Below are 70,970 nucleotides of genomic sequence, written 5' to 3' on the forward strand. Positions count from 1 at the left end.
ACTTCGTTACCAAACCTCTCTGAATAATTCATTTTCTCTCTTCTGCAATGGGGAGATGCAGAGTTCTGACTTAGTAGAACGGCTGCAATGGATTAATTTAGACCAGCACCCAGTGGGCATCCCACCCATGCTCCCAATTGCCCCCCCACACACACACATCTACACACACAGCTACCCGTTCTTGGCTCCTTCTCTCCTCAAATACCCAAGATAGAACAAAAGTCCAAATGCTTCTGCAATTTTTCTTGAAGGGTGTAAATAAGAAGGGTGTGGAGGGTGGGATTGGGAACAGACAGCATACCTAGCCATCTTCCCCAGAGGCAAACAACACTGGCAAAGGAAGAAGAGAGGGGAAACTTGGAGGGAGAGGCCAAGGTAGGGTCCTGGTATCTGCTCTAGGTCTCCACCTGGTAACTTTCCACGGGCTGGGAGTCCTTGGTATGCAACTGACTGCACGCTCCCCCCAGGCATGGCCCCCGTCCTCTCCCTCCCTACCCGGGGCTGGTGACTGACGCACACCGCACACCCGCACACTGCACACCCGGGGCCCCCCCCCCACCCCCAGATCCCAGGCGCCTGGAGGCTGATAAGGAGCCCCAGCCTCATCACATGGGGCCAGCTGGAGGGATTGGCCCTGGCTGCTGCCATCAGCTGGACAGTTTCCAAATTGAGGAGATGGGATGATAAGGAAGGGAGGGGACTTAGGGACTCTGGGCTGAGTGGCCAGGGAAGCTAGGGGCTGGGACCTGGGCACTGCCAACTCCTGCAGAGGCTGCAGGAGACCTGGATGGGGATAAAGCAGCCAATGGCAGGGGATCAGGGAGGGATTAGGAAGGGACTCTGGCACAGCCGTGAAGGGCTGGGGGCAGGGCAAGATTCCCTCCAGATGGGGCTGGCCCAGCAGCTAGAACCACCCCATCTCCAGGAACATCCGATCCTCTAGGCCAAGCATACTTCCCTCGGCCTCAGTCCTGGGGAGGTGGGAGGTACGCAAGAGAAGAGCCAGAGAGAATGTGGGCCCTGGTCCTGCCAATCCCAAAGCCTCCCAGGTGGACTTGGGTCAGGGGTTGGCTCTACTGTAGAGCCCAGACTTTACAGTCGGTTCCTCTGCTTTCACCTGGGCAGGGTCCCACCTATCCAGGCAAGTGGCCGATGGCACTGGCTTCCCACTCCTCTCCCACTGCCCTCGCCCTCAGGACCCAACTCCCTAGAACAGGCAACTGGTCCCAGAGGCCTGGGACAGTCCCCGGGTCTATCCACAGCCTCCCTCCTGCAGAGTACACCCTCCGCCCTCCCCACCCCCCATCTCAGCGCAGTCTCCCCAACCTTACACAATGTCAATGCCTAACCTGGAAGGGACAGAAAGAAGAGGGCACACTGGACACAGGATAGTTTGCCCCGAGGTCACACAACTGTGGCAGCTTTAGGAGGGATTTTGGTGGGGGTGCGGGTCTCAGCCAGGCTCCCTGGGGTCTCTTTCCTGTATCTGAAACCCTGCTGGACTCCTCAAACCCAGAGGGGCCTCCGCCTTGACAGTGTGGGATCAGGTGCTGTAACTGGAGAGGGGGGTATGAGGGGCTGATGTGACTTCAGTTCCCCAGGGCCCCGATGGCGATGGCTAGTGTACAAGCTGCAGAGGGTGAGGATGAGAGAGCTGTGGGGAGTGAGCGGGCTGGCCACAGGCTGGGCTGGCAGCTAGTTTTATATCTGGGCTTGCAGGAGCATGGGAGAGGGTCAGAGGCCAGGAAGGGAGCATTCTCTGGAGGAGGGCCGGGGGTGGGAGAGGTTCCTCATTCCCGGTTGGTGCCAAAAAGCTGCAGGAAGAAGGTGAAGATGTAGATGATGTCTAGATAAATGTTGAGGGCTCCAAAAATATACTCCTCCGGGCTCAGGGAGTGGCGCCGGTTACCCATCAGCAACTGGGTGTCGAATGCCAGGAACTAGGAGAGAGAGAAAAGAAGTCAGAAGGTCTGGCCGCTGACACAGGCAAAAGGGGCCTGGTTTCTCCACCCAGGCCCACCCCAAATTTTGTGACCTTCACATTCTGCCTGGCAGTTCAGCAATCCTCCTCTAAAAGCCTGAATCTGGAACTTGCCCACCTTCCATCCCTAAGTTGATTCGACACTTATTTACTGAGCACCTACTATGTGCCAGGTGTGGGCACACAGCAGTGAATGAAGCATTCAAGATCCCTTCCCTCCTAAAGCTCACAGGCGAGCAAGAAGTCATTTTAAGTATGATGAGCTCAATCAAGGAAAAATATGAAGGGCCCCGGGGGTGGGAGTTGGGCTGATAACAAGGGTATTAACCTAGGTGAGTGAGTGTGGCAGGGAGTTAAGGAAGGCTGCCTGGAGGAGAGGTCCTTCAAGCTGAAGCCTAGTCTTCCTGTTCTTAAAGGACAAATGAATGCTTCAGATAAGAGTGAACATAGATGGATAATGGGCCATTTAGTCCTAATAACATCCTACCAAGTATGTGTTATATTATTCCTAGAGGAAATTCAAGCCCAGAAATGTTAAGTAATTTGCCCAAGGTTGCACAGCTAGGAGGTGGCAAAGCCAGCACTTGAATCGGAGCAGGCCAGCTCCAAAGCCCCCAAACTTAAGTATTCTGCTCTGCCGTTTATGGACAGAAAGGATGACACAAGTGGTAAACTGTTTCCCTCCCAGGAGACAGGCTCTCTTCTAGGGTGCCTTCTGCCTTCTTGGTCTAATGGACTAGGAACAGTCATTCCCTTAGCCTCTGCCCAGCAGTCCTGGGCACTAACCCATCGTGTGCACTAACTCCTATCCTCCGTACATAGCTTCCTTCTTGGGTCCAAGCCTAGGGAGGAGACACCCTCCTGAAGTAGCACAGGAAATTTGTTAGGCATGGTGCACTTTTCTGGGGAAAGAAGCTCACCAGTGCCTCCACGGTTATGAACCATTTGTCCCTGCGGGATTGAAATTCTTTAAATCCATTCACATTCTTGTGAACCAGGCTGTGCCCAGCCCTCCCGTCACCAGTGCGGAAGCCCTGTGTTCCTTGGGTCCTAAGAAATTCCTTCATTATATAACAATTATGTATAGAGCAACAACTGTATGCTGGGTGCTGGCTGAGAACTGAGGAGACAAAGAGGAATACCAAGCCATGCCCATCTGCAGGAAGTTCACAGCCTAGTGTGGGGTACTTACAGATAATAAAACAGGACATTCTGTAGGAGTGGTAGGAGGGCTGTGCAGAAGGAGGCTATGGGTTGTTCAGGAGGAAGGTGTTCTAGGAGAGGGGACATTTTACCCGGGGCTTAAAGGATAAGTAGGAGTTTGTTAGACTGAGAAGGCCTAGCAAAGCCCTGGAGACCCATGGGTTACAATGTGAAGAGACAGGAATTCAAGTGGCAGGAGCAATAGGGGAAGAGGGTAGAAGGAGAGAGGGCTAGACACTGACCTTGAAGCTTGGATTTTACCCTGAAGGCTGAACCAGGCCCAGCTCTTTCCTTTACCCCAGCCACCAACTCCTTGACTCCTGGAGTTGCTTTAGACCCAATCCCATGGATGCCTGGGAGAACCCTTGCCTCAATGCCAATCCCCACCGTGCACAGGGGTCAGAGGCTCTAACAGGAGTAACTCTAGAATGTGGAACATGAAGGCATGTCATCCTCCAAGACATGGTGGTGGTGGTGATGGTGAAGGAGTGATTATGAGTACAGGCCTGAAAGTTAGACTGACTTGGATCTCAGGCTCAGCACCACTGCTCCCTAGCTGTGTGACTCTGGGAAAGCTACTTAACCTCTCTGAGCTGTATGTTCCTATTTGTAAAAGGAGGTAAGCGGGTTTGCCTGGTGAGGTGGTTTGGAGAGTGAGATAATGGGTACACAGCTCCAGGCAGGGTGCCTGACACATGGAAAGCACTTGATGAATGGTAGCTATTAATGCGGCTTTTCTGCTATTACCTGCAGAAGAGGGTGCCCCTCTGAGAATGTGCATACGCTGCTGATGAGACACTGGTGTCCCCTCCATCTCACCGGGGAAGCAGAAGTGTTACTAGGGGAGCTGTGCAGACTTACAGAAGGACCCGGGTCTACGGGTAAACAGAACACAGGGTGCCATAGCCAGGATGGAGGGGACGCTGCCCAGGGTGTGTCAGGCTCTCTGGGCTCAGCAGCGTTGAGACTGGAGTGGGAAAGCTGGGGTCTGGTCCTGGCTCCACTGCTCGGTAGCTCAGTGTCCTCATCTACGAAATGGGATAGTAATATTTCTCCTGCACAGTGTGATTTTTGAGAGTAAACTGCCTCAGTGTATGTGGCATCAGCTATTATTAGTCTTGAGTATCATTTCACTCCATTCCACTCTGCCCACCCCCTGAATTTGATCTGGTTTCCAAGTAAATTTTCCCTCTGTAGAGTGATCGAGCAAGCAAAAAAGCCAACTCAAACACTGGCTGCTGAGCAGTCACGGCTGCCAGCATAAGTTAATAAATTGCCGATCTGGCTTATCAATCAGTAGCTTGCTCGGGTGATTTCCCAGAGCCTGGTCACCCCCCGGTGAGCTAATGAAATCGAATCTCTCAACCTAAAAGGCTTGGGGCTGACCAAGCCTGGGGGTGGCCCCTCCAAGAAGCATCCACCCAGGAGGTCTCCTGAGCAGCAAGCTGGCTTTTCTTTTGGAGAACAGATGAAATGATTTATACCCTCAACCTTGGTCTGTGGCCACAGATGCTTATCTGGCACCAAATTTCAACCCCACAGCCTGGCCCCACCCATCACTGTGGCTTCTTTAAGTCAGCTGAAGGCTTTTCATTCATTTATTCTCAATCATATTCATTAAGCACCTGCTGTGTCCCAGGGACTTTCCCCTCCTAGAACTGACAGCCTAAGGAGGGCAGAAGACATTATCAGAGATTAGGCTACGAGCATTGCATAGCAGGGGAAAGTAACCTGATAAATCCCCTCGGGCGATGCTTAACATGCTAACTAACATCTTGGTTGAGGACAGACCTCTTGGAGAAGTTTACATTTTGGTTAGCAGTTAAGCCCATAGTTGAGGGCTGACAACTGAGCTGACTGCTAACACCTTAAAGAATAGCAGATAGTTGAGTTAGTAAGTAGCCTGCAGGAGGAGCAGGGAATGGGACTAGGATGCTGATAATTTACTAAGGAAGTCTTTCACATGCTAATACTTTCGTCTTATCTCATTTTATCTCTTATCTTGCCCTGGTCAGGGGAAATTATACTATTGTGCATGTGAGGAAAGGCTCTCGGAGCCTCTTGGACACTTGCAGATGGTCACTGGTCTGGCGCCGGAACAAGATGACCTGTCTCCCATCCTGAAAGAGGCAGAGGCTTGTGGGGAGGGGCTGGGGGCATGCAGGGAGGGCACAAGGACCCGGAGGCAAACTTTTCCAGTCCCCTTGCTAAGTCCAGTGCTCCAACTGTATCTGTTGCGTGCAACCCTAGAGGACGAGGCTGAGGGGAGCCGTGAGGAGCTATGGCACGGAAAGGCCAGCTTGGAGCCATCAAGATGGAGGCACTGCATAAAAGAAACAACGACAACAACTAGGGCTGCTGGTGTAGAATCGGCATAAAAAATAACATATGGACCATGTCTGTACACGAGATATGCCAGCACGCACGCAACCGGGCGGCCCATCCAAGGCTGTTCACGCAGCGCTGGTTCTAACACTGAAACGCCAGAAACGACACCAAACGCTAACAAAGGGACAGTTACATCAACCCGGTGCTGAGGCGGAAACATTACAGATAAATGCGAGTGTGAGAAAAAAGCAAGTGGCAGCAAAATCTACATCACAAGATCCCTTTCAGGTTAACAGTCAACCTCAGAAAACAAAATGATATATGCCACGGGAACATAGCTTAACAAGTATCTACAAAAAGGCACATAGGAAGGTCTGGAAGGAGCTCACTTGTTATCTCTGGGGGGTGGGGAACCAGGCAGAGCAGGGTCAAGATGACTTTTGCCTGATCTGTATTCTCTAAGACATTTTTTTTAATGAAAAAAAAAACGTATTAATATATCATCTAGTTAGAAATAAAAAAGGAGCGTTAAAATAACATGGAAGAAGGGTTTCAGGAGGTGTTTGTGAACTCTTTCATTCAATTCTCACCATCAGCCTCGGTGACAGGTGTATTATCATCTCCGCTGGGTTAGGTGAGGCACAGGATAGAAGTGCCTTACCCATTTCACATAGCCAAGAGGACAGCTCCAGTCTTTTGACTCCAAATTTCCTTCCCTTTCCACTATGCAACACTACTAGGGGAGCACTGTGTGTTTGTGTGTGTGTGCGTGCGCGCGCGTGTATGTGCATGCACAGAAGGATGGAGGGAGTGGGAAGAGAAGCAAATAGAGCTCATGGCCAAGGCTCCCTGGGGCAGGGGTGCAGGGAGCCCTGGACCCACCTGGCCCAACGACCCCTTTCTGAGCTGGAGGGTGAGCCTGGGCTTTGGGGATTCTTTGGAAAGAGACCATCCAGCTTTAAGCTCTTGTGCCCTAGGGTGGGTGCAAGAGAAGTTGATGGAGCAGGGAAGTGGCAGAGAAGCAACTGGGCTGAGACTGGGGTTCCATTTCTCGCTTGGTGCCAAAAGAAGATCCTGTTCTCCTCATCCATAACCTAGGTGTCAAAAACAATAATGGAAAAGTATTTGCAAAGTCCCCTTTGGGGAATGGTGAGAATGGGGGAAAATTCAATCTCCCCAAGTTGGATTCTTGATATTCTCACAAGCAGTGTGGACAACCAAAGCTATAGGCTGAGCCCCCAGTCTTGGGGTTTGTTCATATGAAACTTAACCCCACAAAGGATAGGTCAAGCCTACATAAAATTAGGCCTAAGAGTCACCCCCAAGAGAACCTCTTTTGTTGCTCAGATGTGGCCTCTCTCTCCAGCCAACACAACAAGAAAACTCACCACCCTCCCCCTGTCTACATGGGATCCAAGGGTGTGGACCTTCCTGGCAATGTAGGACAGAAATCCTAGAATGAGCTGAGACTCAGTATCAAGGGATTGAGAAAAACTCTAGAATGAGCTGAGACTCAGCATCAGGGGATTGAGAAAACCTTCTCGACCAAAAGGGGGAGGAGTGAAATGAGACAAAGTGTCAATGGCTGAGAGATTCCAAACAGAGTCAAGAGATTATCCTGGAGGTCATTCTTACCCATTAAGTAGATATCACCTTGTTAGTCAAGATGTAATGGGGAAAAAAAAAAAAAGATGTAATGGAGAGGCTGGAGGGAACTGCCTGAAAATGTAGAGCTGTGTTCCAGTAGCCATGTTTCTTGAAGATGATTGAATAATGATACAGCTTTCACAATGTGACTGTGTGATTGTGAAAACCTTGTGTCTGATGCTCCTTTTATCTACCATGTCAACAGATGAGTAGAACATATGGAATAAAAATAAATAATAGGGGAACAAATGTTAAAATAAATTTAGTTTGAAATGCTAGTGATCAATGAAAGGGAGGGGTAAGGGGTATGGTATGTATAATTTTTTTTTCTGTTTTCGTTTTATTTTTCTGTTGTCTTTTTATTTCTTTTTCTGAATTGATGCAAATGTTCTAAGAAATAATCATGATGATGAATATGCAACTATGTGATGATATCGTGAATTACTGATTATATATGTAGAACGGAAGGAGCATATGTTAAGAATGGTTGCGTTTCTTGTAATTTTTTTAAATTAATAAAATAAAAAATAAAATAAGAAAAAAACAACAACAATGGCACAGACAATATTTGCAGGTAGCCCTGGGCCATGGAAAGCACCTGAGGGAATAGGGCTTGGCAGGTGTATGTGCCAGAAATCCCGGACCAGGATACAAGGGAGTTCTGTGGGAAAGCGTATGAAACATCCCGAGTGCAGTCATATAAGGAGAGCAGGCGTACAGTGCAAAGCACAGGCGAGGGAGCCTCACAGACCTGGGTTCAAATCTTGTCTTAAGTAACTTATCACTGCTACCAAGAGATACTGACTGACCAATGATTATACGCCAGGCACTGTTCTAAGTACTTTACGTATAGTCATTCATTTAAAACTCACAGCCTATGAGGCAAGTACTGCTGTTATCTCCACTTCACAGAGAAGTAAACTGAAGCCCCAAAATGTTACATAATTGGATCAATCCCCATAACGAGAATATGGCAAAGACGGGATTTGAATCCAAGTACCCTAGTTCCAAAATCCAGTGCCCTGAATTATGGGGTTAACATTTACAATCAAGTAAAAGCTGCCTTCTATCGAGAAACCACCATGTGCCAGAGGCTAGGCTAAGGGTTTTTTTTTCTGCCTTCACATGATTTATTTGCTCATTATGACAGCCTTGTGAGAAGGGTAATATTAGCTCTATTTCAAAGATGAGGCAACTGAGGCACAGAGAGGTTGAGTAACTTGCCCAAGGTTTCACAGTGGTAAGAGGATGAGTTAGGATCGACGGCAGTTTGGGTGGGGAGCACGGAGCCTCCTTGGACATTGCTCCCACTCCACAGCCCCCACCCCCCATGGACCCTTCTGATAGGGCCTCTTCAGCCTCTGGGTGGCGAAGACCCTCTTGGAAAGTGTGAGCAGTGACTCCCCCCTCCCCGCCCTGCCCCTGCACGCCTGGGCAGATGCTCCTCTGCCCTGCTCCCTTCGAGGCCTCTGAGTCACCCTCCCGCTCAGTCCCTCAGCCCTTGGTGTGGGGAGGGAGGCTTCTCCCACCCTCTCCTTGTCAGGGCCTGGTGAACTTCAGGGCTGGGTCAGGGCATTGGCTCCCAAGAGACAGCACCTCAGGAACAGACTGAGGTGAGGCGGGGATGGGGACACCGCGCCCTTCCCCCACCCGGCAGGACTCCGCTCCAACTCCCAGAGGGCTCAGGCGACCTCTCGGCCAGGGTGTCAGGGCCGCTTTAGAGGGAGAGGGGGCAGAACAGAAAAGGTTCTTGGCGGATCGTTCAGGCTCATGTAAACTATGGAGGCAAAAGAGACCCCAAACCCTGAGTGCGAGCAAGAGAAGCCTAAAATAAAATCATATGCCTGGCTTGTATTTGGGTAGCCACTTGTACTTTTCAGAGTAATTTGAAGTAACTGTGAGGAGGATGGGGTAGATATCACAGGCCCTGGGAGAAAGGGAGGGAGGCTCAAAGAGTAAGGGGTAAGCAGGGGCAGAGGCTGGACTAAATTTCCCCCAAATCCCTCAGATGCTGCAGGTTTGGCCTTGGCTAGTCACACTTGGGGGAACACAGGCTCCCCATCGGGGTTGGACAGAAGTAAGTGCTGGAAAAGCCCAGCCTGAAGGGGATGGGGTTGTGATGGCCCCTCCGGGCCCTATTGCTGGGGGGGAGTCAATCTGGAGGACCTCTGTGGGCCTCTGTTTTCCCATCTGTGAAATGGACAGGGAGAGAGAGTGGAAAGAATGCTGGGCCAAGAGTCAGGATGAACAGGGCTTTCGTGCCAGCCTGGCTGCTAACACAGCACGTGTGTGGCTGGATGCACCCTGGGCCATGGCATATGCCCCGTGAGGTCCTTTCCTTCCAGGGACTGAGGAAGAGTGGCTGTGGGCTTCCTCCCCAGGGTGAGGGGTCAGTACCCAGCCTCGGAGGCCGAGCACCTCTACAAAGTGTCTTCCCACCCAAGCTTCACTCATTCAAACACCATCAGCTCCCAAAGCATGTGGGACTGACCGTGCACATCCTCCACGCCATCCTGCCTGTGTCTCTGGGATACTGCCGTGGCCTCCTAACTGGCCTCCCAGCCCCTGGCCCATCCACATGGCTTCTCACTAATCTTCATTAGTGAGCCTGCAGCAGCCAGGCCGTTTCTCCCCTGCTTATCCCAAAGATAAGGGCCGGGCAGTGAGGCGAGAGTTCTTCTCCTATTGGGCCCAAAACCTAATTTCAAAAGTCCTATGCCTCATTTCTTCCCTAGGTCTCTGGGACTCGGATCCCTGATTTAAGTGGCTTGGAAACCTTGGCGTCTCCAAAGAAAGAACAACTACAAGGTACCCCAACCTGCCCAAAGTCACGTGGGCACTGGAAGCTCGACTGCAGCTGGAAACCAACTGGCCAGTCCCTTGGCTGCACTCCCTCTCTTTCCCGGCCCCAACACTCCCCACTCTGTCCCTTCAATCCTGCTGTGCCTAGCCCTGCCCAGCCCAGCCCAGCTCTTATGCTCCCCTGCCCACCTTTCCAGGAGCTTCTTCCAAAAAAACACTCAAGGAGAGGGCATGGAGGGGGAGAGGCAGATGGGCCACTTGAGTCCCAGTACCTTCCGAGTGACTCACCCACTTCCACTGGCATTTGGATTCTGGTGGGGCCAAAAACCCAGGGCTACCTGAGAATGTACAAAGGCTAGACATGGGTGAGGCCTAGGAGGGGCCTGTTCTTCAAGCTGGACCCGGGGCCCTAGGAAAGGCCTACCCTCAACCCACAAATCTCAGCCCTGTTCTGCTGGGTGACCCTGCCCTCAAAGATGGCAGAGTCTTTCAGGGGAGGGGGTAAAATCTCTAGGGTAGAACATGATTAGATTCTCACAGCTTCTCCACGACTTGGGCTGGTGGGAATTGGGGGGAGGGAGGGAGATTCCTGCTGGGGGTCTGGGACCTCCTCTGATGCTTTTCTTTACCCCCTTCCTGCACACAGCATTATCAAGTCAGCAGCTGGGGCAGGGTTGGGCTGAGTGCAGCCTGCAATTCTTGCCCAGCTGCAGCACTGACAGTCACCTGTTCTGCAGGGGGTAAGTGGAAGCTGGGGGAACCACACAGATTCACCAGACAGAACTGAGGCTGGGAGCAGGGTCAGAGTGAGGTCAAGGACCTTCCAAGTTGGGGTTAAGGGCAGGGCACGGGACCTTAGTTCTCGTGGGGCAGGACCTCTGAGGGGCCTCTGTCCACCAGACCAGAGAGACACTGAGAGAAGGGCAGGGGATCAGGGCAGCCATCCCTCTCCTCAACTTTCCCCTATCCCGAGGTACCCAGGGGACCAGCCACATGTCTTCCTTCCTTTGAGCCCATGATCGAGGCCAGGGGGTGAGCTGGTGGATTCACTCCGTGTGTTCCTAACCACTGTTTCTATAACCAGCCAAGGCCATCCATGTGTGTTGATCTCATAATGAAACATTATCCAGGTAGTTAGGTGCCAGGGCCCCTCCTTCCCTGTGACTCACAGAGGACTGACTGGGGCAGTGCTTAAGTCAGTTGTGCAGCTGGTGCTTTCTTTTGCCTTTTGCTCTGCCAGCACCTCAGCTGGACCTGGCACTGCTCCTCGGCCACATCTCCCTCATTCATTCATTCAGCACCTATCTCTGGGGCACCTGCTGTGGGCCAGCTACCCTCTAGGCCGTTGGCATTGAACCAGCCAGACAAAAATCCCTGCCCTCAAGGAACTTAAACTCTGATGGAGGGAGACAAGCAATAAACAAAGAGATCAGGAACATATATAATGTGGCAAAGGATGAGAAGGACTAAAGAGAAAAATAAATCAGGGAGGGGAATTAGGACGCAATATGTATGTGTGCAAATCTTGGAAGGAGGGAAGAGAGGGAGCTGTGGGCATATCTGAGGAAACGGCAGGTGCAAAGGCCGTGGGTTGGGAGTGGGCCTGGAGTGCTGTAGACCAGCAAGGAAACCCTGTGGCTGCAGCAGAGGCAGGTGGGGTGCGGGAGGAGGGCAGGTCAGCGAGGGCTGGATTACACAGGCCCTGGAGGCAGTGGGAAGCGATTGCTAGATGCCAAGCAGAGGAATGGGCTGGCCAAATTTCATTTAACAGGATAACTCCAGCAGCTGTGCTGAGAACAGACTGAGTGGCAGCGAGGCCAGCACAGGCCGAGGCCATTGCCAAGGGCCAGGTGGGAGAGGATGGTGACTCGGACCAGGGAGAAGCCGTGGAAGCACAGAGAGGTGGGCAGATTCTGGTTAGAAAGTGGAGGCAACGGCATATGCTGCCGGGCAAGATGTGAGGTGTGAGAAAAGGAGAGGAGCTGAGGATGTCACGAAGGCATTTGGCCCCCATGGCTGGAAGGATGGAGTTGGCATTTATTATGATGGGGAAAGCTGTGGGAGGAACGGGCATTCAGGGAAAGAGCAAGGGCTCAACCATGGACTTGTTACGTTTGAGATGCCCATTCGAATTCCAAATGGGGATGCTGAGTAGCCAATTGGAAATTCTAGTCTGGAATTCAAGGGCAATATCAATTTTATGGTCACCCATAAAAGAAGGCGCTCAAAGCCATGAGACTGATGGAGACTCCCTAGGGAGTGAGCATAGAAAGAGAAGAGTCTGATGGACCTAGGGACCGCCATTGTTTAGAGGTCTGGGAGACGAGGCAGTGTGATCAGAGGGGCAGGAGGGCAACCAGGAGCATCTGGGGCCTGGAAGCCAAGAGAAGAAGAAGCTTCTGGGCGGAGGGAGTGAGCAACTGTATCAAAAGCTGCTGAGAGTGAAGTTAGATGAGGACTGAGAAATGACAGCTGGCGTTAGCAGTAGGGAGGCCACTGGTGTCCTCAATGAAAGCATTTTTAAAGGGTTCAAGAGAAAATTGAAGGAGAGGAATTGGGAAGAGAGAAAGGAGGGAAGGAGAGAGAGAGGAGAGGGATTTGGAAATTCTTTTATAAGGAGTTTTGCTATAAATAGGGAGCAAAGAATGGGGCAGAAGCTAGAGAGAGATGGGGGTCAAGCATGTTTGGGGGCGGGGGGGGGCTGTTTTTCCCTTGAGGAAAATGATGTGCTGATGGGAACAATCCGGTAGAGAAGGAAATACTGCTGACGGAGCGAATGGGAGAATTGCTGGAGTGATCCCAGCCCCTCCCCAACGCCAAGACAACAGAAGCTGTGTTCTTTGGGGGGAGGCTATAGGGACACTGGAAGTGGCGGCGGGCTGGGCACAGGACATCTGGGTCCTGGTCCTAAATCTGCCCCTACAGGGCAGTGGGATTCTGGGCCAGCCCCTTAAACCCAGGGCTTCAGAAGTGGGAAGCCCATCGGGCATAATGTCAGCTCCGCCTGCCTGATGGTGGAGGTAACAGGTGTGAAAGTGCTTTGTAAAAATGCAATGGGCAGAACAGACAGCTGGAATTATTTTTATTATTCTAATAATGCAAGGGCTTATTAGATAAATTTAAGGGATTACCGTTCCTCCAGCCCGACCTGAATGCACAGCCTTCCTCTGTCGCTCACATGCTTGTGGTGACCTGATCCGCAGGCTGTCACCTACACTCCCTGACCCTCCCTCTCTGCTCACCCTTCTCCGGCTCTTCGCCAGCCTGGTTGCCCCTGGCTTGATCTGTCTTTTGTCCCCCGGCAGAGGCTTTCCCCCGAGGACTCAGGACAGCTATTCTGCAGGCTCATTCTCTGGAACCCTGACCCACCTTTTCCTTTGCTCTGAGTCCAGTTCACCACCCCATCCTTTCAATTGATACTTTTCTAGAAGGCATTGCCTGGAGGAAAGAGCACTAGTCTAGGAGCCAAAAGAAGTGAGTGTTTGAGGGACTGTCAGTGCTATACCCAGGAAAATCCAGGGTAAATTGGTATGAATTGGTTACTCTAGCCTTAACCAAAGCCACAATTTATTTGATTTACCAACATCTTGCTGGGACACCTTGGACAAATCACTTAACTTCTGTGGAGTTCAGTTTTCTCATCTGTATAAAGAGCGGCCTGGAGTCTCACTAGGTGATCCCTTTTTAGTCCCTTCCAACCCTCAAGTTCTGAGCCTGGAAGTCATTTATTCATTCCAAAATATTTACCGAGTGCCACTATGTGCCACTCAGAAATGCATGACTGTTTGAACCTATTTCTGGCTTGAACCCCACCCAAATCCCCAAAAAGCTCTGCTCACAATTCTGACCCCCATTCTTTTCTCCATCCCTGCAGCTCCAACCTGTCACCCACAAGCCTCTGGAGCCTACAACTAAGCCCAGAACTCTGGCCAGACTGAGTTGAGCCTGAGCTCCTTCTAGGGAGCGAGAAGAGAGTCTGGTTACCACTCCCACTGTTTACCTTGGATGGCCCCCCAAGAAGATGACACCAGCACCAGCTTACTCACATGGGTGCAACATCACAGTCAGATGCGTGGAGCCCACCTGAGCAAAACACCTGTGCTGGGCTGCTCCAGGGAGGTGTCTGCCACTAGTCTCCTCTTGTCCCCTGGGTATCTGCTCCCAGTCTATCCCGCCCCAATCCCCACCTAGCCTCAGACTCCAAGCAGGGGCTTGGAGCCACACTGTCCAGCTTCCCAATTTGGTCCTACTATTTCCTAGGATGCTGTGTGGCCTTGGGCAAGTTACTTCATGTCTCTGAGTTTCAGTTTGTACATCTTAATTTGCTGATAACAATAGAACCTATCTAACAGATTTAGGGTAAGGATTAAAGGCACATGGCAAGTTTGCTGTGGGAGAAGCAAGTGCTCCGTGAGTATTAGTTATTATTGTTATTATTATAATCATCATCATCATGGAGTCTCTCAGCCGCCAAGGCTAAGAAGAACCAGTTCGATCCAATGGTGTGTCTCTCACAGGAGACCTGGAATCTCTCTTGTCCCACGAAGCCTTTCCAGATCCCCTCTAGGAGAGTAACTACTTCCTCCGTCCCCATGGCCAGGACACCGCTACTCTCCCACCCCTACAAAAAGCGCCAACCCACCCCAGGAGGGAGGAGTAACTCTTGCCCAGTTATGTGTCTGTCTGGAATCTTCCGTCCCACTTCCTCTCCCCCTGCCGGGGCCAGCTGGAGTGTCTTGGTGACCAGAAGGAATCCCCCCCTCCGCGGCCCTGAGCCCAGCCCTGCCCACAGGTGCTTCAGAATAGGTCAGGGGCAAAGACCAAGAGGGCAATGGAGCCGAGGGAAATGGGGTCGGGAGGCGGGGCCCCCAGGGGGCCGGCCCACACTCACCAACGTGAACACGCCTGCTCCCAGCACGGCGTACACGGCGTGCAGCCAGGGCACCTGCGGGGCGGAGACAGAATAGGCTGAGGGCCCGTGAGATGGGGCGGCGGGCAGAGGCGCTGAGAGGCTGCGGGGGTGGGGGGTCTCAGTCCAGAAAGCAGGGCCCCTCTCTTGCCCCCACCCCACCACCCTCCCCGGCTGTCTCTAAGAAAAGAAGCCGCAGGACCAAGAGGGGTCCTTGAGCCTCTGAGTGCTCCCAACAGGGGCGGGGAGCCCCAGGCTGGCAGAGAGCATAGGGTGGCTGGCAGGGACTGTCCCAACGACCTGGCTGGGTGCTTCTCCCAACACAGGCCCCAGGCCCAGCCGGAAGAGGATGACTCAGGCTGTCAGGGCCTTGTCATCCTCTCAGCCAAGCTCTGGCCGGAGGGCTGCTCCTGTCTCCTGGCCTGTGCTCATTCCTGAACAGTGTGGAGTCTGTTTGTCCCCCTGGCAGGGAGCTCCCTGGCTCTGCCCGTGGAAGGAAGCAAGGGGCTCAGATGGAAGAGGGCAAAGACTTGAACTCGGGGGTGTGGTGGGGGTGGTCTGGGGCCCCTGCCGGCTGTGTGTGATGGATGGCCCGCAGGGCTGGAACGACACCCCTTCCCAACCTCTGCTTGCCCCCAAGTCCGGGGGCGCCCCACTGTGTCCGGCAACCCTTCAAGAGGTGGCACACCAGCCTCAGCCTCCAGCAGAGGGCCCTTCCCCAGAAGATTCCTGGAAACCCAGGGATCTCATCAGCCTGACCTGGGTCAACAAAGGGTTCTTTCAAGCTCTGGGGTCCCCCTTTCTATAAACCTCCCCCTCATTCTAGATACACAGAGGGCCCCCAGGCCAGCTCCGGCCCCTCCCTTCGTCAACAGGATCTTAGGGAAAAACAAGTAAATGCCAGAACCAATCCTGATGTCCTGGATTGAGAGCCAAATGCCCTGAGGCTGGGGCTGGGCAGGATGGGGGCTGGGGCAGAGGGGAGTGATGAATTTCTCCCCGGGCAGAAAAGGAGAGGTGGAGGAGCCTGTACCAAGACCTGGGGGACCCCAGCCCCAGCCCACTGAGCCCCCACCAGGGGTCCAATAGCACCATCTTTTGGATTCCCCAGGATTCAAACCTCAAGCTCCTCCTGCAATGCCCCAATCTTTTCCCTTTTCCATCTGCAGGGATCAGAGACTAATGGAATGAGTTCCTAAACACCAAGCAGTCCCATTTGGATGGTCCCAGGGCAGGCTGGGCATCTCTGAAAGAGCTGAGATCTGGCCGGCCCAGTGGACGCTCTAATGGGGTGGGGGATACCCAGAGCCCCACAGTCCCACCTCCCAGCTCACTGGCCAGCCAAGTTCTGCTTCTCTGGAGCTGGCTGATCCCCCAAGTCTCCCAGGAGACCCTTCTTCAGGGCCTCTCTCGGCCCCAGTGCTCCCTCCCCATCCAGCGTTTAAATGCTCCACACCCTCCCGTCAGCCTCACCTCCACCCTAGAGGGGAGGATGGGAAAGGTGAAGCCGGATGTCATTCTTGGAGCCAGGCAGGTGGCCAGGCCTGCCAAGAAAAGCCACCTTGTTTGCTCAGCTCTCGGGCTGCCCACACTGCCAGGGGAAGGTGCCAGGAGGGGGCCGACAGGAACGGCAGCTGGGGGTGGGGGTGGGGGCTTGGGCGCTGGTCCTTCCCTGGAGGGTGTAGAAGGGAACAGCACCCTTGGGTCTGTGAACCCTCCCCAGCCTTCTGCACGGGGCCTGCCGGGGCTCTCGCAGACTCACGTATTGGAAGGGCAGGAGGATGGCGAGGATAAGCCCGCTGAAGAAAAGGGTCATGAGCAGCACGAAGAGCACACCCTGGCAGGAGGTGAAGTCAAACTGTGGGGACAAGGTGGGTGTCAGCTGCGGCACCACAGGCCTGTATAAAGCGGTGTGGCATTCCCGACGGACCAGAACCGGGTGGCTTGCTGGCCAGTCCTGTGTTCCTCCCCCTACAGTCCCCAGAACCAACTCACCCCCTTTTCTTCTCCCTAGCCCTAGGGCCTAAGCGTGGACCACCCCCCCACCCCCCCATCCTGTCCACAGGTCCCAGAGCTGACCTTGGTCTGGAAGCTGAAGATGGTGACTGAAAGGCAGACCAGGGCCGTGATGCCCAGACACAGCAGCACAGATGTGGTGTTGTAGTAACTGCAGGAGTATCAAGGCACGAGGTCAGCTGCCTCCTCCAACCCCCCATGCAGAGCCCATCCCTCTGGTGCCAGGCCCTGATCCCACAACCTCTATCCCCTCTTCTCCGGGCTTCCCCAGCCTCACCACCGGGCCCTGCCCCTCCCCAACATGCTTAGACTCAGAATCATACTTGAATTATCTTGAAGAGGTAGGGAAGGGTTTGTGCCAGTGTCTGGAGGCGATTTACCTGGTGCTTGACTCTGGGGTCTTTTTTGGGGTGGGGGGGTGGTGCGGTGGTGGTAGTGCATGGTCCGGGAATTGAACCCGGGTCTCCTACATGGAAGGCCAGCATTTTACCACTGAGCCACCGTGCACCCGAGTCTGGGGTCTTTTAAGCTGCAGCTTGACAGGCTGAGCCTTGCTCTCCATCCCCCACTTACAGTCACACCACTGCCCTGACAGGGTCACTGTCTGGCTGAGTGCACAAGGAGAGGGCTCTAGGCTGCTGTTCCTGCCCATCCGAACCCCCTCCCGCATCCAAATGCCCCCAGGAAGGGCAGGGTTTGGGGGCAGCGCTCCTCAGGGTATGGCCAGTCTCTGACTCCAAGCCTGGCCTACAGCCCCTCCCCTCCCACCTCTTCCCTTTACCTGGACAACATCCCAGTGAGGTAGGCCATGGACAGGGTCTGGAAAGAGAAGCAGGGTGAGAGAACAGTCCAGAATCAGACTTCAGAGGCCCAGCCCACACTTGCATGCCTCCATCAACTCTGCGTCTGCTTCACCCCTACACACACTTACTTTCAGGGCTCAGGCTGGCTAAGGAGCACCCCAACAGCCCTTATGCCAGCTCCTTCCTTCACACCCCTGCTTTTTCCCCCTTTCTAGGGCTCCCCCTTCCCCCCTTTTCTTCATTGTCTATAGCTCTAGGATGCCCCATACAAACCTCTTAAAAATGAAAAGAGACAAGTGTCTGGGGAGACTGGGGGAGAAGACTAAGCCCATTTGGAAAGAGAGGGCAGAACTCCTTTGCAGAAGAAGTAGGGTAGAAATACTCCTATCCCCCAGTGTCCTCACGTTAGATGTCCCCCATCTAGTCTTCCTGGTCCTCGAAACCTTTCTCCCACCCTCTTCCTCCATCCCCAACCACCCCCACATCACTCACAAAGACAGTCAGGAGAATCAGGTTCCAGGGGAAATGTCTCCTGCAAGACAAGGCACAGAGTTCAGAGGGAAAGTGGGAGGTGCCAGCACAGGCTGGGCCCCTGCTGCAGGGAGGGGGGTCTCTGCCTAAACCCATTCACACTCCTGGAGCCTCTTCCTTCAGCCCTATTCCCATGTCCTCCATCTGCTCCCATCTATTCATCCACCTTCTCACCACCTCAGAGGTGCTAAGTAAAGGAGGGAAAGGCAGGCCGGCTTGACAGAGGCCCTGAGAGGGATAGAGGCCCTCTCAGGGGTGCACAGCACTTTGATGGCAGGCAGGGCTGGTTCAGAGCTTCCAAGATCCTGCTCACATTCCCACAAGTTATTCCTCAAACAATCATCATACCTGGGTCCAGAACAGCAGGCCAAGGTCAGGTATGTTGCAAAGAACACAGCGCTGCGAGAGGGATGGATGGGTGAGTCAGCCAGCCCCTCCTGTGCCCCCCCCCATGCCCCCCCAGCCCTTCTGCCAAGCCCAACCCACAGCCAGGCAGGGTGGCAGGGGGATAGGATGAGCCTGCCTCTAGAAATGTGCCATCTTGTGTATTGTGGTTCAGTTGTCCAGTTGTCACTGACCACCCAATCCAAAATGACCTCTCGAGGCACTATCTGATTGCTTCAAACAAAAAAGCTTGAATACAGTGCTTTCTATGTGCCAGGCACAGTTCTGAGTGTTTTACAAACACTAACTAACTGAATCCTCAAATCTCTATAAAACATGCTCTTCACTTTACAGCCGAGGCACAGAGAGGTCAGGCAACTTGTCCATGGTCACACAGCCCTATGGGGCAGCAGTGGGATTAGAACCCAGGCACCTTAACTGCAGAGTGGATGCCTGAAACTACTGCCCCACACAGCTTCACTCAGGCCGTCCACAGCCCTCAGCTCTACCTGTAACTACCTTGTTAGTTATCTGTTGTTGCCCTACTCTACTGGACCGAAAGATCAGCAAGGAAGGGCCCTTGCCTGTCCTGCCAGCACTTGGCCCAGAGCAGGAAGTTCCTAGTGTGGAATGAATTGCCGGGTCAGGTGGTGGTGTCCAATAGGAGGCTAGAAGTTTGCTTAGAAGCAGCCCAGAAACTGGGATTGAGAACCGAGGATTTGCTGAGGGCAGTGGAGGCTGAGGTCAGTCCAGGAGATGGGAGACGAGGGCGGAGGACCCAAGCATGGGGCACGTCCACGCCTGTCCAGATAGTGTCTCCGCCAAGGCAGGGCCTCCAGCCCCCATGGGCCCTCAGTGTGGGGCCACCATCCTTCCCTGTCTCCCTCCTCGGTCCTCTCATCCATCCCCCACTGCAGTGATTCCAAGAGTGTCTCCCCTATCCACAAACCTCCCTGGCCACCTTAGTCTCCTGAACAGCGTGGCCTGAATGTCCCAGAAAGGTGTGAGATGATGAGATGGAGCTGCTTTGGCTCCCTGCCTGCCACCTGCAAGCTTCCCATGGTGCATCCCTCCTCCCATTCCAGGCCAGGTGCCACCAACCTGGGCTCTAGCTCCCACCCCCTCCACTGCCTTGACCATTTCCAATTGCCTCAGCCTTTCTGCTGGTCCCTGTCCTCCCACACAAACCTCCTTAAGATGTTCCAACCGTTACCCAACATCTATCCCTGCTGTAGCTACTGCCACTTTATCTCCCCTCACAGGTCAGCTTCTTGACAGGGTTGTCTCCACTCCCTGTGTCCTCTTCCCATCTCCTCCTTGCTCTCCATCCTACAAATCCAGCCTCAAGCCCGCTTTGAGAGCTGCTTTTGCCACATCCCTGTGACCTCGCTGAGCCCAACCGACACTTGCCCGCCTTCATTTTATGTGACTTCTCAACAACATCTAATCTCCTGCTGTTTTTCCTGGTTCTGAAATGACACAGTCTTGGGTCTGGCCTCCCTGGCCACTCTTTCTTGGTCTCCCAGGGCTTCTCCACATCTGGCACCCTCAATCCAGGGTCCTGCCTGGGCTCTTCCCTCTTCACATTCTCCCGGGTAGGCTCACTCACTCACATGACCCCTTTCATCAGACAAACGCTCACAACTCACACACCTATATTTCCAGTCCAGACTTTTCTTCTCAACCCCGGATAGCCAACTACCTACTGGGCAGAAATGGCTACTAAGAAACATAACAAACTCAACAGGTTAGAACTGAACTCTCTTATCGTCTCTGCTCCTTCTCCCACGTCCCCTACTGCAGAGGACGTCAGCATCCACTGAGTCTCCAGCCGGAGACCTGTCTAAAATCCCCGAAGACCTGGCAATGCCACCCATCCATAGGGAACCACGCTCCACCCTTTCCATACGACCCTCACTTCACAGCCCGTTCTGCACCCTCTCAATGTACCCCCGGTGCTCCCCTCCACCCTGGAAAGGATCAACATCCGATGCCCACCTCAGAGGAGCCTCCTCTGTACACCGCGGACACCCTCAACCGAAGCCCCACACCCCCATTCCCGACAGGCCTGCTCACCGCCCCCCCCCCCCCCCAGGCGTGGCACCCGGAGGGCCAGTGCGTGACTTTGATCCTGTATTCTCACAGCTAATCTGTGTCTGGCACCCCGTAGGTGCTCTTTACCTGCTGAATGAAATGTCAGTTAATGCCAGAGAACAGGGCATGAAGGGGTTGAGAGGAATCTATTGGATTTGGGGAGTGGACCACCCCCCATCTTAACCCTTTCCTTCTTCAGTGGTTCTCAAATAATGTGGAAGTATTGTCACAGCGATGCGGAATTTCTACTGGGATCTGCTGCTGGACGCCCCCCACCCCACCCAGGCAGGGCAGTAGAACCCCAAATGCCAGTGGCCTCAGCTTAGAAACACTCCCGCATCTGTCTTCCTCTTCTGGTCTCACTTGAGTCACTGGCTGGTCACCTCTACAATATAACACCACCCTCGTCCGTGTGTCTCCTGGGAGCGGTTCCCCGTCCGCCTGACCAGACTGGAAGCTTCCTGACCATGAGCACCCAGTCCCCTGTTCTCTCTGGGTCCACAGCTCCTCCACCCTCAAGACAGGGGCAGGGGGCAGGGCAGGGGACTGGCGAGTGCGGCGAGGGGCCCGGAGTGCAGGCTTTGGGCCCCAGCAAACCCGTATTCCTGTCCCAGCGCCAGCTCCCATGGCTGCCGGGTGACCCTGGGCCCGTTCCTTGATTGCCAAGCCCCCCTTTCCACGTTTGTAAACCAGGACTAATGGTACCAACTTGCCGGGCTGCTGCTGGGACTGAATGAGGGATTGCCTGTCAAGCATTCAGCACAGGGTGAGGACTGGCAGACGGGAGCTCTCCTGACTAGAATTAGAACCCACTCCAGCTCTGGCCTCACACTTTCCCTGGTTTTCTGCCGGGTCCCTTCCACTGCCCCCTCCATCCCCCGCCCCCCCCCCAACTCTCTCGCCTTCCCAATGCAGGGAGCCCTAAGGTGATGTTCCCAGCTGCCACAGCCGCTTTGGCTCAGTGGGAACAATCAGACAATAAGGCAGGAATCCACTGAGGGAGAAGACTGGGGCCTTAAGAACGCCTGGGAGGGGGGAAAGGGGGGAGGGGGGGAGGCTTCCATCCCAGCGGACAGAGAATGAGTCACAGAAGAAGTGAGAGAAAGAGTGACTTACATGTCAGAGCCAGGGCCCCAGGGTCTGGGCTGGAGCCACAGCTGGTGACAGGTGTCAGGACAGGGGTGTCATGAGGCTTGGGTGAAGGCCAGCATCCAACCCAGTGTGCTCCCCTGACTGGTCCCACTAGAAGACCCAGTCCTGGGCCTGAGGGGAGGCAGCAGGGCACAGAGAAGTGTCCTGATTCTGCAATGCTAAAGACCTTGGTTTCAATCCTAATCAGGCTGCTCAGGAAGTAGTAACTTCTCTCTGAGCCTCAGTTTCCTCATCTGTAAAATGGGGATAATCCTACCCCCATTTATCCTACCTGCCTGGTTAAAGTTGTTGTAAGGATGAAGTGAGAAACAAAGTGCTTAGCACAGTGCTTCAAGCACTGAAAAGAAGTGGTCTTGTTCTTACGGCTATTATTGTTATTCTAAAATGGAGAAACTGAGTGGCTCAGTGGCAGAATCCTGCCTGCCCTACTGGAGACCTGGGTTTGATTTCTGGAGCCTGTCCATGCAAAAATAAATAAATAAATAAATAAAGTAAAAGGGAGAAACTGGGACCAAGCCCTCAGGGAGCACCATGTGTGGATCTGAGCCCCACCAGGACCCAGAACACAAAGGCAGACTGAGGCAGAATGGGTAGAGCTGAGGGGCAGAACCCAGACAGGCTTCCTGGAGGAAAAGGGCAGCACCCTGGTGGCGGAGTCCATGTCCACGTCTGATTCACACGGAGGATGCTTCCTCACTCCCAACCCCTCTCCCACTCCTGCCCCAAACCAGTGAGCCAGAGTACCTCCTTGCTCTCTGCCTAGAGAAACTGGGGAGGAGGGACTCCGGCTCTCACCACAGCGTCTCGTGCCCACCCCCTCCCCCATAAATGGGGTGGACTCTGCCTCCAATTCCCCACCTGCTCATTCTTGGGCTGTTCCCCTGCCACGTTCTGCTCAGGGCACAGAGTCCCACAGACCCTCCCACAGAAGGCCTTGGGAGGAGCCTGGGGACTCCACTCAGAATTCGCAGGCAGTGGAGGCTGCCAGGCAGTGCTGACGGGCCAGGAGCCATGCCAACCCGCCATGGGGGCTGGCCCAGTGGCAGTCCCTAGGGGCTCATTAGCTTTACCACACAGTGCCTCCCAGCTCCCCTAGACATAGTCCTCTGCTTGCTCTGCAGACGGGCCTCCATCCCATGCCCTAAGAAAGGCTCTGGGTGTGACTGTCTCCCCACCTAGAACCCACAACCTGAGCAGGCCAGCTCTGTCTTTGAGGAGCCCCAGAGGTCAGGACGAGTCTCCTTCCCATCTGCCTTCGGCTAGCTTGTGCTAACTCTAGGCCCAACACTGAGACTGCTCAGGGTTCGGGTGGTCTCGGGGGCTTTGGACTAATCCCTTCTAGGAACAGGTCTAGGTCAGACAGCATTCAGAGCCTCCTACATCTAAGGCCCCGCTGCTCTGCTACGTGTCCCGGGATTTCCCCGCACGGAGATTCCAGCCATTCTCCAGCCTAGTTCCTAAAGCCACTCCCTGCCCCGCGGCTCCTAGCCCCCCATGCTGTCCCCAATCCTCTTGGCCCATCTTTTGAGGTGCACAACTGGTGTGGACTTAGTGCTTGAATGTGCAGGGCTCACTTCTTCCCTCCTCGGGCCGCCGCTCCTTCCATGCAGAGGCCTCCTCCCCAGAAGCCCCAGTACAGGGCTGGGCTCACAGGGGCAAGAGCAGCTCGGCTCTGGGCCCCGGGGTGGTTTGGGCCTGGAATGATCCAGGATGATCCCTGAATTGCCCAGGATGGGTCAGAATCACCTATATCTTCAAACCTCCATGCCCAAGTTATCCGAAATGTTCCTTGAAGAGTACAGGGCCAGCAGGAACCAGGTGGCTCCAGAGCTGAAAATGAGCCAGCTGTGCAGAGGTGTTAAGAGCTCAGGCCTTAACCTGAATTCCATGTTCGGGCAAGTCCCAGCTCCACCACTGCCTAGCTGTGTGACCTTGGGCAAATTACTTAACCTTTCTGAGTTTCAGTTTTCTGAGTTAATCATACCCAGCAGATTTGAAAATCATCTACAATACTGTACACTGAGCACAGAGCGCAATGCCCAAGCCCTTATTAGGCGCTCTATAAGTGGCAGCTATTATGATTAATAACTCATCAGCATTAATGATAGCAATATTAATAACAGGAGCACCATTGTCATTGGTGTGGACTGAAGTGCTCTAGCTCTCTTCCCCTCTGGGTCGGGTGTCTCCAGCCAGGGTCCCAGCTCCAGCCTTCCCTCCTTGTGCAGACACCAGAACCTGGCCCCCATCTCCCTGCTTCTTGTAGCCAAACTCCCCAGAAAGGTACTTCAAAGTCAGCAGAACTGGGGGGCATCTGTGACCCAGTCCCTATGGGATGGGGGGAAGCCATGAGCTTGGGTTCTGTCGATGAAGACCTTCCCCCTCCCCCGTCTTGCCACTGGCAGCTCTCTGGGAGGAGGCCTGGGGGACCGGGGTATACTCACTAGGACGCCCAATACCAGCCTGGGTTGGCCTGGACATAGTCCTTGACAGGGTCACTGCAGGGAAGAGAGAAGGGGAGAGCAGCAAGATTTATCCAATTCCCAGGAGGGAATGTAGCCCCTGGAGGCCCAGGGAGTCCCCTCCCCCAGTCCTGCGCTGGGCTGGGCAGTGCCCAGGCCTGGGCTGGTGGATCTGAGCAGAGGGCCTGCCCAACACCCGCAGACCCACAAGGCACCCATGTTTCCAGACTCCAGGCACCCCACGCTGACCAGAGGACCCCTCAGCCCTTGCGCATGCTCTAAGGTTCTTCTCTAGCATGCGGATGTCCGTTCGGGGCCACTGCTCAATTGCCTGATGCCCCTGTGCAAATCTCTTCAAGCAAACATGCCAAGAGGAGTCTGCTTCTGGATCCCCCCGGCCTGTGCTGGGCCACAGCCACCCCTAGAAGGTGGCAGTCCACGTGCCAACTCACCAGAAGGTAAAGAGAGCCACGACGCCCAAGGTCACGAGCAGCTGGATCAGCAGGATGGTGTAGACCTGGGGGTGGGACAGGTCTCTGCTCAGCTGGGGAAGTCTGTTTGGGGCCAGTGAGGCTCAGGGTCCCGTGAGGCTGAGGAAGACCCCAGCCTCCCAGCGACTCAATCTATTCTCCAGACCCCAACCTGTGCCCTCCACCCTCCCTTCTTGAGGTCATTGGAATGGACTCAGCATGAAAGGGGAGAAAAGACTCTCTAAAGTTCACGTTTTAGCAGAGAGGACTAGAGTGAGAGCCAAGAAAGCACTTTTTCAAGAGGGGCTATCAACTAGGATCACATGAGAATGCTGGTCTCTGCAGAGGCAGAAGTGGGGGGGCCAGGGGCCTCTTGAGGGGCTCCCCCTACCCAGCCCCCCAATCCTGAAGAGTTGGAAAGAGGCAGTTACCTTTCTGATGAAGACTCGGCGAACTTTCTGGTCGTCCCAACTGAAGGTGGTGAAGAGTTGGTGGTCTCCAGTGGAGAAATCATTCTCATAATTGGAGCTGCCACCTGGGAGGATGGGGCGGGGCCATGAAGAGCTCCTCATACATACACTGTTCCCAAGATTCACTGCTCAGAGCTGCCTTTTTGTCAAAATGGCTCTCTGGATCTGCTGGAATCTCTGTCTCCAGCCCCATTCGCTAGCCCCCACCCCATCTCACACCCCAATCTTTTTCCAGTCACTTTTTGCTTTTCCTACTCTAAGTGTTGGGAATGAACTATCATCTCCCCTCCTCCTGCCTGTACTCTGACCAGGGTTCCTTGGAGGCGAAGCTCTGCCACACAGGTGTAGCCCTTCCATCTTGTCATCTTGTATCTCCTACAGGTGTGGGGCAGGCCCTCCTCTCAAATCCATCAGTCCAGGCCTGGGCACCTCCCATCCCAGCCTGGAACTGGGGGCAGAGACTCCTTGAGCCTCCAGGGGCTGCATTCCCTCCTTTCTTCCTGGGAACTGTGTATGGCAGGGGCTGCCATGGCCCTACCTTGCTTAGAGCTCTTCAATGGTCCCCACTGGCCTTTGGTCAAGTTCAGGCTCTTTAACAAGGCCTCGAAGGCCTTGCATGAGCAGGGCTCTCCAGCCCCACTGCTCATTACCCCCTCCCACTTTTCTCCGGCCTCAGTAAATTTTCTTAGCCATGTGCTCTCTTGCTTCTGGGCCTCTGCACCTTTTATTTCTTCAGGCTTGAACACTATTTTCCCTGCCTTTGCACAGGCTACTTCCTGCCCATCCGTCAGGACTCAGTGTGGTTACCCCTTCCTCCAGGAAGGCTTCCCTGACCATCAGATGAGTTAGGTGAGCTGCCCAAGCCTTTACCACTGTATCAGTTTGACTGTGTTATCGCCATCTGTTTACGTGTCTACACAGTTAGTCTGTGGGAGCAGAAATCACAGCTGGTCTTGAAATCAGCGCATCCCCAGAAGCTAGCTCAGTATGGACAATGCCTGGCACACAGTAAATATTTGTCAATTGTTGACTGAGTTGAGCTGATTTCCTGCCCTGACAGTTCCTTGGAAAATACTCCTTAACACAGACAGTTCTGGTAATGAAGAAATGGGAGATGAGGAAGAGGGAGAGAGGGGAACCTTTGCCAGCCCTGGGCCTGGAGACCTTCAGCCTCTTATCCTTCTTCTCCTTCCTGTTCTATCTACACCCTCTTTGTCAAAAGCCTGAGTAGCCAGGCTACAGAGCAGGAGAAAAGGCATGGGAGAGCAGCCCATGGGTCTCTGAGGGCAGGGAGAAGGACACCCATGGTTGCCAGACTTCTGCCAACCCTCCAGTAGGACACAGCAGGGTAGGTCTGCAGCCGAGGTGGGGGGTGGTAAGAGCTGTGAACCATGGTGGTCACTTCTTGTGAGCAGAGGCTCTGTCTGGAGCATTGTCCCTGGGCTCCCTTCTAGAATCCTGCCGGGGGCGGGGGGTGGAGGGCTTGGTAAGGTGGGGGAGGGGGAGTTTGAGGGACTGCAAGGGAGGATTTAAGGGGAGGCCTTTCCTTAGGGCTGGTGGAGAGCTGTTTGTTCCTAGCTCTGAGGTTAAGCTCCCACAGCTGCTCAACATTATACACCCACTCACAGGGTAGGCCCCTGGGAGCCAACCCCAGCTAAGATCTTGGCCATCTATAGCCTCATACTGCCCTTTCCTTAATCCATTCTGACTTCTCTCCCACCCTTTCTCTGAATCCCTTTCTTCTAAGAATGTCTTTGTAGCCTAGCCCCTGATTTTTCCTCCCCCACCCATCCCTTCCATTTGGTCCAGCTCAGTAACTTGGAAAGTTCCCTCTTACCAGCCAGGAACGTCCTGACTGCAGACAACTTACCTCTCCCTTTTCATGGAGTCCTTTTTGACCTACCCTCAGAACAGTCCTCCAAATCCCACGCCTTTGACAACAGAGTCTCATGGAACAACCACACAGCACATCTCCTCTGAACAACTTCCTCCTACCCAGGTTTTTTCATCTAGTCCCACCATTCCCCCCGGGGCAGTCCAGCCTCCAGGAGGTGAGAGACTTACTGGGGTCCACATAGGCCCAGCTGGGATGGAGAGGCACAGCCGTAGGGGCTGGGGGGAAGGCCCCTGCTTTCAGCCCCTCAGTGGAGGTGGCTTCCTCATAGGAAGGTGGGGCCGAGGGCACTGCCGGAGCTTCCTTCTTCTCGCCATTCGCCTGCTGCTGCCCCTCAGTCCCAGGGGCCTTGTTAGCCACGGAGAGCTGTGAAGTAGAGGCAGAGAGAGACAATCACCAGGGAAAGGGGGACTTCCCACTCCTCCCCATCAGCCCCTCAATTCCTGGAACTTCAGTGGGTACTTTCTTACCTGCTCTAGGAAGGTGGGGTGCAGACAAGAATCTCCCTACTTTATAGATGGGAGAATTGAGCCCTGGGATGGTCAGGGCTAGCCAGGGCCGTGCACTGAAGTCGAAATAAGAACTGAGGAAGGAGAAAATCCTTTGGAGTGTCCACCACTGGTGTTCACTGTCCCTGGGGGGTTAATGCCAGAGCCTGGACTGGATCTGTTTGGTTCTTTTGTTCCCATGGAAGTGCCAGGGAACAGAGCAGATCTTCAGGAATCTTACTGAATGAGAGATCCTCTCATTTAACCTCCCTGCTCCCTCACTAGTTGTATTTTAACCCCTGCTTAAAAATGAAAGAACTTGGGGATCAGAGAGAAGTGACTCGTCTAAGGTCACCGTGCCGCGTGTGGCCCTCTGGGCTGTGGGAAGCCCAGGCACCATCCACTGTGACTGGCCTCCTTCTGCTGGGCTGGAGATGACACAGGAGGGTAGGGGTGGGGACCAGCAGAGAGATGAACAGGGAGGAGGACAGGGAGGAAAGATGGAGAGAAATGGGAACCTTATGGCACAAGAAAGGCAAGAGGCCCATTTTTGGCCTCATCCTACCCAAACCTCATCCTTCTCCCTGAACCAGAATAGAATCACAGAATATCACTGCTATAAGGGACCTCAGAGGGCATCTAGTCCAGCCTCTTCCTTCATTTTACAGAAGAAGAAACAGAGGGAAATGTGCCAATGGCAGGTCGAAGACTCAGAGGCCATCTACACTCAGATGGGCCCCTGCACCACAGTGTACACGTCTGGTTATGGTTCAAGGATATGACCCATTGGGCCTGGGTGATGCAACGGGAGGAGAGATTGGGTGGAGGGGCCGGGAAGAAAACTGAGAGAGCAACCAAAGGACAGAAACAGGATTTAGGTCTGATTCCCAAAAGAACGTGTTACATCTGAAGGGTCGCTGAGGAAGGCTGCAGGGTTCCTTCTTTGCTGGTGAGTCTATCCTATCTGAGGCCGCCCCAAGTCAGGTAGATACCAGAAGATCTCTGGTTCCCATCTAACCCCTGGATCTTTGAACTGGAGGAGTCTTTTTCATCCCCTGGAAAGCCTGTGAGCTGGCCAGGTAAGCCCGGGTGAGCGGCAGAGGAGGCAGGGGTAAGACGTTCATGCCAGGATCGGAAGTGGCACTGCTGGATGTGGCATGGAGGTAGAGGAGGAGGTGGAGGGAAAGCCTCAATACAGGGGGATGAGCTTCATCGTCACCCTGGAACACTCCCCAGGGCCCCCTGGGGAAGGAACTCTGGGCCCAGGCCTGTGGGAATGGGGCCCTATCTCCACTGCTTTCCTTCACTCCCCAGGCCCCTTCATCAGCCAAACCAGAAGGGTCATGCCCAGAAAAGTCCATCCTAGTCCCCCAGAACCAGGGTCCACTGGGCCCCAGGGCTCATGCCTGGGAAAAGGATTGTCCTCTCTAATCTCAGCCCTTTCCAAAGCTGGTCCTTCTCCCCAGCCCCTACCCTGTCCCCCAGGCACCCACAGCCTCTGCCACCCGCCCCCACATCCGGCATTCCCAAGTGAGGACTGACCAATGGCAGGAGGCAGCTTTACCCAATGACATCATCTTGAAGCCTGTTGAGCTTAAAAACAAGGAGAGGAGGGTCTGATGACCCAGTGAAGGATGCCATTGGTTCTTAGGTTCATCCTGGAGAAAAGAAGTGTGTGTAGGGGGGCATAGGTCCCTGTCCTGGCTCTCTGTCCAATCCTTATTATACCCCAACAGAGCCCAGAGGACCCTCCCCTTTTGCTCCAGGCCCTGCTGGTTGTATAACTCCACAGGCTGTTGATGTTACATAACCCTATTAGGTCAGCCAAGTCTCCGTCCAAGCCCCTCCCCTAAAATTTAGGCCTCAAACTGGAATAAAAGAGAAGACATTTTATCCGATCGCATCCATTCCCATTTCCCAAATAAAAGCAAAACAAAAATTAGAGCAGCCTGATGCAGGGTTGCCATAGCAATCCCCATCCAGGGATGGATCCAGGTGTGGAATGATGATGGGGAGTTAAGTAGAGGCTGTTTCTGCTGAGGGTGCAAAAGATGAGCATGAAGTGGTTGGGTTTGGGATGGAAGCGCTGGACCACAGACGGGTCTAACAAGCACCGGGCCAGCTCACTCTGCCACACGCGCGCTTGCTTGCACGCACACATAGAGCGACACATACACACGCGCGCGTGCACATTGGTCACCCAGGCTGACTAAGGGGGTCTGGGAACCCAAGAAGTGTCCTGTGATGCCAAAGCATGGGGTGGAAAGGAGACGGGTGGGGAGGGTCTGAAGTGAGCCAGGTGGGTGGGAAGAGGCCCCTTCCTTGAAATGGACCTTCTGGTCCTGTGACTTCACCAAGGACCACAGAAGAGCCTTCACACAAGAGCCAGGGAGGATGCGTACAGTGAGCGCTCCAGAGAGCTTGCTTGGGGTGACAAGGAGGGGGGGTCCGGAGGATGGAGGATGGTGCAGGCGGGGGAGATGCCCGTACCTTTCCCTGGGTCATCTTGCCGTCTCTCGGGGAGGAAGGGATCCCTGAGGCAGCGGCGGCCGCCTGGGTCACCGCAGCCTGCCTGCGTCTCCTCTTTGCTCGGCGTGGGTTCTAGGCACATCCACCGCAGCCGGGCCAGGCAGGCGGGAGCGTACCATCGCGCGCGGGGAGGGGGGCGCGGGGGCCGGGCCTGCAGGATGCGGCAGAGGACGCTGCGGATTCGAGAGCCGAGGGGGAGGAGGTGCTCACACCGGCGCCCCTCCCTCTCCCCCCTCATTTCCATCCTCACTGCTCCCCCCCACCCCCCACCCCGCCCCCGGGACAGGGGAGCGTCGCGCTGCGCAGCAGCCCAAGTGGACCGGTCCGCGGGGGGCGGGAGGAGGCGCGGGCGACTCGGTGACACCCGACCAGCTGATACCGCCCGGCCAGGGTAACCAGAGCAGGGTGTCAGGGTCTTAGCTCGCCACCATCTCTGCCCACAGCAGGCGCTGTCCGTGTCTCTGCCTTTTAACAATCTCTCTCTTTAAATGCAGCCCTGATTTCTGACTTCACCCCCAACTCGCTTTCACCACCTTTATTTCATCATTTACCGTATAGTGGGGAAAGTCCCGGACGCCTTGTCTACCCTGCCTGGCTCCTAACAGGGTCCCTGGGCCCTAAGTGCTTATGGGTCTTTGGGCAAGTCCGTCAGACACCTCTTCTTTGCCTTTTTCTCACAAGTGAAATGGGAGCCCTATGCCCCTCCCTACCTTGTCTCTCAGAGGCATGATGTGGGAAGATTTGGCTTCTGTATTTTTCAACCCTGCAGGTCCTTCTGGAGAGTCCTCCAGTTCTGTCTCAAAGCCTCTCCACCCCCTGCCTGGCTCTCTCTTCCTGCCTCCACTCTCAGTTTCTATCACCCCTGTCTCCATCTCCCTCCTCCTCCTTTCCCCTGTTCCAGAGGCTCATCCATCACTTTCCCCAGCCTTGTCCTTGGGACTCAGCCATCACCAGGCCCCATTTTCCCCAGCTGCCACAATGCCACTGTGGGGTTTGCAATCTCAAGAGCTGTACTTCAGTCCCAATTTAGTCATCCACAGGCTGTGTGACCTTGGCAAGGCCCTTAACCTCTCTGAGCTGCAGAATCCTATGAAAACAAGGGTAACCCCACAGCACTATCCATCCTAAATTGGCTGTAAGACATACAGGTAATGGTGGTAAAAGCACCTGAAGACCACCAAGTTCGACAAGCATGTGAGTTGTTGTTTTTAATTAACTAAAGAATCTCAGACCAGGGTGTCCTGAGTTGCCTCATGGGGCTGAAGGTGAGGACTCAGAGACCTGTCCAAAAGAAGGGTCTGAAGGGGCCAGCCTTTCCAGAACATCAGCTAGTCCATCTCACGACCCCTTGTTATTGAAAGGCCTTCCAACATGAAAAAGGTAGAATGGGTATAGCCCAAAAATACCCCTAAAGAGGGGGAGAAAGATCAAAGGTAATGATAGAGTTAAACAGAGAAGATAGGGTTTAACCAACGTGTATGATTGCTGAATCATTGTATTGACATTTCCTTTAGTCTCCAGTACCTTAGAGAAGCTAGGAGTAAAAACCTAAAATTGTGGAATTGTAACCAAACTCTGAAATCTGTTCTACAACTAATTGTTGTTCTGTGCTTTGAAATTTATTGTTTTTTAGTATATATGTTGTTTTTCACAAAAAAGAAAAAAGTGATGATTATATATATATATATATATATTCCTTCTAGCCTCCAATGTTCTGGAGCAGCTAGAAGGAAAAATCTGAGATGATGGTATGGTAGCCCATGACAAACTCTGGGAGCTGTCCTGTAAGTACTTGCGTTGAAGAGTGCTTTGAAAACTATTACTTTTTCTTTCTTTGCTTTGCATATATGTTATATTATACAATTTAAAAAGAAGGATCTGAACCTCCTAGGATGGGATGACAAACCAACACCTGGTGCAAGTGGGGGCAACCAATTACCTTTTGCTTCCCTGTCATTCCTGGTTAGACCCATCTAAGGACTGGTGAGAAAGTGTGGCCCTGGATGGCAGGTGAATGATCTAAGTTTTCACTCTATCTCCTATCCCCTGCCCCCACTCCATAACCACCAACTTACCTTCTGCACACCTAAACCTGGGTCTCCTCATCCAGAGGTTCTCTTGGCTCCTACAAGCCAAACTCCTCCCTGTCTCCTCTGGCTTTCTCCTGCCCCAGCACTTGTCTTCCTAACTCACTTTCTCTGCACCTCACACACTAGCACTAACCCTGTCCACCTGTTCGTGTCTCCCCTTCCCCTCTCTCTCCTCCCCAGACCCCTTTTCTGGCAAGCAGCTCTCAGGCCCAGCACTATTACTCAAACTCTGCGTGGCTCTTCCAGGAAGTGGCTGACTCCTTCCTCTCTACATCTGTGTTCTGGACGTTTTCCTTCTCAGGTTTGACAGCTCAAGTGCCACCTCCTCCAGGAGGCTTCCTTGGCCTTCTGTCACATGGCACTGTGAAATTTCTCCTGTTAGACTCTAAGGGATCCAATCTGTAGTAGTCTTTGTATCCATAGGACTGAGTATGGTGCCAGACCTGTCAAAAGCACTCAATAAATTGTAGCTATTAGTATTAATTATCCCAAAATGTGGTTTTATGCAGAGCTTGCCCTTAGGTCTTCATTTTCTTGTGTTTGAGAATCTGCCTGTTCCTTTATGACCCCATTCACTCTGATTCAGCTACACAGACCTCTTGGCTGCTCTTTGACTGGGCCAGGCTTGTGCCTAGCTCAGGGCCTTTGTGCTTGCTGGGTCCTCTGCCTGGAATATCTACCGATCGCTGCATGGCTTACTCCCTTACTTGCTTCGCATCACCTCTTCAAAGAGTTCTCCCTGATCCTCTACAAAGTAGCAGTGCAACTGGCATACCCCTGCCCAGCCGGTTGGACCCAGTTTTATTTTTCTCCATGGCAATCATCACCTCTGGCATATGTTTTTGGTTTAGCTGATTGTCTCTCTCTTTCCCACTGGAACATAAGCTCCATGAGGTCAGGAATTTGTGTGTACATCACTGCTCTACACCCAAGTGCCAGGCACCGATGTACTAAATGCCCAGTAGATATTTGGGTGAATAAGGTGCAACATTATACAATAGCTTGATATTCTTCAGACTTTTTAACATTGTCAGTGCTACGATGTTTCTCAGATCTCAGTCTTTATTACCTTGACCTTACTTGTCTGCCCGTATTGTGTGGTCCTAGACAACTATCCAGATTTTGGAACGTTTGTCTAACACTGCCGTGGCGCCTGGAGGCGGTTAGATGGAAGAGCACAGGCTGCAGGGCAGACAGCCTTGGTTACATCCCACCTCCTCTCCTTAAAAGTCGTGTCACCCTGGACAAGTTAGTTCCCCCTCTCAGAGCCTCAGTTTTCTTATTGATAAGATGGGGCCTGGTGATAATACCGACCTCCTAGGACTGTAGAGAGGGTTAAATGATGATAAATGTAAAGCATTTAACACAGTGCCCAGCACGAAATAAAGCTCTCAGTGTTAGCTATCAGTATCAGCCTTAAGGGTTCCATGAAAATTGTTTAATGAAGTAATTGATTTCCACCTCCATAAGGCAGCTCCGCTTCACAGATTTTCACTGGTTCTGTGGTCACATTTGTTCTATGTGTCTCCGTGGGCCCTGCTGTGGCAGGAACTTTGGTGGTCCGAAGAGGAACCAGAAACACAGCCTTTCTGAGGTCCACTCAGAGCTGGCCCCGGGGCAGGAGGGGATGGGCAGTGCTGGGGGGCAGGGGTGCTGGGGGTGGCCAGGCACAGGCAGGGTGGCTGGGGTGGGGGGAGGAGGGGTACCTGAGGGGAATCGGGAACAGTAAGTGGTTCCCCAGGGGGGCTGGGGATGGATTGCTGGAATCGTGTCCTTGAATCCCGGGCTAGGGGATGGCTTGATTCTGTTGGCTCAAGATGGGAAGGGGACTTGGTTCAAGGATTTTTGAGCAGGGGAAGGGCATTTTCAAAGCCATGCTTCAGAAAGACCAAATTGCTGTCATCATTTTTGTCATTAAGGTGTTTTCTTAAAGGAGAAAGGAACACGGATCAGTCTGAGAGCAGTGCGTGGACGGGATGGAAGGAGGGAGAGGTTGAAGGTGAAGTGAGGAGCGTGGAGTCTGCCACAGAGGTTCAGAGTGGACCTGGAGCAGGTTGTTCGGCTTCGAATCCCAGCCCTGGGCAAGACACTTACTTTCTTTGGACCTGAGTTTCTTCATCTGTAAAAATGAAGGTTGTGAGAACTGAGTTAACATCTGTAAAGCACTTATGACGAGTGCTCTCTAAGTGTTCGATAATTAAAAACTAAAACATATGATCCAGAGGCAGAAAAGATGGGGAGAAGCCGACAGGACTTGGGAAGAGGCTGAATGTGGAGTAAAGGGAGGGGAGTCAATAGGGACAGGGCTTTGGAAGCTGAGTCCCTGGAGAGCGGTGCCGTAATTCAAAAGGAAGCGGGGCAAGGGTAGCTCCATGGTAGAATTCTCCTCTGACAAACAGAAGATCCGTTATCGATTCCTGGAACCTGCTCATCATGCCAAAGAAAAAGAAAAAAAAAGAAAGGAAGGAGCTGATGTGTTTGGGTGGGGTCAGATTGAGTTTGAGTTGCCCAGGGTGACATCCAGGTGATATCCTTGGACAGTTGGCCAGGTCTAGGCACCCTGGACAGGTTGCATTCTGTGGGAATGCCGCTTCCCTCCCGCCCCAGAGCTCAGCTCCTGGGGCCTCGTGGACTCCAGCCGTGGGGCAGCGGGGCCTGGGCCACAGGAGTAGCAAGGACATCCCCGGGCAGTGGGGCCTAGGAGAGAGGGGGGAGAGCAGAGCCGGGGGGCCCTTCAGAGTGGGGCACAGAAGGAAGTTCTTTCTTCCCTCTGGAATCACCATCTTCAACAATCAGGTCGAGGTGAGAGAGTGGAAAGATTCAAAGGCCATGCGTCAGTACTTTCAGGACAGCGCCCATGGGGGCTGGGGGTGGGGTGGGGTGGGGGCGAGGCTGCGGCTGGCCCATCTCCTATTCCTCCTTTCAGGCCCACACCCCGGTGAGCCAGCCCCGCTCTGCATTCCCTTCTGGTGGCCAGGCAGCTGGGTGGGGAGGGGGCAGTGCCGGGAAGGAGAGGGGGTCAAAGGCATGAGCAGAGGCCATGCTTCTCATTTTACAGCCATGCAAGTGAAAAGCCTAAAAAGTTGAGTGACTAACCCAAAGTTCCATGACATGCTGGGGGCCAAGCCAAAGTGAGATGAGTGGATAGGACCCCAGCTCAGAGCCCTCAGCCCTGAGAGTTTCAGTGACAACACTCAGATTGCAGGGGCAGGGTGGTGGGGGCAGCCTGAAAGTTCTCCCGATTACCTCACCAATCCCTGCCCTTCTCCGCAGATGCACACCCACCTTGCACCCCATGCTCCTAAAGTGAAGAGGGAACCCATGCTTTTGAGGCCAGTGATGGGGGAGGCAGGGCGAGGCTAGGTAGGTTTCTTAGGGTGGGCCACAAGAGGTGGTGGTTCAGGTGAGTTGAGGCATCAGGCTTCTCCCAACACATCTTCCTGGGTGCTTCTGGGCCTCAGTCATGGGTGCCCCTGCACAGATTTCAAAGCCTGTCATTCCCCTGCAGATCCCTTGGCTAATGTCCCTGGCCTCCATGCCTCTCTCTGTTAGCCATACACATTCTCTGTAATGGTTAGGTTTACGTGTCAACCTGGCTAGGTAATGGTGCCTAGTTGTCTGGTCAAGCAAGCATTGGCCTGTTACTGTGCGGACATTTCGTGGACTTAAATCATTATAAGTGGATTGCACTTACAGCTGATTACATCTACAATCAACTAAGGAGAGTGTCTTCGGCAATGAGAGACATTTAGTCCAATCAAGTTGAAGGTCTTAAAGGAGAAGTGAAAACTTCAGCAGTGAGAAGAGTGAACTTTCATCTCTACTTCAGCCAGCCAGATTCTCCTGGGGAATTCATTGAAAACCTTCATTGGAGTTGCGAGCTTGTAGCCTGCCATATGAAATTTGGACTCATGCAACCCCTCGGTTGCATGAGACACTTTTATAAAATCTCATATATACAGATACCTCCTGTTGCTTATGTTTCCCTGGAGAACTGTTACTGGTACCCCCTTCTACCCTCTTTAGTTCCCTCCTGGACATCTTTACCAAAGATCCTGGCATTCCTGTGCCCATTACCATACCCTGGGTTGCACAACCCCGCTATCCTGGAGTTTTCATACCTCTACCCGTCCCCCCAATTTGACAACCATTAACATCCTGAATCACCCCCTCTTCCCAGCGCAGGGGTTTCTGGGCATGGTGTGAAAACACATTTCTGTCCCTTCTCCTTTCTCAAGCTGCTATCCCCACATGCCCCACGCCCCACTCCCCCCACCACCCCCACCAAATCCTGATGCAGCACTTGCAGGGGCCAGTCTCCCGCTAAATGTGGGAAAGTCAGTTTCAAGACTCTTTACCCCCAGCCCTGCCTGTTCCTGGCAGTGTCAAGTCTGCTCCTTAGTAGGGCTGCTTCCATTCCCTTGCAGGATACAATAGTGGGAAAAAAATCAGAGTTTTCAGAAACTGGTGTTCTAGTCCAGATTTAGCCATTCACTGATAGGGGGCCCTTGAGAAGTGGTTTCCTTCCTCTGGGTCTTGGTGTGTGCACCCACCCTGCCTAATTCCTGGGATGGTCATGGGTTCTGTTATGATCACATATTGTACTGTAGGTGTGCATTTCTGCTTCTCCGCCAGATGGATAGCTCCCTAACGGTAGGGACTGTGTACCTTCCAGCCCCAACCCACTGGAGAGTCAAGTGGTGAAGAATATAGACTTTGGAATCAGATCAATTTGGGTGCAAGTTCTGACTTTTTCACTTACTAAATGAGTGGCCTTAAGCAAGTCACTGGAGCTCTCTGAGCCTAAGTTTCCTTAGCTGTAAAGTGAAGATACATTCATTCTTTCACTCATTCAATCAACATTTATTGAGGACTGTGCTGGTTTGAAAGGATGTATGTCCCCTAGAAAAGCCATGTTTTAATCAAAATCCCATTTCGTAAAGGCAGTGCTGTGTGTTTTAAACTGTAATCAGATTATCTCCCAGGAGATGTGGTTTAATCAAGAGTGGTTGTTAAACTGGATTAGGTGACGACATGTCTCCACCCATTTGGGTGATTCTTTTTTTTTTGGTTTTTTTTTTTATTAATTAAAGAAAAAAAGAAATTAACACAACATTTAGAAATCATTCCATTCTACATATGCAATCAGTAATTCTTAACCATTTGGGTGATTCTTGATAAATTTCTGGAGTCCTATAAAAGAGGAAACATTTTGGAGAGTGAGAGAGATTCAGAGAGAGCAGAGCAGAACGACATAGCCACGAGAAGCAGAGTCCACCAGCCAGAGACCTTTGGAGATAAAGAAAAAAAATGCCTCCCGGGAGCTTCATGAAACAGGAAGCCAGGAGAAGAAGCTAGCAGATGACGCTGTGTTCGCCATGTGTCCTTCCAGATGAGAGAGTACCTATGACCGTGTTCACCATATGCCTTTCCAGATGAGAGAGAAACTCTGACTGTGTTGACCAGGTGCCCTTCCACTTGAGAGAGAAACCCTGAACTTCATCGGCCTTCTTGAACCAAGGTATCTTTCCCTGGATGCCTTTGATTGGACATCTCTCTAGCCTTGTTTTAATTGGGACATTTTCTTGGCTTTAGAACTGCAAACTATCAATTTATTAAATTCCCCTTTTAAAAGCCATTCTGTTTCTGGTATATTGCATTCCGGCAGCTAGCAAACTAGAACAAGGACCTACTACATGTCAAGCATTGATGCAGATAAGCAGTGAACAGAACAGACTCAAACCCCTGCCTGGTGGAGCTTTCTTTTTATGAGGACTACTAGTGCCTGTCTCAGAGGGTTGTTATGAAGACTAAACGAGCCAATGACATATGGACGAGGCTGGCACAGTGCCTAGCACATGGTAGGACTGACAGATGACAGCTGTTGTTGTGAGCATCCATTCAGAAGCATTTACTTAGAACTTACTATGTGCCAGCCCCGTGTGAGGTGCTAGGGAGAATGTGCCCTCGGGGAACTTGCAGCTCATGTGTCTACAGCATGTCATACACACACCGTCTTCATTGTCTGGAAGCTTATAACCAGCACCAACTGCTATCATGTTCTACGAAGAACTATAACATTCGGGACTGCAAGTGTAGTGGAGGTAGCTGTTTATTCCCCAATATTCCTTCATACTTGCATCCATAGTAATCGAACTCTGATTTTTTTTTCTTCTTTTTTTGCATGGGCAAGGCACTGGGAATTGAACCCAGGTCTCCGGCATGACAGGCGAGAACTTTGCCTGCTGAGCCACCGTGGCCTGCCCCTGAACTCTGATTTTAAACTAACTGCCCGAGCACCGAGAAAAATTTCCAACTTCTTTTGCAACTTGATGAAGCCAGGTAACTCAGTCCTGGCCAAACAAGATGGAAACAGAAGCCTCTAGAAATCTTTCTTATAAGTTAGCTGGCAGGCGACCTTGCCCCTGATCCCTTCCTCTGTCCTGGTGCCCGGAGCAAAGGCATGATGTCTGGAAGCTTGCCACCCTCTTGGCCCATGAGGCTGCCCCTTCAGATGGTGGAGCAGTGAGCAGGAAGAAACCAGCTCTCTGGGGACTTGGGGGAGCAGAGGCTCATAAGCTGCCTTGAACCACATAGTTGCAAACTTTGGGGAGAAAGAGAAATAAACTTCTCTTTTGCTTAAGCCACTCTTTTTTTTATTTTAATGCAATTTTGTTGATATATATATTATATATTCACATACCATGTAATTACCCAGAGTGTACAGTCAGTGGTTCACAGCATCATCATATAGCTGTGCATTTATCATCACAATCGAAATTTTTCTCTTTTTTGTGAAAAATGGCATATGAAAAAAGCAATATAATTTCAAAGCACACCACAACAATTAGCCGTAGAACAGATTTCAGAGTTTGGCAGGGATTTTAGAATTCCACAATTTTAGGTTTTTACTAATAGCTGCTCCAGGACACTGGAGACAAAAGGAAATATCAATATAATGATTCAGCAGTCTTACTCATTTGTTAAACCCTACCTTCTCTGTATAACCCCATCATCACCTTTGATCTTTCTCCCACTGTTTAGAGTCATTTGGGCTATGCCCATTCTAACTTTTTCATGTTGGAAGGGGTGCTTAAGCCACTCTTATTTGGGGTCTCTAATACGCTAATATCTCAGGGCTGGACCATTCCTCACCTCCAACCATTTTGTAGCTGAGAAAAATGAAACTCAGAAAAGAAAACTTCTTCCCCTAGTAGGTGGCAGAGATTAAGCCAGAAATCAGGGCCCAGGGCTGTGTCCATTGTTCTGAGAATTCAGAGACGCGGCTGACCCCACGAAGCTCATGAGACAGGCAACTGCTAATGGACACGCAGCTAGCAAATCTAAATGAAATAACTGCAGAGGATGCACATACCTTGTCAGGAGAGGGGTGAGGCTGCTGGCCTCCAAGGGAGGGTTGTTAGAGGGAGTCTGAGGGAGTATGGGGGTTCAGGGGGTGTTCAAGGGAGCCAGTTCTTTCTCTTCTCCAGAGACCTGCAAAGCTTCTGGGATGGCATGGGGAAAAGAGAATTTCTACACATGTCTACTGAGTACTTACTGCACTTACTGTGTGCTAAGCAGCGTGCTGGGGCTGCCGGGTACTTAGGCAAAGTCATATGTGACTGATGCCTGATAACACTGTGCTTTTGGGGATTCAGGGAAGGGAGAGGCTGTATCTGACTGGGAGTCATGAAAAGCTTCAGGGGGAGGCAGCTTTTGAAATACATCTTGAAGGAAAGCGTAGGATTCAACAGATGGAGATAGTGGTGGTAGGAGGAAGGCCTTTCAGGGGATGAGAAAGGCATAAAATAAAGACCTAGAGAAAGAAAACATGAGGCTCCAACTTCATGCTTAATCCCAGGAGGAAGATGGCTTAGTCCAAGATGAGGTTGGTAGCTGATCCAGGCAAGGCCAGCTGTATTCACAGGCAACAAACCCATGAGATAGGGTTTGAGGGACCCTTGCCCAAGACTATACAGAGCTACAATTTCCACCATTAGAAATTCATTCCTTTGGCTAAATATTCAACTTCCAGGAGGCCCTTGGTAGAGACAAAACCATCCCCAGAGGAATGACACATTGAAGGATGGCCCCAGGACAGCAATAGAGTGGTGGGTAGAAGAGAATTAACAGTAGTGGGGAGCAAGGCAGGGCCAGAGGGCATGACTTCAGCTGGAAATAGTTAAGAAAAAACAATCCATAACTAACCAAGCACAGATGGGCTGTGGGAGGCTGGACTGGGTCTCTGAGAAGGAATGATGTGTGCTGTTGATCTCCCCATCAACTCCTTCTCTCTCCATGCACTGTCCCCCTCACCCAACTGGGGCTCCTGAACCTTCCCTACTGTGCCTCTGGGAGGTGAGAGGTGCCAAGTCCAGGGAGCAATCCCGTCATTTGGCGCCATCTGGTCGAGCGGCATTGTGGGTCGCTCTGCCCCTGCTTGGGATGAATGCACAACCCTCATTCATTCACCGAATAAATATCTATTCAGCACAGTCTATATGCCATGCTGTGAGCTGGGCGCAGAGGTGAACAAGAGGTCCAATCCTTGCCCACATACAGTTTAGTTCTAGAAAGGGAGACAGACCTTAAATAAATAGCCACACCAATGAACACTAAATTCCAGTCCTGATGTAAAAGCCCAAGTCACGTTGAGGGACCTGAAGGGCGAATTGGAGCTGCTGAGAGGTACAGCCTTCTGAACAGAGGGAAACCCACAGGCAAAGGCCCTGAGATGGGGAGGGGCTTGAGACGTTAGGTCCAGATGAGATACTACAGGAAGGCCAGTGGGGAAGAGGGAGCAGGGCAGACCACACCCAACCTCCAGGACAGGCGGGCACAAGGGGGAGTCATGGGGTTTGAAGGCAGAGAAGGTGACCTGCTCTGCTTGGCCTTATGGTGGAGAAGAGACTGGAGGGCAGAGGAGAGGCCAGTTAGGAGGCCCCTGCTGCCATGCGGAAATGCCATGCTGCCATGGGGAAATGGTCAGGACTTGGCGAATGACTGCCTGGAGGGAGAAAGTAGAGAGAGGGAGAGGTTTCTGGCTTGTGTGACTTGGTATGGAGATGAGGATGACAAAGGAGGATCCGTTGTTGGCAGCGAGTAGCCTCGGTTCAAACCCCAACCCCTTCACTCTCCAGCTATGTGATATGACTGGGGCCATAATAATAATAATAATAATAGCTGACATTGATTGAGCACTTAACTATATGTTAGGCCCTGTGCTAAGTGTCTTACCTGGATTGTTTCATTTACTCCTCGCAGCAGAGGTAGGCCCTTGTAATGTAACCGAGAAATTAAGATTTAAGGGATGATTTTGATTACTGAATCGCTATATAAATATTCCTTTTCATTTCCTAGTATATTGGAGTAGACAGAGGGAAATACCTGAGTTTCCGAATTGTAATCCAGCTGCCTTGATCTCTGATAATGATTGTATAGCCCTTATCTTCTCCCCCTGTGATTGTAAAATCCTTGTGACTAACCTTCATTTGTACCCAGTTATCCGGTTTTTCAACTTTAGAGTCTTATAATCACTAAAGACAGCCCCTAATGTTTATCCCCCCCCCATTATTTATTTTTATGCAGTATGTTTTACTCGTCTGCTGACAAGGTAGATAAAAGGAGCATCAGACACAAGGTTTTCACAATCACATAGTCACACTGTGAAAGCTTCATCATTATACAATCATCATCTTCAAGAGACATGGCTACTGGAACACAGCTCTATATTTTCAGGCAGTTCCCTCCAGCCTCTCCACTACATCTTGACTAACAAGGTGACCCCTAATGTTTATTAATGAAGGGTCTTGGGTCAGCCTCGAACTAACCAACCCAAGTTATCTTGATAACTGAGACTGGATCTCACCAAAATGGGCCTGCCTGAGAAGCAGTAGCTTAGTCCTTAACCCGCGAGTCACCCATACCTCATCCCACCATTTTCTTACATGCAGCCTGCGACTAAGCGTGTAATCAATCTGCGCATGCCCAGTAGTTAGATCACCTCTAATTATATCACCTGGGGCCACTGTGCTCATTATCCTAAACCCTGCCCATCTTTTTCTCGAATAAAACTATCAGAATTACTGCAGTTTGGGGAGACAGATTTTGGGTCCATAGGCCATCTGCTCTCCTACTGCACGCCTAGTGTAATGGAGAAATTAAGGTTTAAGGGATAAATTTGATTACTGAATCATATTCCTTCTTGCTTTCTGATACATGGGAGCAGACAGAGGGAAATACCTGAAATCCCTAGCCTGTGATTCAGCTGCCCTGCTATCTGAAATGATTGTAAAAACCTTGTGCCTTCATGACTGCGGAGCCGTTACTCTGTCACTCCTTTTATCTGGTCGTTTTCTTGTGATGCAAAGGGCCTAAGACTAATGAAGAATTTGAAGTTAGCCATTAACTAGTTTCAGCCCTAGATATTTGTAAATCATATCAGCTAGGCTCTGCCAGTGAAAGATAACTTGTCTCCCTTCCTTTCAGCTTACATCTTTAGTACTGAAATGATAGCTCTGCCTCCCCTCCTTTCAGCTTATGTTCTCCTGTTGAAATGATAATGACAGCACTGTCTCCTTTCTGCTTAAAACTTGCTATTTTAAAATTGTGATAACCTCATCTCCCTTTGCTAAAATCCTTAAAAAAACCTTGAACCCCCTAAACCTGGGGAGACAGATTTTGGGCTAGCAGGCCTTCTGCTCTCCTACTACATGCCTAGTAATAAACTCTTTCTCTTTTTGAAACCCCAGGGTCTCAGGAATTGGCTATTGAGTGCGTCGGGCAAAAGAATCCGTTGCTTTTGTCCGGCAACAGTAATGCCTTTGAGTTCCCCATATGTTGATGTCCTACCACTAGTGCCTGTGAATGTGACCCCATTTGGAAATAGAGTCTGGAAGATATAATTAAGATGTGGTTATCCCGGATTAAGATGGACCCTAAATCCAATGACTGGTATCTTAATAAGAAGGAGAGAGAGATTTGGACATAGGCACACAGGGGGAAGAAGGCCATGTGATGACAGAGGTAGCTTGGGGAGATGCAGCTACAAGCCAAGGAAGGTTGAGGCTTGCCAAGAGCCGCCAGAAGCTAGGAAGACGTCAGGAGGATCCTTCTCCAGAGGCTTCAGAGGGAGAGTGGCCCTCTCATCACCTTGGCTGTGGGCTTAGAGCCTCCAGAATCATGAAAGAATACATTCCTGTTGTTTGAAGCAACCCAGTTTGCGGTATTTGGTTACATCAGCCCACTGATGTTACAGTCAGTGAACATCCGCTTATCATCCGACTTTACGCAGGAGGAAACTGAGACTTAGGGAGCTTAAGAAACTCGGCCTAGGTCACACACAGCTGGCAGGCGATGGATCCAGTTTCCAGCCCGTTCAGCCAGACCTCAGGACCCGGCTCTCCACCACCATGCAGTCCGGCCGCGGGCACTCAGTTCTGTTGCCTGTAAATGGGATTATGGGCAGCCACCCACCTCAGCTGGGAGGCGCAAATGGTGAGAGTGAACTCCCTGTGGACATGCTAAAGGTGCTTAACAAGCAGCACATCCTCTTCCTTTCTCCTGAGCCGAAGGCTCCATTCCACTGGCCACGAATCTCATAAATATTTCAGTAATGTCTGTGTAGTCACGGCCGCAAGCTTGTTCTCTGTAGCACTTGTGACAGTGGGGTCTGGGATGCATCACAGGGCCTGTTTCAAGTGTTTGTTCAGCTTCATTTTTAAAAAAAGAGCGTCCATGGGAACAGCTGGCATCCCTGATGGGAGACAGAGCTGTGGACTTTTTCTGGAGAGAGGACGGAGCATGAGCCCAGGGTCCCATTTCCCAAATGAAGTTGCTGCCAAGGCCGACAGCCATCTGTGGACCCCTCCACCCTCCACCGACACCCACTCTGCTCCCCCACTGCGGGGCCAGGGGCCAGACTGACGGCAAATTGGGGCCGTGCCTCTGGGGAACTTTGAATTCGGACACACGCACATCTGCCCAGGGTGGGCAAGGTGGCCGAAGCCCACGACCTGCCACAAGGTAGGGGCATGGGGAGGGGCAGACAGTGACCAGAGCAGGGCAGTGTGACCTCTCAAGGTGTCCTCTGGCTGGAGGGCTTTTGGTTTTAGGTATTGGGAGGTGGAAGCCAGGAAGGGCAGCACCTTGACTGAGTCACAAAGAAGAAGCAGTGGGGCTCCGCAGGACCTGAGGCGCCCAGCCCGGGCGGGGCCCTCTAGCTCTCGCTTGTCTCACTCACCCACTCACAATGCGGGGAAGGGAAGACAGGCCCACCGTCAGCTCCCACCAGGGCCTCAGAGTAAGAACCAAAAATGAGGAAAATGAAGCCCCGGAAACCCTCAGTGGGGGCTGGCATTTTCTCTGACTTTTGAAGAGCAGGTAGGATTTTCAAAAATGCCTAATAACAGAGGCTATAAATAGACACTTCTCTGAAGAGCAAATACAGATGGCTAAAAAGTGCACGAAGAGATGCCCATCTTCATTAGCTATAAGGGAGATGCAGATCAAGAGTACAGGGCGGGGCGGGCCGCGGTGGCTCAGCGGGCAAAGTGCTTGCCTGCTATGCCGGAGGACCTCGGTTCGATTCCCGGCCCCAGCCCATGTAACAAAAACGGAGAAACAGAATACAATAAAACAAGAAAATGTTTAAAAATGTTTCCCTTTCTTCCTTCCTTCCTTCCTTCTATCCTTCCTTCCTTCTCTCTGTCTTTCCTTTAAAAAAAAAAAAAAGAGTACAGGGCGGGCCACAGTGGCTCAGCAGGTAAGAGTGCTTGCTTGCCATGCCCGAGGACCCGAGTTCGATTCCCGGTGCCTGCCCATGTAAAAAAAAAAAAAAAAAAAAAAGTACAATGAGATCCTGCTTCGTACCTATAAGAATGGCTGCTATTAAGCAAACAGAGGACCACAAATGTTGGAGAAGATGTGGACAAATTGGAACACTTATTCACTGTTGGTGGGGATGTATAATGGTATAGTTGCCATGGAACACAGCTTGGTGGTTTCTCAGAAAACTAAATATCAAGTTGCCCTATGACCCAGCAAAACCACTACTAGGTGTATACCCAGAAGAGCAGAAAACAGTGACACAAACACACACTTGCACACCAATGTTTGTAGCGGCACTATTCACCATTGCCAAAAGATGGAAACAATCCAAACGCCCATCAACAGATGAATGGATAAACAAAATGTGGTATATACATACGATGGAATATTATGCAGCAGTAAGATGAAATGAGGTCCCAAAGCATATGACAACGTGGATGAACCTAGAGGACATAATGCTGAGTGAAATAAGCCGATACAAAAGGTTAGATACTGCATGGTTCTACTATTATGACCCGACTAAAGGTAATCTCAGAGGTTACGCTGTAAAATACAGCAGACCTAGAGGTACATAGAAGCTAGAGAAGGGTGAAAGGCTAACCTAAGAGGTTGAACCTAAATGCAACGGAAGGGACAGAAATGATAGCAACAAATTAGTGGCGTTATAAGTAACATTGCCATATCGACAAACACAGCATCACCAACTATCAAATCCTAAAACTACTCCTTATCACTTGTCCCTTGCTCGTGATTAGTTGCCCCTGGTATTACTATGGTACCCTTGATGTCTTCCTATTAACTATTGGCCACAGCACGCATTTTTAGTTTTTCCCCTATACCGCTCTACTATTGACTCTTTGTCCAATATCAAACCATCGAAATAATTCACGTGGGAATTTATTTATAATTGTGAATTCAATCAGTGGGATACATGGCACTATACATCCCCTGTCAATCATATATTGAATATGTCGGTTGATTCTTTGTTTCTATGGACCAAGGGAAATTGCCTAAAATGAGAGTGCTGCTGATTATACAACCAAATGAGGACACTGTAAGACATGGTTTGTTTATTTTGGACATTATACGTGATGCCCATTAGATGGAGGGAGCTGAAGGGTACAACGACTGAGAAGCAGTCAGTGCCTGCTGGCTTTCTCCTGGCTCTACCAAAAAGGGACTGCCTCCAAAACGTTTCTTCTTTTAAACGATTCCAGTAAGCAACTCCACCTTCAGTGGGGGGAGACACACCTCCATGGAAATCATCTCATCAAAAGTTACCACCCACAATTGGGTGGGTCACATCTCCATGGGAACAATCAAAATGCTCCCACCCAGCAATATTGAATGAGGATTAAGGGACATGGCTTTTCTGGGGTTCACCATAGATTCAAACCAGCACACCTCTCAACCATTGGGGACTCCCAGGAAAATGGTCCAGGGCCTTGATTTTGAGGTTTGCACTTATGAAACTTGTTTTTGTGGGGGAGAAGCTAAGACTGCCCATGGCAAGGCCTAGGAGATGATTCCAGGAAAACTTTCTGTCGTTCGGATATGGCCTCTCTCTCTTTAGGCCCAGCTTTGCAAAAAGAAAATCATTGCCCTCCCCCCTGCATGGGACATGACATTTGGAGTTGAGGGTCTCCCTGGTGGTGTGGGACATGGCTCCCGGGGATGAGTCTGGTCCTGGCACCATGGGATCAACAATGTCTTCCTGACCAAGGGGAGGAAAAAGGGTGTAAAAAAATAAGGTATCCGTGGCCAAGAGAGATCAAATGGGGTCCAGAGGCTGCACTTACGCAAGCTTCTGTTAGATAGGGCTAATTGCCATGGTTTGCTGGATGCCGACCAGCACCACTCCTGTTGGCTCTTGAGAACACCTACGGCTCGAACTGAGACTCTTTAAAGATTTCATGCATTAAGTTTGCTTTCTGGGAACCTGTAATTCCCGGAGGGTTCCTGGGTCAGAGAGGGACCAGCCTCTCCAAAATCATCAACTAATCACACACCCTTATCCTTTAGTGTTGATATCCTTCTCTACTTGAAGAAGTCAGAACGAGCATTGCCCAAAGATCCCAATAGATTGGGAGAAGGATCAAAAGAGGAGGAAGAGGTATAACAGAGAGAATAGGATTTGGCAGTCGAGTATAACTGCTGAATCACTATATTATTATTCCTTCTAGCATCCAGTGTTTGTTCTGGAAGGAAAAATCTAATCTGGTGGAAGAGTAGCCTATGACAAACTCTCGAATCTGTTCTATAAGGACTTGTTGATGTGTGCTTTGAAAATTATTGCTTTTTTCTCTCTTTGCTTTGTATATATATATTTTACAATAAAAGCATTAAAAATTAGTATTAATACAGATTATTTTTTCCTATTTATATAAGTAATTAATACATGCTCATAATAAAAAATAATGCAGAGAAAGAAAAAGAAGAAAATAGTCACCTAGTTCCTAAAGCCAGAGAAAATCATGGTTAAAATATAGGTGTGTTTCCTGCTAGCCTTTTTCCTATGCATGCTGCCTTCTTTGTTCTCTCATGTTTACAGCTCAGGCTGGACACCTGAGCTCCCTGGAGGCCAGCCCCTCAGCTCTCTGTTGGGTTAACGTGCCACACCCTGGGCCCAGCTTCAGCTCGAGTTCCTGCCTGGCATCCCAGGCCGGGGTTCAGGGCAGGGACACGAGCTTGCAGTCACCCTCTTCCTGGCAAAGTCACTCAAGAAGACAGAGCCTCAATCCAAAATTGAGTAAAGTACACAAATCCCAGAGTGGATAATCTAGAGCTATGCTGTCCCACCTGGCAGCCACTAGTTTCATGTGGCTACTGAGCCCTTCAATGTGACTGGTCCAAATTGAGATACACTATAAGCATAAAATACACACTGGATTTTGTGTGCATTGGTGATTCAGTGGTAGAATGCTTGCCCCCCATGTGGGAGACCTGGGTTAGATTCCCAGGCCATGCAACCCCTTCTCCCCCCAAAAAATGTACACTGGATTTGAAAGATAGTATGAAAGATGGAATGCAAAGTCTCTTATTCATAATTTTTATATTGACTACCTATTGAAGTGGTACTGTTTTGGGTGTACTGGGTTAAATAAAATATATATTATTAAAATTAATTTTAGTTTCTTTGAACTTTTCCTATCTGACTATTTGAAGAATTTAAATTACATATATGACTTGCATTTGTCCCTCACATTGAATTTCTTTCTATAGAACACGTTTGGTTTAGAGTATACCATTCCTGGCTCCCCACTACTCTAAGGGAAAACCCATGTGGAGATGTATTGGGGGGGCTCAGATGGAAGGGGCTTGGGAAACAATGGGACTAGGCTGGAGAGAGGGAGGGAGGTGAGTGAAGTAGTTAATCTGAGAAAGGTTCCTAGGAAAAGGAGAGTGTGGAGCAGGAATTTTCCCTTTCCCCCTCCTATTTCTGTTTATTTTTCTGCCTCCCTAGTAGGTTGTGAGCTCCTGAGGACAGAGACCATGGGTTTTGTTTGCTTGTTTTTTAATGTTTTTATTGAGATATCTTCATACACATATAGTCCATCCAAAGTACACAATCAATGGTTCACGATGTCATCACCATGATCATTTTTAGCACGTTTGCATCACTCCAGAAAAATAAATAAATAAATAAATAAAAGAAAAACTCATACATCCCATACCTCTTACTCTTCCCTCTTACTAGCCACTGGTATTTCCATCTACACAATTTGTTTTACCCCTTATCCTCCTCCCCATTATCTATTTACTTTTTATCCTTATTCTTTTACCCATCTGTCCCATACCCTGGATAAAAGAAGCATCAGATACAAGGCTTTCACAATCACACGGTCACATTGTAAAAGCTATATAGTTTTACAATCATCTTAAATCAAGGCTACTGGAACACAGTTCAACAGTTTCAAGGACTTCCCTCTAGCCACTCCAATACACCATAAACTAAAAGGGATTTCTATAATTGCATAAGAATAACCTCTAGAGCAACCTCTTGACTGTTTGAAATCTCTCAGCCACTGAAACTCTATTTTGTCTCATTTCTTTCTTCTCCCTTTTGGTCAAGAAGGCTTTCTCAATCCCATGATGCCAGGTCCCGGCTTATCCCAGGAGTCCTGAGGGACTGTGTTTTATTCATTTTTGTATCCTCAGTGACAGGCACAGTGTCCACCATAGAGTAAGCGCTTGACCTCATGGACTGAATTAATGAATGAGGTGAGGGTGAGGATGGAGAGAGAATGCAGACAGCAAAGAACTGCGCTGAGTTGGCGCCAGGTCTGTCTGGGTGACTCTGGCACTCAGAGTATTTGAAGATTTTAATCTTAAACCCTTCAGATTATATTCTCCTAGAGAGCAGGGAGGCCGCACTCTACACCCTCATACGTGCTCTGTGGTTGCTGGAAGACAATCAGGAACAGGTGGTCAGGATGCCCCAAGGTCACTGCACCCAACCCCCTGCCTCTGCCCCTCTTAAGAGGAGCAAATTCTTTCCATTCCTGCAGTTAGCTTTGGAGTTCCTGCCTCATCTCTCCCCACCCCTCTCTGTGGACATAGGCACACAAGTTCAATAGGTCTGCCCATACTCAGGTGCGGACAGTGAAGGCTGCCAGGACAGCTGAGAAAGGAGGAGACATTCCCCTGACCCCGCCGGTCATGGCTCTGACTCTACTTCAAGCCTGGGCCCTGCTCTTGCCCAATTCATGGGGCAGGGACTCTCAGGAGCACACGTCTCACACACTCAACTCTCGAGGCGGGGTCCCACCCACAAGTTCCCACAGTTCCCACCCTTGGGGAGCCGATCCTGGCCCAGCAAGGGGGCAAAGTAGGGATGCAGCAGGCTCAGAGAGGGTCTGTGAATACAGAAAGCACTCCAGAGGGGCCGAAGTGGATGGCCAGTTAGCGCTGCCTGTTGAGAAGCCTATTCTAGAACTCTAGCACCAGGACTCTGGGACCAGAACACCTAGGTCCAAATCGCAGTTCTCCACTTGCTGCGGTGGTTTGAAGCTATATGCACCCGAGAAGAGCCTGTTTTAAAGTTAATGCATTCCTGTGGCAGTAAACCCATTGTAAGTAGGACCTTTTGAGGAGGCTACTTCAGTTGAGGTGTGACCCACTTCCATCAGGATGGGTCCTATTCCTCCTGCTGGAGTCCTTTATAAGAGAATGAAATTCAGACAAAGAGAGAGAAACTCAGGGAAGCAAGAAGCTGAAATCAATGACACCTGGAAGAGAAGGGGAGCCCAGCAGACGTGCTATGTGCTTTGCCATGTGATGGGGGAGCCCAGAATTTCCTGCACCTGGCCCTAGAATGCCAGCCTTCCAGAATAAAGTATCACCTTAATGGTATCTTAATTTGAACATTTCCCCAGCTTCAACCATGAGTAAATAAATTCCCATTGTTTAAGCTGAACCATTTCATGGTATTTGCGTAAGTAGCCTAGGAAACTAAAACACTGTGACATTGGTCAAGCTAACTAACCTCTTTAGACTTTCGTTTCCTCACCTCAAAAAATGGGCGTAATGTAAGTCTCTTGCCCGTCAGTTGGTTCAGGAATTCAATGACTAAAATCAAATCAAGTGCTTAGAACAGTGCCTAGCATGTAGTAAGCTCTCAATAAATGTCAGCAAGTTTTAGTGGACAGTCTAGTTCCCTCACTTCTTCACTCTAGAGTCGGGAAAATGAGGCTCAAAGAGGAACAATAACTAGAGACAAAATGGTTTTATATATCAGTTTTTTTCTTTTATTTTTTGTTATCAAAAATTGCAAACAGGGCGGGCCACAGTGGCTCAGCAGGCAGAGTTCTCACCTGCCATGCCGGAGACCCAGGTTCGATTTCCGGTTCCTGCCCATGCAAAAAAAAAAAATTGCAAACATATGCGGAAGTAGAAAAAATAATATAATGAATTCCCTTGCACTCATCACCAGCTTCAGGGACTATCAACTCAGGGCCAACTAAGTTTCAGCTATACCCCTGCCACACCCCTGAGTTATTCCGAAGCCATCTCAGACATTGCATCATTTCATGTGTAAATATTTTAGTATGTATCTCTAAGAGAAAAGGACTTAAAAAAAAAAAGTCATGCTAAACATGATTATACCTAAAAAAAAACAACAATCATTTGTTAATATCATCGAATATCCAATCACTGTTCAAATTCTCCAGTTGTCTCATTTCTAAAATAATTGATTTAAATCAGATTCCAAATGAAGTCCATATATTCCAAGGGTGGATGGCTCTTCAGACTCTTTTAAACTGTAGTTTCCCCCCTTTTCTTTTTTTCCCCTTACAATTTATTTGTTGAAGAAGCCAGGTCATTTGTCCTGTGGAGTGTCCCACAGTCTGGGGTTGCATTGCATACTTCTATATAAAGACTTGTTAGGAGTCAGATTCACATAAGATACGTTGTTAAGTAGGAAAAAAGTAAGGTGCAGAAGAATAAGTAGAGTATGCTGTTATTATTATTATTTTTTTTAATGTATGCAAAGATTTCATTGTGAACACAGGATACTGCCAAAGAGAAACCCAACATTTGCTTCTTGGGAAGAAAACAGATACTAGCTTTCTTTTCACTGTTATGTCTTTTGGCACTATTTTTTAAAACTTTTGACCATGTGTGCATAGGTATTTTTAAAATAAATATCAAATTTTAAATGAACAAACGAAAAAAGAGTCAGGGTTCAACATTCGGCAAGCCTACTGCACAAGTGGTGATGTGTCCTTCCATGAGGAGACATGTGGCATGGGGCTGGCTTTCGTTTTATATGTTAGCTACAGTTGATTATTATTGCCTGGATCCATTATTTCATTAGGGGTGCCAAAATAGTGAATTTCCAATTTTGTCATTCTTTCTTCATTTAATACCTGATATACTTTTTTTTTTGCATGGGCAGGCACTGGGAATCTATCCCAGGTCTCCAGCATAGCAGGTGAGAATTCTGCCACTGAGCCACCGTCGCACAACCTAATACCTGATATACTTTTGCTAAGAGAAGTTTCCTTTCTCAATTATTTGGTTAACCCCAGTTAACTTCTATAAACTATACAGGAAGGACAAAATCAATGCTTGAGTCTTTCCTTGTTAGTTCTTTGGCATTTCCAAAAGTGATTTTTTAAAAAAATTATGAACTCATGGATTTAAATGTATTTGAGGTGTTTCGGTCCTTCGCCATTATTGTTAGGGCATTTTAAAAATTGTTTCTCTGGCTTAAATTTAGAGAATGAGAGGTAATAAAGACAAGGGGAACATGGAAAAGCAGAGAGCGCTCTGACTTTGGAGTCCCAACTCCTTCAATTAGAAGCTGAGTGACCTTGGTCAAGTGACTTAACTTCTCTTTCCTTCAAATTCCTCATCCTCAAATTGGGGAAATGATTAATCATAATTAACATTTACTGAGTGCTTACCATCTTCCAAGCATAATGCTAAATGCTTTAGAGACACGTTGGCATTTAATCCTCATAGCAGCTCACTGAAGTAGAAACTATTATTATCGCCCCATTTCATAAACGAGGAGGAAACTAAAGCAGAGAGTGGTTGAACAATTTGTCAACGGTCCACACCTAAAAAGTGGTAGGGCAGGGGCAGTGGGACGCCAAAGCTCATTGCAGTCCAGTGGTTATTGTGCAGATGTGAGATGGTGATGGTGATGAGCAGGCCAGACACTGGGGCTGACTCCAAAGCCCGGGTTTTTGGCCTCGTGCCTTGCTTTCCCAGGGCCGGCCTGATGAGCGTTACCAGGGGTTGTAGAAGTAATCCCCATTGCAGTGAGGGACAGGGCGGAGAGAGCTAACCTGGGAAAGGGCAGGCTCTGGCTGATAGGAAGATCAGGGTGGAGCTCAGAGAGCGACAGGGCAGCCCTTGGTGCTTCCCCCTAGGAAGGGAATATGGTGAGAAAGTCCTGTTGCAGCCATAGCCACTCCCTCTTCTAAGGCTGCCCCTCAGGCTGCTGGGACCCAGATCCCTTTCCTAAGAAAATTGACCTGTTCTTAGGGAGTCTATTTCCGCTGCCAGTGTGATTCCCACTCAGTCCCATTGTTAATCAGTAAGGACCCTCTGCTCTCCCAGACTTGGCTGGCCTGGGTGGCCCTTGGGTAGCCTCTGAGGACAGTCCAGGACCCAGCTGGCTGATGGGGAAGATGGGGACCCTGGTGCGACTGGGAGGGGTGAAGTGTCAACCTAGACAGCAATAATAACTACCACTTCCGGAGCACCTCCCGCGTGCCAGGTAGAGGCCAGGCCCTGTGTTATCTCAGTGCATCCTCACAGAGCCCCTGAGAGCTGGGTCTCGTCATCTCCATTTAATAGGTGAGGAAACTGAGGCTGAGAGAGGTTAAGCAACTTTGCCAGAGGTCACTCTGGCAGCAGGTGGCAGAGCCCAGAATCGAACCCAGGTGGCCTGACCCCACATCGGTGCAGACAGCAGCAAAGGGGGGGGGGGTCCATTCCTGGCAGAGGGAACAGTTTGTGCAAAGGCAGAGAGGTGTGAAAGGGGACGGCCTGCTCAGGGTGTGACTAATTCTGAGGCCAGATCGAAGGGTGTGTAGGGTGGAATGGTGGCAGATGAGGGGAGGGTGGTGAGCAGGCCCACGTGGAAGAACCTCGGCTCCCAGACCAAGGACCCAGGACTTCACCCTTGGGCAGTGGGGGTGCCACTGTGGTGTTAGGCTAGGGTGCCGAAGGCAGCGGTAGCTTGGATTTGCAAGGTGAGCTGTGATTTAAGAGGAACTTCTAGAGATGTGTTTCCAGGTAGAATCTTCACAGCAGCTCTGGGAGTTTGCCCCATTTTACAGATTAGGAAAAAGACTCAGAGTGACGAGAAGCCTTGCCCAGACCCAAGCGGTAAATGACTGACCTCAAATTCAGGGCTGCCGCCACCATTAGCTATTGCTCCAAAACTCAGGGCGTGGAGGAGGAGAGAGGTAGGGGCAGGGGCAGTTTTCAGCTTCTGATTTCTCCAGCCCGGCTCCTCCTCCACCTCCCTGGAGTGTGAGACAAAGATCAGTTGGGTCTCGAGCCTGGGCAGCTCTCCTGACCAAGAACATGACGTTGAGTAATTAGGACGCACATTCATTGAGCCCCTACTATGTGCAGTGCCAGCCTCTCTGATGATATCCTGAACTGAGGGTCCCCCACACCACCTGAAGAGCTAGAAAGGGCTCTAGCTGGAGAGAATGTGGGGAGTGCTGGCTCAGCCCCTAACCAGGCTGTGCCCATACTTGAGGCTGGCTCCCCTTGGAGCTTCTGTAAGCCCGTTACTGGGGGGTTGGAGGAGAGAAGGTTTTTTTTATTTATTATTATTATTTTAACTAGGATGTACATCAGAAGCCCAGGGGGGCTGCTCATACAGACTCAGAAGGTCTAGGGAAGGGCTTCTGGCTGGGGTGTTTTAACAAGCTCTGCAGGAAATTCTGAAAGCACACCTGATTATCCTTTATCCAGCCCCTTACAAATCCTGTTCAATGAGGTCAATACAACACATGTTTATTGAACAATACCAGACACCATCCTGTGGGCTTGGGATACATCAACGAAGGAAACAAGATAAATAAGCAAAATGTCTAGTCGTTAGAAGGTGCTGTGGAAAGAAGAAAGCAGTGCCGGGTAAGGGTGAGGAGAGTGCAGGGATGGGAGCAGTCACAGCTTCAATGGGTGGTCAGGGTTGGCCCTGTGGAGAAGGAGACTTGAAGGAGGTGAGGGAGGTGGCTAAGTGAGCACCTGGAGGGGAGGGTGTTTCGAGCCCTCGATAGCTGAATCAAAGGCCCTGACGTGGGAGCATCAGGCAAGGCGATCAGGGTGGCTGGGGCCGAGTAGGTGAGGGTTGGCCATGGGGTGAGGGGCAGGGACGGCCGTGGACTCTGCTCCAACGTGCTCTTGTTCTATGACATTTTCATTGTGGCCCTGAGTATCTTACCCCTGCTCGCGCCCCTGAAACTGTCCCAGCCCTGACCCCGCCTCCACTCAACTTTAATTTTAAGGACACAATAAGTGCCAGAACTGTTGATACCAAAATAATGTTATTTAATCTGGGCACGTACTATCTAGACACTCCTTAATCCTAAGTGTCTTCAACCCCTCCTAGACTTCTCTCCCACTAAGGTTTCCGCCCTTCCCTTTCTGACTCCTTCCAAGGACCCCAGATATTTATGTCTTGGAGGAAGGGCAGCAGGACAGCTGAAAAACTTGTAGCCAGGATCCTCTGGGAAGCAGTGGAATAGAATGCACCATCCAGGTAAGAGGAGACTCTGATCAATAACTTTCCCTGGAAGCCCCATTTATTGAGCCCCCCCTCCGAGCTTCTTGCTGGGAATCCCAAGGTGAATAACACTGGCCCTGCCCCTTGGGGCTCTCAGTCTCGGGTGGGGTGGGAGGGGTGGAGCTGGGTAGCGAAGGAGGCAAAAACACACCCAGAAAATTCTAACACACACACAAATGTGCCGTTAGGGATTTTCTAGTGCTGACGTCATTGTGAGAGGGAGGAGAGTTTTGTGACTCCCCAGGTTGCAAAGTTCAGCTGCCCACTATGTACCAGCTGGGAGACCCTGGGCAAATGAGTTAACCTCTCCTCTCCGGCTTTGAAAAGCACCGGGTTCAATACATAATTTGTTAAGCGAATGAGCTTCAGTTTCTTTGCATGTTAAGTGGGGGTTGACTGAGGTCTCCCCAGAACCAGCCTTCCCCCACTTCTGAGGAGCCTGCTGTCCAGGCCCTCGGTCTCCAGCTGTCCCCTCGGCAGCACTTGCCTGTCCCCCCCTCCATTATGGTGTCAAGTGTGCCCCCATGTCATACCTGTTGAAAGGAGGGTTGGACTAGATAATGGACGTGAACTTAACTGCAAAGGGCAACACACAGCTGCAGTAATGGTCATTAAACTGTTCTACAATTGTAAATTTTTGCTATTATAATGGCTAGGGTCACCAGCTTTAACACAGGACAGTGCAGGACACCCAATTAAATTTGAATTTCAGGTAAACAACACATTTGTTTTTAAAGTAGAAGCATGCTGTAAATATCGTGCGGGACATACTTATGCTATAAAAAGTATTCGTTGTTTATCTGAAATTCAAATTTGCCTGGGCATCCTGGATTTTATCTGGCAACCCTACTGACAGCAGCCTATTGATGAGTCCAGCCCAGGGATGTGAGGCCAGGAGACAGCTCCACGACAGTTGTCTAGAACCAAATTGAACGTGCGAATGAGGGTAAAGACTCCCACTGGGGCTGTGGCATCGCCAGGCCTGTAATTGTTAGTGAATCTCTCAGGCTCAGGCCTTTTTGGGGGCTCTCAGTCGGTCCCTCTACCCTCTAGGTCTGGACGTCCTGTCCTCCCAGGACCTGCCTGAAATCTGCCTCAATAAACTCCCAGGCATGGGACCAGACACTGGTAATATCGATACTAATACCACGTATCAGGCATGCACTGTGGGCCAGGCCCCTTGCTGGATGCTCTGTGGATGTGTTACAGCTGCGTGCTTAGGGTTCAAACCCAGGCTGGACTGACCCCAAAGCCCAGATCTCTTTCCATCGCACGGTTCTATGGCCTGTTCAAAGACCCAGCACCCAGGATGATGAGAGAGGAAATGCAGTGGACAAAGTACCCTAAAGTGGGCTCCTATTTCGTTCCGGCACTGTGTTAGAACTCATTTAGTCATCACAAAAATTCTGCGAAGTTCGTTCTCTAGGAGACTCAGAGACGTTAAGTACCTTGCCCAAGGTCACACAGAGCCAAGCGATGGAGCAGGGATTTGAACCCAGTTCTGTCTCACCTAGAAACCTGAGTAATTTTGCCCTCCTTTGTGTGTATGCATTGTGGGATGGTTGTGTATGTGTGTGCATGTGTGTGTATATGTGTGTAGCTGTGTCCCCACAGTCTCTTCTCACTTGTCATCTCTGAGGCCAGCAGGTCAGGGCTCCCCAGTCCCACACAGGCTTTCCTTTCTTGGGATGGGTCTGGGGACTTGAAGATGGTGGGTCCCCAGAGGTGCTGCCCCGGGCTGGCTTTCTTAGAGGCCCACCCCAGCTGGCCCTCAGGGGCAGCTTCTCTTAGGCCTTGCTTTCCCCTGCCAGGGCCCGTGTCCTTTGGGAGGGCAAACGGTTGGTTCCACGCCCTCGGGCCTTGGTCAGGGAGTGGGGAAGTGAAGGGTGGAGAGGGTGGCGCTGGTGCTGAAGCGGCTGGCGGACACCAGGGGAGCCCCTCCGTTCCCGCTATCTCCGCTCTGTGCTTCCCAACAGTATCAAAGCTGGAAGGAACCTTCAAAAACATCTCCTCTTGTCTTCTCATTTTACAGAGAAAGAAACAAAGCCAGAGAGCAGAGGCAACTTAAGATCACTCAAGTCAAAAGAGCAGAGATTTGGACCAGCTATCCTTCCTCCTCTCTCCACTACTCCCCATCGCCCCTGCCTTTTCTGACAGGTTGGCATCCATCAGAGCATGCAAAGGAACTTGGGGAAAGTCAAGCTGGGAAAGGGCCTGGGAACTTTAATGAAAGGTTCAAGCATTTCAATTAAAGTCGGTAGGGGAAAGAAAATATTCAATAAAAGGTGTTGGGATACTTGGATCGTTGTTGGGGGAAGGACTAAAGGTGGGGCTAAAACAAATTTCATTTGTAACAAAGATTTAAAGGTAATAAAACCATCAAAGTTCTAAAAAAATAAAAGTAGGGGTGGATTTATTTATAATTTTGAAATAGGAAGGCTTTTATAATCAGGAAAGAATGATAAGAATCATAAAGGAAATGATTGATACATTTGACCACATAACACTTAAAAAAAAATTCTTTATGGAAAACTGCCATAAACAAAATGTTTTTCTACTCACAGAGTCAAAACATGGCAAAGGAATACTTCTTTAATTTACAAAAAAACTCAGACCAATCAATAAGAAAAATAAAAAGAATCTAATCATTATTATTGCTAATACTTGATCACTTCCTTATGTGCTAGACATTGTTTTATGTACATAGATTACTTCATTTAATTCTTACAGCAACCCCATGAGATAGGTGCTATTATCTCTATTTTGTAGATGAGGAAACTGAAGCAGTTAAAAAATATATAGTCACAGAATATGGACAAATGATTTACAGAAAAGAAATAATGGCCAATAAACATATTCACTCATAATTCAAGAAGTACAAACTAAAACTAGAATTTATACATCACCTTTTCACCTCCCGGCTTAACAAAAAATGAAACCATTTGTTGATACCCAGTGCTGGTGATGGTATGGGGAAACAGACACACTTGTATAACTGCTCCTCTGTATATTCTGAGTTCTGTTCTAGTATCAGTTCACATGGCCAGAAAACTATACATCTGAACCACATTAGCTCAGCTGACCTGTCAAAAATGCCTTCGGGCAAATTCCATTTTAATAATATGTCCTTGTCTTGTGTTGATGGTTGGCAGGAGAAATGACCAAGTGAAAAACATTGCATTTTCTGTCTCAGAAAAACTACCACTGAAGGCATTGTCTATTATGTTGTTCCATATTCCTTAGATAAGGAAGGACCCGAATAGTAAATTATCTTTACAAATCATCTTTCCTACCAGGAAAAAATTTATCTCTTCTGAGGGTTTGAGGTATTCATTTTACAAAACTATAGAATTATATAACCCATTGTGTTTCCCTTTTTGCTTTGGCTGCCAGGAAGCTCAGAACCATACTTAATGCTCCATTACGGTAACAACATAATACGGTGATTGGTGTCTGACTTCTCAACCTAATCTGACTTCATGTTAGCTGCTCTCCTTTTCTGTTTCTTTTTCAATTCGTTTCTTTTTTTCCACTTGCTGTTTAATTTCCTAATTCTTGTTTAACAGAATCACTCTAAATGTGTGTTTAAATGGAAGCTTTCTCAAAATCTTTTGGAGGCAGGTGGGATATAAGGTTTAGATAGACAGTCACACCCTCTCATAGATGAGAAACCTCGAGTCCTCTAGAGGTTGAATGACTGGCCCCAGTCGCTCAATTAGGCCGTGGCACACATGCACATGTGACTCTCACGTCCTACAATGAGTGCCTGAGGCCCACCCTAGCACCCAGCTCTGAGTCGGGTACCCGAGAGGTGCACAGCAAATGTGTATCGGTTGAAAGCATCACAGGAAAGGGGCCACTTTTGCTTGGACAAGGTCTGGCATGGAGTGGGTGCTTGTGAAGACTGAATTAGCAACAGGGCATGGCCTCAGCCTCCACCCCCACCTGCCTATGCCCCAGGGCCCCCATCACCCAGGGTTCTCCGGACCGGGGCTCATGCAATCAGTCTGTCCACACCCCAACTCTACTCTTTATCTCCGCCCTTCCGCCCAGTCCGATCAGCTCCCATATCTGTTGAGTTTCATCCTGGGCAGGGACTGGTATATCTGCCCTCCAAGTCCCCTGGCCCTGAGAAACCTGGAGGATGAGGAATGGCATTGCATTTTGAACCCTATGCAGCACCCAATGTGGGCTGCTCATTAGTGGTAACTTGTAATGAGGAGGAGGAGGGGAAAGAGGACCCAAGGTTGTGGCTCCTCTATCCTTGTGACCCCCAAATGATGTGTGTCCCCATATGCTTGGTTGGGCAGAGGGGGCAGCAGGGGTTGACAGGGTCACTCTTTCCCCCGCTTTCTTATCTTCCTTGTAGGCTGGGAAGGAGAGAAGTGAGAAAGGGAGGTGAAGCTGGACCATGAAGAGGAGGTGAAGGGGACGAGGCTTTCCTGCCACGTCTCCTTCTATGATGCCTGCCAGGGAGCTGGCTTCTCACGGGCTTCCTTCCCTGCACCCTCTACCCTCAACTCTTCATCTTGTTGCTCTCCCGAGCAGAAGTGGAGATGCCCAGCCGTAGAGCTGAGGGCTGACCTCAACCTTCTGACCCTGACGAGCAATCTGTATTGGAAACACAACTTGTGTGAGGCCCTCTGGGACTGGAACGACATAATGGAACATGAAAGAAGCGAGAGAATGGACACTTGGCACTTCCGGGAAATAACATTTTTGTTAGATTGGAATCTGACATTAGTGCTGGGAAGGATGGCATGAGGTGGGGTTTTTGGTAAGCATTTCTGCCCTCAAATCCTTCCTGTGCTCCAAAAGCAGTGACTGCTTCCTATGTGGCAGTGAACCAGCCCACAAACCTTCATAGCACTGGGACTCAGCAGGTTTTTATTTCAAGGACCTAGGACAAGAGATGCAGAGAAGCAGCTCCCCAGGGCCCGAATGGTGTTAGTCACGGGAATGGATGCTAAGGTTACAGGTTATGCTGTACCCAGAGTGCCAGAAGTGTCCAAGTGTCTCTTAATACATCTATTTTGTGGCTATATATGATATGCAGGGCCCTCTAAGCACTGGGCCAGAGCAGGAGACCTTCTTGCCTGGGTCCTTAAGACACAGACACAAACCTTAGTCTTAGGAGGGACCTCAGTGGTTGTCAGCCTGCCCCCCACCCCCACCCCCCAACCAAGGTAGCACGTCTTCTACCCAGGGTGGCAGGGGCAGATTTATCACAGAACTAATGAAGCTGAAGCCTCAGTTTCCTTAGCTACATGGGCCCTTCTAGGACCTTGGAAGAGATGGCAACAATGTGTTCATACGGCCAGATGTTTTACAATTTTGTGTTCTTTGGCTTAAAGAGTTCCCTTCAAATTGTATAAGCTTTAGGATCCACAAAACTGGGATCCAGTTCTGCATAGTGATGCTTATTCTCTGCCCAGGTACTTCTGTCAAAGGAGCACTGGAATTTTGAGACAGAAGACCTGTCTTTGAGCCCCCACTTCTACAGTCTAGCTCTGTGACTTGGAAACAATAACTACAGCTAACATGGATTGACTTTGCCATGCGTCAGGAACTGTTCTGAACCTTTCACATGTTTCATCACGTTTAAAAGTCAGAACTGCATCTCAGCCTCTCAAAGCACCCGTTTTCTCTTCTGTGGAATGAGGACACCATCCACCTGCCCTTCCCACCTTGGTACTGGACATCTGCTCGCGGGTGAGCCCTGTCTTACTCACCTTCATGTCCTGGGGCCTGCAGAGGGCCTGGCCTTGGGTGGGAACCCACTAAATGTCTACGAAGTGAGCAGACGTCTTGTGACCTTGCTGACAAAGGTTGTCTTTAAGTGCACTTTGGAAGCAGAGAGCTTAGTAGCATCAGCCTCATGGTCTTTTCTCCAGGGGTGGAATCTCCGCCACTTCCAAACTCAGCGACCTGGGGAAGTTGCCAACCCTTCAAAGCCTCAGTCAGTTTTAACGTTTATAATAGAGAGTAATGACACCAGTAGCTATCTCATAGGTAACATCATAATCCATGAAAAGCACTTGGCACATGGTGCATAGAAAGCACTTGGTGTTGGCTATTATCTACTCTACAGACAGGCCACTTCACTTTGGGGCAGATAGATTTATTATACACCAACTCTAAGCTTGGCAAAGGCAAAGAATGTGTGTCTTATAAAAGCGAGCTCAAGTGCTCAGCTTCATGCAATGGGTGAGGGAGTGAACGAACAAATGAACAAACGAGGGGATGAAAGTTCTTTCTTATGGGGAGGTAAAGAGTTATTACCTTCTACCCACTCGTAATGCACACCTGCCCGGCTTCTTCAGCCTACTAATACTTGCGAATCACTTTCTTGTCCTTGTCAGTCCCCCAAGCTCCAGGTTCTGCCCTGTTGCTGAAAGTCAAAAGCATATTTCTGGGTGGGCCACGGTGGCTCAGTGGCAGAGTTCTCACCTGCTATGCAAGAGACCCGGGTTCAATTCCCGGTGCCTGCGCATGTAAAAAAAAAAAAAAAAAAAAAGCAAATCGCTTTGGAATTAGTTGACCAGTTGACTTTGTTACCCCTGGGTTCACGGTATCTCCCACGAATAACCAGGAAGTTGGCAAAACAGGATTTTTCTCTGCACCATTTTATTTAAATTAGCATGTATCTTTACTTTTCTAATTGCCTAAGTAATTTATACTTATCACAGAAAAATTCTAAACAGAAACCACATGAAGGCAAAGAGAGTCAGGTCAGAGCCTGGGAGCAGTCAGTAACATTTTTACGTATCTATTTCTACTCATGTATAAAGATGAGGGTGATGAATGCCATTTTTACAAAATCAAGCCCTTATTGTGAATGCTTTTTGAACATGTGACAATGTTTCCCACAACTTCAGGGGCCAATCCCCTAATTTTGGACACTTCGTGTGGTTTCCAGTGTCTCACCATTGTAAATAATGCTGCCGTCCACGTTTGTTGTTTACTGTGCATTTGCATTCTGGATAGTTGCTGGTTTACAGTAAGTCAGAAGAACACGTTTTCATTTATTTGACCCTCCTTCTTACCCCGATTCTATAGTAATGGACTCCTGATGGGCCAGCCTGATCTCCCCAGAACCCTTCCTGGCTCCAGCTCATCCCTCACGTGGTCGAAGCTGGCACGTGGATCCTCTGCAAGTCTGTACCGGTCACTCTGTCCCGTCTCCTTTGCTGGTGATGCCCTGCAGCCCATAATACCCTCAGGTAGGACTGTGAAGAATGCTTTTTCTTTTCTTTTTTTTTTCCCCTTAATATTTGCTTCCAAATTTAACGTGGTATATGTGAATTACTTTTTTTTATTAAGATATAAGTCACATACCATAAAATTGACCCTTTTAAAGTACAGTTGTTAGTAAGTTTGCAAGTTTGTGCAGCCATCTCCACTGTTAATTCCAGAACATTTTCATCACCCCAGAAAGAAACTCCAAACCCATTAGCATGCACTCCCTTTTCTTCCTCCCCTGGCAACTAAATTCTTTCTTTCTGTTGTTATGGATTTGGCCATCCTGGACATTCTGTATAAATGGAATAATAAAATATGTGTCAGGAATTCTTTCAACCAAGCATCGTGTTTTTAGGATTCAGCCATATCAGTAGCATGTATCCATAGCCCTTCTTTTCATGGCTGAATAAAGAGTCCATTGTATGGCTATACCACACTTTGTTTATCCATTCATCATTGATGGACATTTGAATTGAGTCCGCTTTTTAGCTATTGTGAATAATGCTGCTATGAACACTCATGTACACATTTTTGTGTGGACATATGTTTTCATTCTCTTAAGTATATAGGTAGAGGTAGAATTGCTGGATTCTGTGTTAATTCTAGGCTTATCTTTTAAGGGAACTGCCAAACTGGTTTCCAAAGTGGTTGTATCATTTTGTATTCCCATCATCAGCACGTGAGGTTTCCAATTTCCCCACATCCTCACCAACACTTGTCAATGTCCATCTTCTTGATTGTAACCGTATTAGTGGGTGTGAAGAGATATGTCATTGTGGTTTTGATTTGCATTTCCATGATGACTAATGATGTTGAGCATCTTTTCATGAGTTTTGTTGGCCATTTATATATCTTCTTTGGAGAAATATCTATTCAAATCCTTTGCCCATTTTTAAATTGGGTTATTTGTCTTTTGGTTGTTGAATTGTAAGAGTCCTTTATATATTCTGGATACTAGACCCTTATCAGGTATATGATTTGCACATATTTTCTTCCATTCTTTTGGTTGTGTCTTCACATTCTTGGTAATGTCTTTTTTTTTTAATTAAAAAAATTAACTAATACAACATTTAGAAATCATTCCATTCTACATATGCAATCAGTAATTCTTAATATCATCACATAGATATGTGATCATCATTTCTTAGTACATTTGCATCGATTTAGGAAAAGAACTAGCAAAACAACAGAAAAAGATATAGAATGATAATATAGAGAAAAAAATATATTAGAAAAGGAAAAAACAAAAAACACAAACAAACAAAAAAAAACTATAGCTCAGATGCAGCTTCATTCAGTGTTTTAACATAATTACATTACAATTAGATAGTATTGTGCTGTCCATTTTTGAGTTTTTGTATCTAGTTCTGTTGCACAGTCTGCATCCCTTCAGCTCCAATTACCCATTGTCTTACCCTGTTTCTAACTCCTGATGGTCTCTGTTACCAATGACATATCCAAGTTTATTCTCGAATGTCGGTTCACATCAGTGGGACCATACAGTATTTGTCCTTTAGTTTTTGGCTAGTCTTACTCAGCATAATGTTCTCTAGGTCCATCCATGTTATTACATGCTTCATAAGTTTATTCTGTCTTAAAGCTGCATAATATTCCATCGTATGTATATACCACAGTTTGTTTAGCCACTCGTCTGTTGATGGACATTTTGGCTGTTTCCATCTCTTTGGAATTGTAAATAATGCTGCTATAAACATTGGTGTGCAAATGTCCGTTTGTGTCTTTGCCCTTAAGTCCTTTGAGTAGATACCTAGCAATGGTATTGCTGGGTCGTATGGCAATTCTATGTTCAGCTTTTTGAGGAACCGCCAAACTGCCTTCCACAGTGGTTGCACCCTTTGACATTCCCACCAACAGTGGGTAAGTGTGCCTCTTTCTCCGCATCCTCTCCAGCACTTGTCATTTTCTGTTTTGTTGATAATGGCCATTCTGGTGGGTGTGAGATGATATCTCATTGTGGTTTTGATTTGCATTTCTCTAATGGCCAGGGACATTGAGCATCTCTTCGTGTGCTTTTTGGCCATTTGTATTTCCTCTTCTGAGAGGTGTCTGTTCAAGTCTTTTTCCCATTTTGTAATTGGGTTGGCTGTCTTTTTGTTGTTGAGTTGTTGGTAATGTCTTTTGACACACACAAGTTTTAATTTTGATGAAGCTCAATTTACCCTTTTGTTTATTTAGTTGGTTGGCTGCTTGTGCTTTAAGAATCCATTGCCTAGTACAAGATCATGAAGATTTACGCCTATGTTTTCTTCTAAGAGCTGTATAGTTTTAACTCTTATACTTGGGTTTTTGTTCTACTTTGAGTTAATTTTTATATCAGCGTCCAAGTGTATTCTTTTGCATATGATCATCTAGTTATACCAGTATCATTTCTTAAAAGACTATTTCCCCATGGAATTGTCTTGGCACCCTTGTTGAAAATCAATTGCTCATGAATGTATGGATTTATATCTGAGCTCTCAGTTTTATTCCATTGAGCTATTATGTCTATCATTATGCCAGGATCAAATTACCCCTGTGGTTTTTACAGGGGGATTTTCAATCAGGATGTGCGAGTTCTCCAATTTTGTTCTTTTTCAAGACAGTTTTGCCATTCTGAAGCATGCATTGCTTTTATAGATGGCAAAATATTTTAATATAAACAAAATCCTACATATTAAACTCATTCCAACCCAAATGCCACCACCCCCAGGGAACTTCTACCAGTCTCTCCAATCAGAACTTGCCTTCTTTTGGACGTCTGGAACCACCGACCTCACTGGAAGATGAGTCCCTTGAGGGCAGGCACTACGTCTTATGACCCGATTTGAGAATTTTCTTCATAACCTCTAGCATGGAGCCTAGAACTATGGTGAGGCTGAGGACGTGCTGAATGAATGAATGAATGAGTGGATTAATAAATGAGTGCTGCTGAGTCACTCACATGGTCAGCACGTCATATTCTGATCAGAACCTGGCGAACATCTTTAATTAAAGAGGGCTTAGGAAACGCATTCATTAAATTCACGCGTCCACCTCTATTGACGAGTATAGTCACGCGTTGTTTCACCTGAGGTTCCTTTAGTTTACTATGGTTCATAGAATACCCGCCAATAGGAGAAAAATGTCCCCAAATTACCTGAGGAGTTAGTGTGGATTGCATGCTCAGGCACTCCACAGCAGGCCCCAGTCCCAGTCAGTACTGTCACACAATGATGCATCTTATCAGAGCATCAGTTTTGCTTGAACTAAAAGATTATGAGCATTCTCCATAGTACTCCAAACAGGACTTTTAATTAAACGTATTAGTGATATTTCTTTTTTTTAGAGCAATTAGTCCTAATCAATTCTAATATACGCTCCCAGAGCTAAATGCACGTATTTACCCCTTAAACAATTATGTGGGAGGAGCTGGGGCTACAGAGCCACTGCCTCCAGGAGCGCTCAGTCCAGGAGAGGAGACCACACACCCCACGCCTCCGAGCTGGTCACGTGGTGGCCTGGAGGAGGCGGGGAGGATTCATTCTGCCTGGGAGGTGGGGAGGTGTCAGATCAGGCTGGGCAGGACATTTGAACTGAACCTTGAGGCATACCTAGGATTTTCCAGGCAGAGAGGAGGACCGGAGGGTGGGGGAGGTGTCTTGGGGAGAAGGAATGTGCAAAGGCACATTCACACACGGGCACGTGCTTGCACCGATGCACATCTGTAGCTCAGGTGCTTTCTTCTCCCATGATCGGGGCCAGTGGGAAACAATATGAAAGATATGTGGCCCCCCCCCGCCCCGAGTCAGCCTAAATTCAAAGTCCCACCAGGCTCTCCGTTCCAGATGACCTTTCCTCAAGAGGGCGTTTAATGTCGGCCATCCCCACCTGCTTTTCCACCTGTGCAGACCCTCTGCCCATCCCCAGGCTGGACATTCCCCTCTGCGTCCTTATTCACTGCAAATCAAGGAACAAACTCCAGAAGGCCTGTGTGACCTGAGCCAAAGGAAGCTCTGGTGTTACAAGATGCAGAATTTTTCTATCTCCCTCTGCTGACCCAACAAAGCTGTGGAGCAGGCAAAGTCTCTCAGGACTGCGGATTGCTAATGGATGGCGTAACTCAGTCCAATATTTAAAACAGTGATTCCTGGTAGGGCATTACTTAGAAACTGTCTCAAGTTACTTTCTTCTACTAATCAATGGCAAGCATTTATTGATCACTTATTTTTTAATTTTAATTAAAATATTATAGACATGCATAAAAATGTGCATGTCATTAGGATATAACCTGGTACATTTTTACCAGTTGCACCCGCCCAGGTGACCAGGATCGAGAAGCAGTGTGACCAGCACCCCAAGCACTGCTCCCATTAGCCGTGTAGTCATCACTTCCCCTGGGGTAGACGCTGGCCTGGCTTGTGTTGCACAGATCAGCTCTGCGGTCCCCAGGAGGGTGGGGTTGGGGTAGCAGAAAGTGCTCTGGTCCAGGAGTTAGACACTTGTGTTAAAATTCTACATCCACCCCCCAATTTGCTGTGCCACCTTGGGGAGTTTTTCCCTCTCTGGCTATGTCCTCTGCAAGGGCTGAGCTGGATAATAGTTTCCCACCTTTCACCACCAAAAATACCTTCCCTTATCTATCCCCACCCCCACTGCTGCCATGGATCTCATGCTTTGAAAAATGCTGCCTTCAGAGCAGCTCGAGCGTAAGGAATGATTAATTTGTTTTCCCATTTCTTGTTAACTGGAAGACATATGGAGCGGACTCAGATCTGCAGGAGATAGTAAAGCAGTGACACCCTGGTTGATAAAATTCCAGTCAAAGGCAGAGGCTCTTTATGGCTGAATTATCTCACATCCTGCCTTGTGTCAGAGAAATGTTTAGAGCCCAGTGAAGTATAGCGAACAGCTTGAAAACCCCCATTCTCGCCCTTCATGCAACCCTGGACCCAGGAATCACCAACGAGACAACACTTTCCAGCTCTGATAAGCCACAGGTCTAATGGTTGCCCAGCTCCCCCTAGAATTGGCTGCAGAGCTGCGGGAGTCAATCCAACCTCAGCCTCCAGACGCTCCCTGTGCCCTTTACCCGGGCAGACCCCTGCCTCGCCCCCTGATACACACATCTTTGGGGGCCCAGGGCTGTATCATGCTGCTTCAGGGAACTATCTGGAATCTGCTGATGGGACACAGCAGTAATTGCCCTCTGCAGCTCCAGACGGTCCCCACCAGACCCTTCAGGGATGTAGTTTGATCCCCAGGCACTGTCTCCTCCTGCAGTCTTGGCCGCTCCTCTGAGCTCAAGCTCCAGGGCTTCCCTCCCTCTGTGCATTCCCACAGCTCTCTAAATTTGAGCCACGTCTCCTCATTTCTGTCCATGAGCCCAGGACGTCCTCTGCTTGAGGACGAGTTGAGCCCCCTGATAGGGAAAGAGAATCACACCCAGGGTGAGACGGAATCAGACTCTAGTTGGGGACAGGGAGCTCGGGAAGGAGCTCAGGGAGTCGGTCAAAGAGAGCGTCTCAGAAAGGGGGACTCAAGCATGAATGTGGAAAAGGGAAGGGGCACAGTTGTAGGGAATGAGGGTGTTCTGGGAGGGGTGTGGCAGCTTGGACAGTGTTTTGGTTTGCTAAGGCTGCCCGGATGCAATATACAAGAAATGGGTTGGATTTTATAAAGGGGATTTATTAAGTTACAATTCTAAAGCCATGAAAATGTCCAAATTAAGGCACCCACAAGAGGATAACTTCACTCAAGAAAGGCTGATTGAGCCTAGGTTTCTCTCACAAGGGCAGGCACATGGCGACGTCAGCTGTCCTCTCTGGCGACGTCGGCTGTCCTTCTCTCTGGACTTCTGGAAAAGCATTCTCAAATGACCCTCTCAGTTCTCCAAGCATTTGTATCTACTCTCTAGGCATCTGTGCTTTCTCCAAAAAGTGTATTAAGACCCACTTGAATGGGTGGGGTCACATCTCCACAGAAACAACCTAATCAAAATGTTCCAACCAGCAATAGGTCTGCCCCCATGAGACTGGATTAAAAGAATATGGCTTCCTGGGTGCATGGGTAGTTCAGTGGTAGAGTACTTGCCTGCCAGGCAGGAGACCCAGCTTTGATTCCTGGCCCGTGAAACTGCCACCCATCACGCCCCCCCCCCCAAGAAAAAAGAACATGGCTCTTTTCTGGGGTACATAACAGCTTCAAACCAACACAGACTGCCTCTGCTCAGCATACTGGGGGAGTATAAGGGTCTCTAGGGGACACAATGGTGCCAGCTGAGCCCCAATCCAGGTTCAGGGAGCTTTACCACTAAAAGACTTTGGAGACAAAAGGGTTACTAAGATTAAGTAGCAAAGTTTATTTTTTAGAAAAGTTTATTAAAAAGAGAGAGTATGCATTAAGGAGATTAACACAGGGATGCCCAAGGAAGGGACACGCACTTGAGTGGAATGGGTTAGCTCATTTCATGAGAAAGTTTCCTGTGTCAGGTTTCCATCGTAACCTTTGAATATTAGAGGCTTACATGGTTTGTATTAGCCAGGTGCTTACAGGGCTAGCATTGTTTCAGGAAGAGATAAATATTGATGCTTATGGCCAGCCCATCACGTACCCAAAAAAGTTTGTCTTTGGGCAAATGTTTAACAATCTTTACAACCCCAGGCTTTCTCTTATTAACTAAAAGTTTGCTTTGGGCCCAGGATTGTACAAGTTTTTATGGTTTGGGTAGGTTTCAATGGTTTAGGGGCTTTAGAGGACATTTTTATCCCAGGAAGTTTGCAGCTGAAGTTTGCACTTTGCGTTAGTTCCTTTGGAGTTAGATAAGAAACAAGGGACTTGGAGTTGTCTGTTAACTCCTTCAGAGCTAAATAGGAAACCAGGGACTTACAGTTGTCCTGTTTTATTTGCTTTACCTCTAGAGGAATGAAATGACCAGAAATTACCTAGGGTAATGAAGTGGGCAAAAATAGAGAGATGCAGTTGGTTGGGGTGGGGGTGGGGGTGGGGCACAACAAGCCGTGAGTCTGCTGAGAACTTGGAACTTGATATGAAGACACCGGAAAGGTCGAGACGGTGGAATGATAGTCTTCACGGCTCTGTTCCCCTACAGATGCTTTGAATAACAAGGAAGAAGGAGTAGAAATATCTTTCTAAAAGCTCCAGAAAAGAGTACAGTAACAGGGCAAGCATTGAATCAAGAAAAAAGCCAAAGAGGGAGGTGCAAAAGTAGCTCAGTGGCAGAGTTTTTGCCTGCCATGCCGGAGACCTGGGTTTGATTCCTGGTGCCTGCCCATGCAAAAAAAAAAAAAAAAAAAAAAAGCCAAAGGATCTCCTGGTGCCATGCTGGCTCCTCCCTCACCCCCTGACAGGTGCAGAAAGCCTGGTTCCTGTTCCCAGGGGGAGCAGAGTAACCCTTGGGCACATATTGGGGGCATGTATGTCTGGCCCAATCCTTCTGGTGGTGTCCGGAGGGATTTGTCATCCTATTTCCTCGGGAAGAAGGGATATTTGCAGTGATGTAAATGGGGGGGGGGGGCATTCTTAGGGCCACATGCACATACCCAAATACCCAAGAGAAGGACCACGGAGGCTCCAGGTTTTGGCCTGGAGCTTGTTTCCAACTCACTGCATGATAAACCTTGAAGGAGAACACTCCCATAGTAGGTCATTATACCAAGACTGTAAAAGATGTTTTTTTTTCTTTCTTCTCTTTCTTTTTTTTTTTTTTTTCGGTTAGCTCTTTGATTTCAAGGAAAACTTTGTCACGTATTAACTGGATGCAAACACAAGGAACAGATGCCCCAGGGTCTAAATTCCAGCAATAACACACTAAAATATCAAAATGTCCAGGTTTCAACAAAAAAAATAATCACAAAACATACAAAGAAACAGGAAATAATGGCCCAGACAAAGAAGACGATTAAAGCATTAGGAATTGTCATTGAAGAGGATCAGACCTGGGACTATATTAAAAGACTATAATAAAATGGTCCTAAATATGCTCAGATTGCTACAGGAAAACATGGACAAAGAATTAAAGGAAATCAGGAAAATGATAGATGAACACAAAGGGAATATCAATAGAGAAATGGAAATTATGGAAAGGAATCAAACAGAGCTGAAGACCACAATAATAGAAATTAACAATTCCTTAGAGGAGTTCAACAGACGTTTGGAGCTGGTGGAAGAAAGAATCAGTGAGCTTGAAGAAAAGACAATTGAAACCATTCCATCTGAGGAACAGAAAGAGGAAAGAATTAAGAAAAGCCTGAGGAACCTGTAGGGCACTGTCAAACGTACTGCCATACTCATTATGGGAGTCACAGGCAAAGAAAGAAAAAGGGGCAGACAGAATATTCCAAGAAATAATGACTGAAAATTTCCCCAATTCAGTGAAAGACAGGAATAGATG

General features: G+C 49.6%; 1 protein-coding gene and 1 long non-coding RNA gene across 2 annotated transcripts; one reads left to right on the plus strand and one right to left on the minus strand.

The window, feature by feature from the left end:
• Positions 1–228: 228 nt before the first annotated feature.
• On the minus strand, positions 229–30,282 carry FAIM2 (Fas apoptotic inhibitory molecule 2). Its single transcript, XM_077170839.1, has 12 exons — positions 30,125–30,282; positions 27,317–27,512; positions 25,214–25,317; positions 24,765–24,829; positions 24,295–24,348; positions 18,569–18,619; positions 18,182–18,221; positions 17,668–17,705; positions 16,950–17,037; positions 16,633–16,728; positions 14,853–14,906; positions 229–1,940 (listed from the first exon to the last, which is right to left on the minus strand). Exons 1-12 carry the CDS (start codon positions 30,137–30,139, stop codon positions 1,791–1,793), a joined length of 951 nt encoding a protein of 316 aa, XP_077026954.1. The 5' UTR covers positions 30,140–30,282; the 3' UTR covers positions 229–1,790.
• Positions 30,283–61,428: 31,146 nt separating this feature from the next.
• LOC143689953 (uncharacterized) lies at positions 61,429–65,432 on the plus strand. The gene is made up of 3 exons (XR_013178975.1): positions 61,429–61,606; positions 62,399–62,562; positions 65,292–65,432. It is a non-coding gene; the product is annotated as an uncharacterized LOC143689953 (long non-coding RNA).
• The last annotated feature ends 5,538 nt before the right edge of the window (positions 65,433–70,970 follow it).

Source organism: Tamandua tetradactyla, chromosome 7 (genome assembly GCF_023851605.1).
Source record: "Tamandua tetradactyla isolate mTamTet1 chromosome 7, mTamTet1.pri, whole genome shotgun sequence".
Lineage (NCBI taxonomy): Eukaryota > Metazoa > Chordata > Mammalia > Pilosa > Myrmecophagidae > Tamandua > Tamandua tetradactyla.

Bases quoted from the DNA above. Each gene is read 5' to 3' on its own strand.
- FAIM2 (XM_077170839.1), bottom strand. The intron at 24,830-25,213 runs GTAACTGCCTCT...TCCCACCCCCAG, and splicing joins GCCGAGTCTTCATCAGAAAG to GTCTACACCATCCTGCTGAT. The intron at 24,349-24,764 runs GTGAGTTGGCAC...TCTTCCCTGCAG, and splicing joins GTGGCTCTCTTTACCTTCTG to TGACCCTGTCAAGGACTATG.